Source organism: Oculina patagonica, chromosome 3 (genome assembly GCF_052425735.1).
Source record: "Oculina patagonica isolate OP01 chromosome 3, crgOcupat, whole genome shotgun sequence".
NCBI classification, from domain to species: Eukaryota; Metazoa; Cnidaria; class Anthozoa; order Scleractinia; family Oculinidae; genus Oculina; species Oculina patagonica.
This window is the reverse complement of record NC_135760.1, coordinates 27,704,426-27,776,514: the sequence shown is the minus strand read 5'-3', so window position 1 is coordinate 27,776,514 and position 72,089 is coordinate 27,704,426. Positions and strand designations below refer to the sequence as shown.

At 39.0% G+C, this 72,089-nt stretch overlaps 3 protein-coding genes across 4 annotated transcripts; 2 read left to right on the top strand and 1 right to left on the bottom strand.

Moving 5' to 3' along the window:
* The first annotated feature begins 1,558 nt into the window (after nucleotides 1-1,558).
* Nucleotides 1,559-8,619, top strand: LOC144645774 (prolactin-releasing peptide receptor-like). Its single transcript, XM_078505322.1, has 3 exons — nucleotides 1,559-1,601; nucleotides 2,732-2,791; nucleotides 6,346-8,619. The coding sequence occupies exon 3, from the start codon at nucleotides 6,529-6,531 to the stop codon at nucleotides 7,774-7,776; it is 1,248 nt and encodes a 415-aa protein (XP_078361448.1). The 5' UTR covers nucleotides 1,559-1,601; nucleotides 2,732-2,791; nucleotides 6,346-6,528; the 3' UTR covers nucleotides 7,777-8,619.
* A 25,555-nt stretch (nucleotides 8,620-34,174) lies between these two features.
* On the bottom strand, nucleotides 34,175-35,544 carry LOC144645773 (neuropeptide Y receptor type 2-like). The gene has a single exon (XM_078505321.1). The coding sequence runs from the start codon at nucleotides 35,542-35,544 to the stop codon at nucleotides 34,426-34,428; it is 1,119 nt and encodes a 372-aa protein (XP_078361447.1). The 3' UTR covers nucleotides 34,175-34,425.
* Nucleotides 35,545-48,658: 13,114 nt separating this feature from the next.
* On the top strand, nucleotides 48,659-68,460 carry LOC144647376 (putative diacylglycerol O-acyltransferase Mb3154c). 2 transcript variants are annotated; one of them, XM_078507179.1, is made up of 4 exons: nucleotides 48,659-48,801; nucleotides 63,983-64,751; nucleotides 64,974-65,133; nucleotides 65,672-68,460. In XM_078507179.1, exons 2-4 carry the CDS (start codon nucleotides 64,053-64,055, stop codon nucleotides 66,325-66,327), a joined length of 1,515 nt encoding a protein of 504 aa, XP_078363305.1. In that variant the 5' UTR covers nucleotides 48,659-48,801; nucleotides 63,983-64,052; the 3' UTR covers nucleotides 66,328-68,460. The 2 variants fall into 2 exon arrangements, with proteins under 2 accessions (XP_078363305.1, XP_078363306.1); XM_078507180.1 differs by lacking the exon at nucleotides 48,659-48,801 and adding an exon at nucleotides 62,628-62,856.
* The last annotated feature ends 3,629 nt before the right edge of the window (nucleotides 68,461-72,089 follow it).

Genomic DNA, 72,089 nt, shown 5'->3' with positions numbered 1-72,089 from the left:
GTTCAGGATGGGAAAAACACACCATTCTCTATGTGATTAACCTAAAACATATAAAATTTATTAAATCGTTGCCCTTTTTTAAAGTTAATATTACTTAATATTTTCTAATAATAGTTAATAGGTTCTCATTTTCAATAGAAAAATGACTCAAAACACTGTTTTTAGAGGTTTGTCACCCGGACAACTTAATTAAGTTCATTGCATGCTTCTCAAACAATTCATTATTAAGTAATTGTTTTTATAACCAGTACCTTTCTTAACTAAGGGGGGGGGGGGGGCAGTTATTCATTAACTATTGTAACACATGACCTGAAAAAGCCCATTTTTGAAGTCAGGTCGTGAAGTTCTTTAACATGGTAGCAAAACCGACTGACAAAGCTGTTTTTGTAAAAAAAAAATCACATTTTGTGTAGAAGACCACCTTAAGTGAGCCGGTTACCAGAAGAAGAAGAGAGTGATTATATTGTTAGGGGAAAACTCGCTTTCTGGTATAAAGTCGTTTATATGCAGTTTTCAAGTTACTAAAACCTCACACAAACTTAACAGAACTTATAATTTAACCACTTTCAAGCCAAATGTTTTGTTGGGTAACTTTCATATTAAGGTTTGTTCAGCTCCTAGACCTCCTCTCCATTTCCGAATGGCCAACTGACAACTTTGATTCGTTACCCGGGGATTTTCACTTGGTGTCCGGACTGGTGCCCAGGGGCGGATCCAGGGGGGGTGGATTGGGTGGCTAGCCACCCCCCTTGATCCACCAGAAAAATGAAAATAAACATATTAAAATAGAAAATAAGGACAATGTCCGTCCACCTTTCATAGTCAGGCGGCCGTTTAAAGTTAAGAAAGGCCATTTTTTCAAAATAGGAGATTTTCGACAGCCTGTTTTACGAACTTCTGGCTTAATGTAACAAAACATGTGTGTATAATTTGAAAAAATTAGATTCCTCTTAACTTTCGAGAGTTGTTTTAGCCTTGCTGGAATGGTTTTCTTCTCCATTTACATCTTTTTTAGCGAGTGTTCGTACCGTTTTTTCGCATTGAAGCGATTTCACAAACAAGCAAAGTCGCCAATGTTATCCCCAGGCCACTTTGCCAAGGGCTAAAAATTTTCACGCACGTGAGTGAGCAAAAAACGCATAATTATCTGTTCTTTCCTGTAAGTTCGTGGCCTGTCAACTTTAAATTTCAATCACTGTTCATTTCATAAGAACTAGACTTTTTCTCGGAAATATAACGCAAGGTAAGTTGAAGAAAGAATATTTTGCCAAATTATCAAGGAAAAACAGTGGTTTAATAACTTAATTGACAGCTGTATAAAGCTGCTCACAATCACGGAAATCACGTCTAAGAGGCTTCAAGTTTTCAAAATTTTCTGAGGGGGCATGCCCCCAGACCCTCCTAGGGGGATGGAGCCTTCGGCTCCATTAAATATGGGCCTCACATCCAAAATCATTTGCAATCCCACTTTCAAAAAACTGCCTGAAAGCCCAATCCCCCCCTAAAAAATTATTGGTAAACAGCCACCCCCCTTTGAAAAATCCTGGATCCGCCCCTGGGTGCCACAGGCTCTGCAAATCCTGATCTTGTTTCACACCAAGGTAAGCCATTTTCCACACCTGTTTTCAAGCCTGGTTGTTTGGGCATCATCCCGCTTTCTCTTATCAATTGATATTTCTTGGCTACTTTCTTTCTCTCGTTTTCGGCCCAGATAAAGAGAGAGTAATAAGTTACACCGCAAATGATGACAGGAAATGTGACAACGTTTGACGCAAACATCTATGACCCACTGCCATACCAAAACAGCTCAAAACCCCATAGCTTTGGGAGTGGACACTACCGTCTTACCTTGGTAAACCCCGGTCATATCTTGACTCCGTCTCAGCAAGACATTTGCTTCGTGGACTGAAGTCTAAATATATTTAATGCTAACTGATAAATATGTGGATTTGCCTTAATTTTCAGCCATACAGAGCTCGCAGAATTCTCGGCTTCTAAACTGTAAAGATAGGGAGGAATTAAGCATGAAATTGGGACTTGTTTGGGCGTTAAACGCACCATGTCGATTGAAACTGGGGTTTATTTAAGCGATAAACGTTATATTTATACGAAGGAAACTAGCCTGGACAAAAACGAGCGGCGAAGCAGCGAGAGGAATGGGAAGAAGGGATCGGGAGCTCATTACCTCCTCCCCATTCCTCATCCTTACTCCCTTCGCGGGTTTGCCGCTCGTTTTTTTGCCTCGTTTTGCGCCAACGAAACCGCCAGCCTTGCAGCCTAAAAGGGAATGAGGTATCGACTGTTTTCTTTTTCAAAATAACATATGATTGAAAGAAAGTTCCTTTACCTAAATTAGTGTACAGCTGTTTCGCCGTGCCGCATTACCGTGTGAAGTTCAGCAATGAATTTCCTAATAATCAGGTAACAAATTATTGAGGCTTTCTAAAAGAAGATATCCAAATCTGTTCAATTTACCATCATCGGATTTGGGTTTGTTTTGATTAAGTTTGAAGATTAACGAAACAAAATGTTCGATCGGTTAGCTAAGCTGTCTTTACCCTTCCTTGTCATTACGGGCGTATGTTTATTTTGTATTTGAGTTTGCAAAACATGCATCCATATACCCACCATGTTTTAAAAGAGATCGTGATGCGAATAAATATACAATCCACGCTGAGCCTGCTAAAGCAGGTGTTCTTTATTACAATAAATATTACAATTCCTGCTTCAGGTGCTATACGCTGAAAGAACGCAATGAAAAATGAAAGACAAGTTTCCACTAAGTAAGAAGGTAAGAAAATTCTAATTTCGCTTACTTTCTTTGAGCTTTTTGACGACAAAAACAACAACAGCAAGCTAAAATAAGGGGCGAGAAACGAACTTTGAATTTGTAAGATCAGACACTACTGAAACTTTATGATTCATAATTTGAATCATTTATTACCTTTATTGATTACCTAATGTCACGACAGAGGGGGCAGTGGAAAACGATCCATCTGAATACAGCCTGCTGTAGATACATCGTATTTCTTCTGCAATTATGGATAAAAGATAAAGTGAGCATCAAAACACTGTGCGATAAATAAAGTCTGGATCGATTTGTTTGACAGGTTTTTGCACTGATCATTGAATTGTCTACACACTCATTTGTATGTAAAAATGTCTTTTTTGAATGTTTTCTAAATTTGAAGAAGATTAGAGTAATGGTTATTTTTATGATCGATTTATCGCTATTAATTCTAGAGCGCTGGGTAAAACTCTTGCCAATTATTCCACCGCGGCTGTCAGGCGGGGAGGTCGGTGACAGCGAAGGGATTTTTTTCTCTGCTTGTTCAAGTGAACATAACAACAAACGAAAACATAATTTTCGTCGAATCGCTTTCACTCAATTATTTTTCTTTCTTCGAATGTACTGTACTGACGAAATTCCTTTCGGAAAGACCACATTCTTTATTGGCTTATTTATTTTTGTTTTTTACTCAGTTTGTTGAACTTTTCAACTGCATTTTCTTTTTAACTCTTCATGAGATTGACATGTATTTTTAACCTGTATATTTTCTCCCAATATTGATTAATTCTTCCCTCATTTTCCCTCTGATCGAGAGGAATTTTAATTTTAATCTGACTTGTATAAAACACAGCGCGTTTGTAAAAGCCTGATTTTTCTCCAAGTGTTCTCAAAGTGTTTGTTTTAACGAAAGCGTGCTACATGGATAACACTGGATTTAAGATTTTTTTTTCGATCTAATTTTAACATTATGTCGAAATATAACAACTTTTGACGCACGATGCACCAATTTATTTGACGCGAAACTTGGTCACATAGATATGTTCGGAGTATGGTTTTCAGATTTTCAGAGTCGCAATCCGGCATGTTAGAATTTAAAAACCCCGATTTAATTTTTTCCAAAAACGCATTCTAAAAGAATGAAGCATGGCAATATTAGACTTTTGTCTTGTATTTTAGTTGGAAAATGTGTGCACAATGCTTTAGTTTCTCCAGTCAGTATACTTCCACTATATAATAATGAATCTTGTTTGAATATCCCATCAATTTTCCTGTAAAGACAACGAAGATATTGAGAGTGGCATGCTCAAGTCAGACACGTGAGTCAAGTTTCCTTACACAGGAAAAGGGAAGGTTGATTTTGTTTTTCAATTTTGCCTGGCGTTTTATAGTCACTACGTTTATAGCTACTATAGCTTGAAATGGATTAAAGTTTGAAACTGTTTCCTATCTCAGCGTGCGTTCCATCTACACTCGAACCCTTTTTGAAGTCATCCGGCCAATTTATGTGGGGTGTGTGCCCGGCCATCTTAAATGAGTTTAAACTAAGCGCGGCCATTTCACAGTGAACGGTTTGTTTTTCGTTCAACTGGATTGAAAACAAACTAACAAACTATAAACCGCTATCTTCAATTATCTCTAAATCAGTGTTTAACTCTTACGCTATAGTACACAATTTCAGACTCAATTTCAAGTTGGTTTCAATTTTTCACTTTTTTCCCCAACGCAAGAACTGGTTTTATTGCATTTTATACACCGGATATGTTGCCTGAAAAACAAAACAACAAAAAAATTAAAAAAAAAACAGACGGTCTGTTATCTGTTCAGTTGTTTACACTATCAAGCGCTCTATATATTGCTTACCCTTATTATGGAACATGTGTTTTCTCACTCACGTTACAAAGGTTGTACAGCTGTATATATGGAAAGGAGTTGCCTTATTTTAACAACAATGGCAAAACTGGGAAGTTGTTCCTCAGACAAAAAAGTGAGACAGATTTTGCCTGTCACTTAAAAGGCGTTAACTTGAAAAAATACGAATTTAAAATGGCAAAGTGCCTAGTCAAAACACTCAGTGTCATAAATAGTGGCACTTAGCGCGAACTTCATGTGAAAACAAGGGTATTTAATAACGAATTCATTTCCTCTGGTCTATTTCTTCCTTTCTTGCTTGTAGTTCCCCATCCGCTTAACTCTAAGTAAACAAGAAGTCTCGAAAAAACGGATTCACTAATTTAGCATTTTTTTTTACAAATTAAAACATTTATCGTATCACCACATGCAATACAATGGCCGTGGCCTGACCACTCATTGCATTTCTTGTGGGGTTTCATTTTGATTATCCCATATCTCTTTCTTCCTGACTCAGAGTAAATTTAAAGAAAACCACTGTTTAAAGATGACTTAACACAGCTCCTGAAATGCATGACACATGTGGCATAATAAAAGGATCAAAACTCATTTAGTTAGCACTTAGTTCGTGCAGGAGCCAAACCATAAACAATCAGGGAGATTGAAAAATGGACCACCACACTGAAATAATACAAACATCGAGGATGACAAAAATTGATCTTAAATTAACGTGGTTTGTGGAGACTAAACGACAGACACATCAAACAGCTTGAAAGCCATTTAATTTTAATTTTAATAGAAATAAAGCCTGTGAGGGAGAGCAGGAAGTCAATACGGGTACAATGGAACAAAAAAGCAAATTGTTTCCGTACGTTTTTCAGCCAGGCTTTTAAACATACACTCTTCAACCCAACGACAGTTCTTGTTTTTCAGGTTGGTTGTACTGCTGTTTAAAACCTGTTACTGGCACGGCCTCATAAATATAATAATTTCTGTCATATTTTATCCTTCCAAGCCGTGACTTTAGGTGTGCTCTTTACATATTTCAAGGAGCACAATTTTTTGACTTCAAATGACATATTCAAAGCACCCAATGGACGGAACTTGAACGCATTTAGATATCACGCCCCCTCTAAGTGAAAAGAAAAAATAATTTCTATTGCTCAGTTCAATGAATGACTTCCAAACTGAGCGTTAATTGCTTGACAATTGCTTGAAAATTATTTTCAAAGAGCGGTGTAAATTTTTGATATGAACTTGTTTCATTTTGGAAATAAAAACTTTGAGTTAAGAAAACAAAAGGGAAATTTTATTTTCCATGCAATAGAGTTTAGTTTTTGTTAAGATATTCTTTTCTCTTAAAAGAAAAATAAAAATAATAAATTGTTTATAAAATGCAAATGAACCGCACTTTTGCTCGAGGCAAAGATCCAATGTATCCGGCTATATATAAGTTTTATGTTTCCATTTTTTTCATGGTGCAAAGAGCACGAAAAGCCTTTAAGGAAAACTGTAGCATTACTGTGGATAGTAAATCACTTTATTTTTATTTTTTATGTCGGTATTAAAGTGACGATTTGTGTCCAAGATCGGCTTCTTTATTTCACCTGAGCAAGCCTATAAAAATTCTTAAATTGTTACTTAATAGAATGTAAATGAGCCACTTTGCTGTGGGCGAAATTAATGTATCCGGTTTTTGTTCATAGGCCACCGTCGAGTAGCTGAAGGAAGAAAAAGATCCAGTCATTAAATAGGCTACTTGCATTACAAATGTCCATAAAACGTGACGATTTGTCGTTTTAAAATTGACCCCGCAACAACAAGACATACAGTTTCGACGAAACATTAGAATCGTAAAGACGACTCTCAAAAATCAGTGTTTTGTGAAGATGTCATGCTTTAGGAACACTGTAAACCAAACAGCTGCAGATGCCACCAACAACACTTCATTTGTGTTCGCTCCTGAACCTGAAACATTACGAATTATTCGTACCGTCTTGTTCAGCCTGATAGCAGTGCTTTCACTGGTTGGAAACTATGTGGTGTGTCGAGCAGTGTGGAAACAGCCCGGGACCAAGCCGTTTGCATATTACTTAGTCAGTAACTTGGCTTTCGCTGAAATTCTCAGCACAATTTCTTTGGTGTTCACAATCCATGCATACGAGCCGCCATGGTCTTGGAAGCTGGGATATGCCATGTGCAAGATTCTGGATCCTTTACAAATAGCAAGCGCGCTGGTTATCACAACAACATTAGCCAGTCTTGCCGTTTATCGTTGTCTTCTACTCGTCAAGCCACTGGTCGCCAAACCAACTCGCAGACAAACGCGTTGTGTTATAATTGCCACATGGGTGGGGTCCGTTGGGCTTTCGGTTCCTGCATCGCTCTTCCGTGTTGTGAATTCATACGGTGACAATTGTGAAACTCACAGATGCGAAGAAGTATTTCCAGAAGGCTATGTGCACTACCAGGATGCATATTCAGTTGTCCTTTTTGTAGTCAACTTTGCCCTGCCACTTGTCATAATGGCGATATCTTATGCTTTGGTCAGTAAGAAAATCAAGGAACACATCTTTGTCATTGCAAAGCTCCAAGACGAACAGAACAAGGCTCTTTCGTCCGTCACGCGCCAGTCCACATGCACCGAGGAGCAAGGAGGCAGCTTGTTGAGCCAGACAGTTGGCGAAAACCAAGAAGAAACTGACTTGATGAACATTGTCATTGACAGCAAGAAAGAAAAGGTCAAATATCTTCAACGAAAAAGTCCCAATTATCAAAACCTTGAAGAACAAGAAGAAAAAAGGAATTCACAGGAACACTTACCAAACAACGTAATATCGCAACCGAACAACAAAACTTTTGAACTGGAGAACGATTTGCTTAAGATGGTTTTTGCATTAGTTTTAATTTTTGTAGTTTGCTATATTCCTTATCAAGTTCAGTTCCTTTTGCATGAATTTAGAGTGGAAGTGTTTTTAAACTGGCCTCATTATTACACTTTCTCCAGGATTGTTTTTACTTTAACGTGCTTGCCAAGCGCCCTGCATCCTGTCTGTTATGGAATGATGAGTAAGTTTTATCACAAAGCATTTATTAGACTGATAGCCTGTAGACGATACTCAAACAATGATGTTTAGGGTAATATATCACAACAAATCCTGTTCATTTCTACCTGGTAAAATGAAAACAAAACAGTCATTCATATTGTAGCCGTCTGTAGATATTTACGCCGTAAACAAGTCGTGTACTTACTGCTTTTGGAGAGGGTGAGAAGGGAGGGATTATGATCTTCGGAGCTGAGATGTAATTTGATGTCTTAGTAATCTAAACATACCAACGACATAAAGCAGGCTCAAAACTATTTGTAGCGTTAAAATGGGAAACAAGCTCCAGTAGGACGATACAATCCAATATTTTTCGAGGGTTTTTTTGTTCCAGAGATCTGAGATTTGGGAGTCTTATTATGGCAAGTTAGTTGTCAAATTACGGTTGGAACGTTAATAAAATGATGGTCCCGTCAGCTTCAAAACCTTTCTACTGACTTTAATGTTCGTTTATTCGCATTAATGTAGAACGATACCCTAAAATGCAAGAAATAATAATGCTCAATTTTGATCAACCTGTTCTTATGGGTATTTGATCGCCGTTCAAGGTGCTTCCATTTAACAAAAAATGTCGCCATGGCAACAAGATCATTCCCTACAGTCCTTTCTTCTACGTGGGAGAGGAATACTTTACCATAACTATTCAGTTATTCTTAGCCGATTAGCGTAGGCTCGATATTAAATTTATCATTCAGTATTCTGTGACCAGTATTTGTTATTGCAGGGTGTATCCCAGCATTACGAAATTTAAATATTTGATATTTCTTTATGATTGTAAGCCAGTATTTATTCTAAATAAACAATACAAGACTGTCAATTCAGTTCAGCATCTGTCGAGGAACTATCGGCTGACAGTTCCCGCGTAAATTTCAAGTTCTTAAAACAAATATTAGCCCGAAAAGCGGAGCTTTTATTCTAGTATAATACAATATAATATTCTATTTAAGACTGCTCAAAGAACCTTGGGCAATATATTTAAGTTGTCATGTGATCGCTTGTCAATTGAAAATAAATCTTAATTGTGGTAGGTTTATTGCATTGAGGCACTACTAACTGAAGTATTGGATTTATATAGTTAGGGCCGAATCGCACTAGCGGACAAATTTTGTAACAATTGGTAGATTTCATCATCAACGTGTCACTTGTTACAGAAAACAAGTGCGAATGCGTTTTTTGAGACCAAGAACTTGTCTAACATTTCACGAAAACAAAGAAGCAGTTGTCTTATGATTGGTCCGCGTTGCACGCGCGATAGATTTTGTCAAAGAATTGCAAAAACAAGTGCGAACGACTTGTTGGACAAGGGCAAATTTTGTCAAAACGGACAAATCATCAAAGGGGCCGTTATCCTGCCCCATGGCAGGACATTTCATGACAAGTCGCATTCCCATGCCCCTCGTAATGCCAGATAACAATACGTTGTTGATTGGCTATTGTGTTTGGCCCAAATTGCACCGAAAAACAACACGCACTCAAAAATTGTTGGGATAGTACTTGGCTTCACACTAGAGCTTAAAGTATAGTCTAAGTGCACCTGGAACCTACTTTGAGTGTGAAGGGGTAAAACGTACTTACTTGAACTTTTCTTGGTGACCATGGAAACTTTCGTAGTTCAAAGAAGCCGAAGTACGCCGCCAAGTATGGTCTACACCACACTTGAGAACGCACTTGACCAATAGGAAATGGAAGCCAACTGAAAGCGCGCGCGTGCAGCGTTGTCACGATTCTGAAAAACAGCTTGCCAGCTGAAATCAGAAGAAATTCAAAATGGACGGCTGGTGTTCGGAGGAGCAAGAGTCTTTTATGTAAGTTAACAAAGAAAGAAAAGAAAAGTCGATGCATATGGTTAAACTTATAATAAACTTATAATCCTATTTTAACTTCCGTTTTTTCAGAGACGGCTTTAACCATCGGTTTTCATTTCTACCACGAAATGCGGTTCTTCAAAACCAGCCACACGTGCAGCCACTATTTCAACCTGGCCACTTCTTCGCGCCGCAACAAATACACTTTATCCCGCCGACTCCTTCAAACAATCCAAAGTAACGACAAAATAAATAGGAAATTACAAAAAAACTATTCTCTTTTGCAAAGGCCTCATGATTTCACAAGCGTGCAATCGTGTTTGTGATAATTATGCGTGACTGATTTTACCCCGCGAAAGATGATTGACAGCTTGTAACTCAAGTAATATACTTAGTCATCAAGTGTGAAGCCAGATTTTGTAAAATACGACTTAAGATTTTTAAGTGCACTTGATTCAAGTGCTGACTTGAAACTAACTTAGCTTCTAGTGTGAAGCCAAGTAGTATGCACCGTGATGTGGCTCTCACTATCTTAATCCAGCCGCAAAATTTTTTTGCGAGATGCAGAGCATATTTACAAGTGAAGTGTTTCGGCCAAATGTAAGAATGAGAAAAGAAAAAGTTATCTTGAGACGACTCATTATTCTACTGCATGAGAACACGCGTACTTTAAGGTCGCGCAGGACCCTTGCAATCATTAGTATGTATTTATTTAAAGAGTATGCAAGAACTGCCGGACGACTGAAGCCGACAACAAACGAAATATTTATGAGAATGTTTGTTTTTACTCTTTTGTACAAGTAATTACTAGTAATTGTTCTCAGCTTTGTGCACGTGCGCTGGAACATAGGGAATTATCATAATTAGATTCAAAGCTTTGAATATATCACACGTTGTTGTAAACATTGACTCGGAAGGTCTTCGGAAGCCTCAAAACCTGCAATTTTGTGTCCAAGTTTTCTCCGCCGATATAGAATTTCAAGAGTTGATTCGCGAGGAACATAAACTTGGTTAACTCTATTGTGCTATGACTAGAGCGAATTTTTAAATTTTCTTCTCAAAATGAAGATAGCACGTTTCAAAGTTTAGATTTCACATTTTTGCTCTCTTAGAAGCCATTAACTTAAATTTCGTTCTAGCCATAGCACAAAATAGGTTATGATTTACCACTAAGCTATATAATCATTTAATTTGGTGCGCTGTTCTAGCTGAAAACTTGGACACAAAATCGCATTATCTGCATTTAAGGGCTTGTAACATCACAGACAACGGTCATATCTCAGTAAAAGGACAATCGTGATGTAATTCCATCATCCCCGAATATCCTCGTTAAATTTTAGAGGAATCGATGTTCAAAATGTAGTGAATTAAAGCTTTGCAAGATAGCACTCCGTCAAGAAATTTGCGCGACCTTAAATTTTTTACCGCGTTGCACTGCATATTTGATGTTTGCCCAAGACGGCCGTGCTGAGAAATGTACAGGAATGCTCGAAGCACGTGCAGAGCTATTGCACTAATAATTACACCTTTTGTTTTCTTCAAAATGTCTCTGACTTGTCGCGACAATTTTGTTTTTGTCAAAAATGTTATGACATTTAAAACTTGTCCGCTAGTGCGATTCGGCCCTTAGCTTAAATACTCCTGCAAGTAGGAATACTATGCTTAGCTGTAGGTTTAAATAAACTACTATAAACATACACAAGTATCAACTTCAGATTATTCGTATACTGGGTAATAGCATGTACTATACTCATGTACTCATGTGGAAATACCGAGATAAATCGTTGTTGTTGTTGTTTTTGTTGTGTGGCTGTGTGCTTATGATGATGCCAGCACTGAGAAAATACACTGCGTCCCAACCCTCTAATATTGTATAGCAGTGAATAATTTTTGCGTTTTTCAGTTTTCTAAACATGTGCTGTAAACAGCATTTAGCGCTCAGTATTAAACAGTTATTAATTAGTAATTTTACGCAAATTTAAAACATTAGCGATATCGCGTAAACCAGTTTGTAATGAACTTATAGCTAAGATGGAAGTTAATGTTCAGTAAAAGATCAACGCCATTTAAAAGTTAATGCACATTATACATTATATACATTATATGAACATTATGTGTGTCAGAAAATGTTAGAAATCTAGGTTAATTTCAACGATTCATTCTACCTAATGTCCTTCATAGTCGAACTGTTCGAAGACAAGTGCCATCAATATTCCCAGCACTCGATATTAAAATTCAAGTTGAGAAAAAAACGAGATAAAGAGAAAGGCGGCAGCCAGATCATGTCGATCCATACACAATGCTGTCCGTAAAATGCCACGCACGGAAGAAAGTGAATTCTTTTTATGTACTGCCGTCACTGTTAGCTAAAAAATTGTAAATTACGTTTTTAAGGTTCTGTTTCTAAATAAGTTTTGAATTTAAAAATGTACATGAATTATTGTTTATGCTACCTCACTTGTACCTGCCTTGTCGAACAAACTATCTTCAAAACGGACGAAATGCTATCTCAGAACCTATTTTTTCAAAATTTCCTGGGGAATACCCTGAGACACTCCTACGTTCTCGCCCCGGAGGCCCCCCCCCCCCCCCCCTTCTCCTTCCCCTTTGAACGCCAGCCACGCAGGCTAAACAGACAACAACAGACAACAGAATTAAAGAATAAAAGATCCTGCCGATCGGCTGCCTGCATAAAGCGATGACGTTATCTGTTACACGTCATCGCTTTAGACTGCAAAACAGTCGTTTTTTCTCTAAAGTCGTTAAAAAAAGCGCTTATCGAAGGCGCGAAGCGCCGATCGTCTCGCGTGCCAGTTTTGACATTGCAGGGTGTCAAGTGACAAATGGCACTTAGAAAATAGGAAAATAGGAATGACAATGTCCAAAAAATAGGAAATAAATAGGAATTCTCACCCCAAAATAGGAAAAAATAGGAGGATTTCTTTGAGTTCTATCCTCTTAACACTCCCAACAGCAACTTTGTTTCACAACCCAACGCTTTAATATTTAACAGGCACAATGGCATACATCCACAATGTATTGCCGTATAAACAAATGTTACCAAGCACAACTCATCCTACAACAATTACCAGATTCCAAATTTCATTAGATACTTCACAAGATGCCTTTACTTTAAGTCATTAGACCTTTCAAACTGTGAGAATGAAAAGCTAATTTTTTTACAAACCGAAACAATATAATGTTCACTTTCACCAAATGTATGTCTTTCTTACAATAAAAGCCAACCACGACTTTGAAAAATCAACAATCAAAAAGTCCAACACTATACTGTTTTGGCTCTTTAAGCAGATTGGGTAACCTTAGCTTTGCTCTCGTTTTTGGCAGCATTTGCTGTTAAGGACATGGCCTTTTCTAACAGTCTGTGCTGTTTGTCAGTCAACAGTTTTCTCTTTTGTCCTATTTTCTCCAAGCTTTGCATTGCTTGGTCTCGCTTGGTCTTAGCAGTGTCAAGCATCATTGTGGCTACATTAACAGTTTGTTTGTTGACAGCTGTTGCTGAAAAGACATCATTAGTTCATCAGCCGCTTTCAAGTCTGCTTTTACTACTTCTTCCTCTCGCATCAGAGTATCCTCACTATCTTGCATGCTATCAAAAGCACTGAGAAAGTCTGGGCACGAGTTTCAGAAGAAAATCACTCATAAAGGCTTCAAAGCGGTCTTCTTTGACATAAAGTTTCAGTTTTTTTGTAGAATTTATCAGTTTTATTGACAATTTCATTTCAAATATTTCACAATGTTTCTGTGTACCTGAGAAAACCCTAAAAAATAGGAATTTCATGAAAAAATAGGAGAAAATAGGAGACAGGCCAAAAAATAGGAAAAAATAGGAAAAAATAGGAACTTGACACCCTGACATTGGCTACAGACCTCTCGCTCTCGTTCGAAGACCAAGCGCATTCGCAAAAGATACGCGGACAGTTTTGCAGTCTATCATCGCTTAAACACTTAACTGTACACTGTAAACTGGAACAAGACAAAAATAAGACCATATTCGCTGGTTGAAGCAAAAGTTGAGAGGTTCTGTAAACTGTAATACTGTACTGTAAGTCAGAGAAAACGAAATCTTCGATACCCATACACTAAAGCAGAGAAGTAATCAGTTTTAGCGGAATGATTGTTTTGGTGAGTGAGTTTGGTATCCTTGAGGCATTAAAATTGTTACTGACGCTAGAAGTTTCGGTACAATTCTACCGAAACTTCAAGCGTCAGTAACCGTGGCAGTTTTAACTATGTTATGTCATCCTTGAGGCGCTGACTAACTTTGCTTTATGTCAATACGAAGTTCTGAAGGACACATTATCCACTAAAACAAACACTTCTCAAGTGTCCGTTGACGGTTTCAAAGTGTCCGTTGTCTGTCTAAGAGGGAGTTTAGCTACAGTAAAATGACTGAAAAACGGCAGGGACCAACACCAGGTGTCCGTCTAATAGAGCCGAGGTGACCGTTAAGAGAGAGTTGACTGTAATCTTGAGCAAATTATTTTAAAAGAAAAGGCCAAATACTTGCAAAGCTAACTGACTAGAGTGTGTGCAGGACGGAAAAGGACGGAAGGCGGAAGAGCATATAAATAGGCACTCTGGTAAACTAAAGGAGCACTGTCACGATATTTTGAGCCATTTTTCTGATTACTTCCAAATTGAAGGAAACCTCAAAATAATAGTTTTCTAACATAAGAAAACATCAAAGAAATTATATAAACGCTAAAATGACCAAGGATGGTTTCAACGGACGAAGATTGAGATAGATTGCGGACAACAGAGTTCTCCGTGACGTAGCTGCTTTAAGAGATTTGTGAAGCGAACAAGTAGGAATCAAAGGATAAAAAATTACTAGCAGGTAGCCAATTTTATAGATTTTTGTAAATTTGATACAATTTAATAAAGACTGGCGACACTCCTGAAGGTACACTGCGACCTTAATCAGTTATTTCTCAAACTCATTAATTATTCATATTGTTATTAGCCTACCAGAACGCCCCATTCTGGTCAGGTGGATGAGTTTAGAAACCCAATGAAAAACGAGTTGAAAACCACACGTGTTTGGAAACGATTTTAAACCCGTGTGTAAAATGTTTCTTAATCTGCATATTCATAAAGCAACAGAACAACAACGTTTAAAAAATCGCTTTTCCGATGCAGACAATAAATTTCACCATCAAACATTTCATTACGAAACTTACACACATTTCTTATTTGTTAGTGAATCGAACAGTTATTCAAGTCCACACAATAAAAAGGGCTTACTGAGAATTGACTGCTTTCTCGTTCGATGCTATCTCTTCTTTAGGTTTACTTTCTTTAAAGAAGCCACGTGGTTCCAACGTTAGCACTTTCAACGTCCACTCTATGCCGTTCCAAAAAATGAAGCCGCCCATTTGTTTTTGCAGAGGCTACACTTTGGAACCGGGCCCTTTCTATGCAAAACTCTCCTAAATCTATTCGCCACGGCGAAGCAAAGTACTAAGCAGAGCGTTCGTTTCGATCAAACAACCAACGAAGCGGGAGATATACAATCAATAATTATTACAGAAAGTTGTGAAAATCTAACAAGTGGGTGTCAGATATCCTTGACAAAGCCAACAATTGGATAACCTAGCAAGTATGTGTCATGATCGAGTTCCATTGTAAAAATATAACAAACGAAAACAAACCTGTCCGAATAGGCACTGCTAATTACGTAGAAAAATTATCTAATTTTCTTCGTTGGAGAAGTAATTTCAAGAACTCGTGCTTCGGGTTTTACCAGGTTTCCAAACGCTCGAAAACAATAAAACCACTCGGCCTGCGGCCTCGTGGTTTCAAAAGTTTTCTCGCGTTTGGAAACCTGATGAAACCCTCGCACTCGTTTTTGAAATAGTACATGATTAACTTGTTAATTAGCTATATAGTTCATTAGTTAGTTAATTAGTTAATACAACTTCGTAAGAGGTTTTGGATAGAATGGGGGGTTATAAGTGGAATTAAAAAAACGTTTCAAATTGAGCTGCAGCATTGTTGATTGAAATACATCTTTTATTTACTTGTATTTAATTAAGTTTTTAAATGCCAAATTACACTGAATTCATATTAATATTTGCAACAAAATCAAAACTGTAACAACAAAAATTTTGAAACACAATAAAATGGCAGAGACTTTTCACTATCATCATCATCATCATCATCATTATTACAGTATTATTATTAAGCGTTTTACACTTAAAGTAAGACTACAGTAAAACAACGAACAGTAACTTTAATAGTATTTAATAATAATAAGATAGTAATAAACACATTGCTTATAATCGAGGGGGTGGTGGCTCATACACTGGTTTTTACAGTATTCTGCATGCATTTTTAAGAGCTATGAACCAGTCTGGTTCAGGTCTGCTATATCGTTGCCTCACATTCACTGTGATTAGCCACCTAAAAACCATCTTCAAGAACAAATACCTCCATCTGCACACCAAAAGTACTTTCCAATGTATCAGCAGCTGCACCATTACTGTCCTCAAGTCCTTTACTGTGATCATGTTTGGAACAATAAATATCACAGTGTTTTACAACATGCTCTGTAAGTTGAGGAGCATCTGGGAAACACTGACCACATTTGATGCATTTGTGCGGAACATCGTTGCTGTAATTTTCAATAATTTTTTTGCCATCTCCTGAGTCACTCAAACCTTCCTCATTCTGACTACACTCAGTGACCTCCATCTCATTATAGTTGTCTGCAACATACTTTTTACAATGTATTCTGTGTATTCTTCTCATGTGTTTATTGCAGTTTGTTGAAAGGGCAAATCGCATGTCGCATTCTGTACATTTAAAGGGTTTCTCTCCTGTGTGGAGCCTCTCATGATTCCTCAGACCTTCAGGTCGTGCAAAGCTTCTACAACATTGTTTACATTTGTGAGGCTTTATACCCAAGTGAGTCTTTGTGTGCCTTATTAGTGACGATTGATGCAAAAAGATACCATCACAATAAGTACACTTAAAAGTTCCTCTTTCTGTGTGGATTTTTTCATGATTCCTCAGATCTTCATAATGTACAAAGTCTTTCTGACATTCTTTACATTTGTGAGCCTTCATACCAGGATGAATCTTTCTGTGTTTTCTAAATGATGATTTACATAAAAAAATCTTTTCACAAACAGTACATTTAAGAGGGTTTTCTCCATGCTGACTTTTTATATGAGCTTCAAGGTGACCTGGTAGTTTGAAAGACATGTGGCATCGTGAACACTTGTGGGGTCTCATCTCTGCATGTGTTCTCCGATGTTTAACAAGTTGTGGAGCAGATGAAAAGGCACCATTGCACTGAGTACACTGGAAGGGTAATTTCTTGTCACCGTGAACTCTCTGTGTATGCAACCGAAGGAGGATATTACTCTCGAAACACTTGCCACACTGGTTACAACTGCTAAGGTTCTCTCCACTGCCACTTTCAGCTTGATGTACTTTTGAGTGGAACTCCAAATAGAGAGGCGTTCTAAAGCCTTGATTGCAACGAGAACATTTATAGGGTCTCTCACCAGTGTGAATTCTTTTATGAATTTTAAGTGCTGTCAGATTTCTAAAACGTTGGCCACAATGGGCACATTTTGGATTGTGCATTTGTTTGTGATATCCGAGATCAGAAACTGATGTAAAAAGTTTCCCACAGTGACTACATTCGTGGGTCTTTTCAGGATTATAAACCTTTATATTTCTTGTTATATGCTCTGATAAACTTAGTGGATTTTTAAAGATTTTGTTGCAGTGGGTACATTCTACGGGCTTGGACTCATGTCTTTTGACGTGTCTTCTCAGACTCTTGGTAGTCTTGAAAAAGCAGTTACAGAGATTACATTTAAACTTCCTCTCTTCTGAGTGAACTTGCTGGTGTGCCTTTAGCTGATATGGAAGCCTAAATGCCTTATTGCAATGAGTACATTTATTGTTCTTCACACCAATGTGTATTTCTTTATGCAATCTAAAGCGTGTAGCACTCCTAAAGGTCTTGTGACAATCAGTGCATTTGTAGTGTATCTTCTCATGTGTGCGTTCATGTACAAGAAGCTTTGATTTGGTCGCATATGAGCGGTTACATTAGCTGCAATTGTGGGGCTTCACACCTGTATGGTGTTTTTTATGCGCTTCAAGCCTTGACTTGCTGACAAAAGTCTCATCACAGTGGGTACAATTGAAGGGTTTTGGTACTTCAGTATGTTTTTGTTTGTGGGAAAAGAGAGATGACTTAACTGAAAAAGACTTGTCACAGTGGGTGCACTTGTAAGGCTTTTCCCCAGTGTGAAATCGTTCATGTATTTTGAGTTGGGACTTGATTCTGAATCTCTTTTCACAGTATGAGCATTTAAAGAATAGCTCACCTGTATGTTGTTTTCTTTCATGTTGTTTAAACCGAGTCTGGTTCTTAAAAGACTTGTCACAGTATGTGCATTTATAAGACACTGCAGGCAGTGTAGATTTGACACGTTTTTTGAGAGCCACTTTACTGCCAGAAGATTTTCCAGGTTTCTGTGGACTTGAAGACTCTACTTGCACCTCAGTTTTCTGAGATTCTTCAGGGTTTAATGGACTTAAATACCCCACTTGTACCTCATGCTTCTTGGCATGTGCTTTTAACTTCATCTCCTCTTGGAAGTACATGCCACAGTGTTTACATCTGAGCAGCTTTTCTATAGGGTGCAAAGACTGGTGGCTTTCCAATTCTGATTGTGAAACAAAACTCAATCCACATTGCCCACAAGTGTAGTGCCTTGCACTTGAACCAACAGGAGTAATAAAATTTAGAGTTCCTTGATATGTATCAGACATCTTTATTTCTGTTAAAAGAAACAAAATGAAGCTGTTATAGTAAACATAATTTGAGCTGTTTAGTTTTATACTTGAAGCCAGACAGCTAAAAATTCCTGGTGTAGCTAATCAAACCAAAAATCAGTCAAACTCAATTGAACAACCATCATTCGATTGTTTTTCGATTGATACGTAAATCTTACCTAATCAAACAGAAACTTTTCAGTGAGTTTGAGTACTGAACTTGTACATTTGATTTCAGAACTCGATTGGACTGATCAAACTTAAATTGCATAAACATTGATAAGCACTGCAGTCTTTATGCAATCAAATTATTAAATGAAGAGATGTGAGTGGAGTGTAAAATAAAAGCCCTCTAAGAGGTCATGTGGTTACTGTCTGCAGTAAATACATGTAAGAACGACAATGATGAGAGAGGAGTTGTATCTTTAGGTTTATTGGAGAGTACCTTATTTGCACTTTATTTCGCAGGTACGGTACTTAATTACGCGATTTTGACGAGACAGTATTACTGCTGTTTTATTTCCGCCATTTGGACAAAAAAGACATTACAAACATTGAAAATATGATAAAAACGTTAAAAATACGTTTGGCGGGTCTTCATTTCGGTTAACCTACAATGCACTTTTGTATGGAAAACACAATTTTTACCTAAAATTGATGAATCTTTGAATCAAGTAAACTGGTGTCCTAATGGTTAAAGAAGACGCTCCTCAAGCGTTCGACTCCACCACCTGCCGTAATTTTTTTTTAACATTTTCTTTTTTTCTTATTTTCTTTTTCTAAGTGTCTAGTGCAATTATTGCATTTAGCCGCACGTGCAAGTCCTGAAAACTCCATTTCAAGTTGACTTCGTAGTTTGGGTTAAATTTCGTGTTGTGTGTCTTGCGAATTTCCTCCTTGACAAACGCCCAACCAACGAAGACTTTAAGACCTCAATGTCCACTTTTTCTGCCATTGAGTACTTTCCAGATTCATTTCCTTCGATTCTAGACTTCAAAAGATGTCTTTTAATCGTAAACGAAGAAAATTTTTTAATAATAATAATAATAAAATATTTATATAGCGCCAATATCCTAAAAGTTCAAAAGCGCTTTACAGAAGTAACGTTAAAAATATTAAAAACACTATTAAAAAAAATAAATATAAAAATAGTTAAAAGGTTACAAAAATGCTTAAAATCTTAGACTAATAAAAAGTGTTGCTAAAAAGTTATAAAAATGCTTTTTTAAAAAGGAAAGTTTTAAGTTTATGTTTAAAAAGGGACACTGAGGAGCTGTTCTTAATGTCAGAAGGTAGAGTATTCCAGAGTGTAGGAGCTGCCACGGAGAAAGATCTTGCGCCATATGTTTTCAAATTGAAATGCGGAATAGAAAGAAGGTCTTTTGAAGATGAGTGTAGCTGACGAGGTGGAGTGTAAGGAGTAAGGAGGTCGCGAACGTATGAAGGTGCCAGATCGTTAAGAGCCTTGTACGTGATGAGTAGAATTTTATTGCCTTGAAAGGGCCTACAACAGACGCCATTTTCTTTGTTTGGTAAACCATGCATGAGAAATGGACATGGGAAAACGAGCCAGCAATGTCCCATACATTTTCAGTATGTTTTGGTCAGCGATTACACAAATAAAAAAAAGTCACTGACAGACTAACTTACAGACTCAATGGCATTAGGTTACTGGCTTTACTAAAAGAGCCAGTAACCACAAAAACAAAACCAAGTTTCAGACAACTTAAACCTTAATTACTTCAAGAAATTCAAAATCAATGAGATGAACCCTATCCCAGACTTTTTCAGCACTGTATCACTATCAGTGTTTTTAACAGGGAACCATTCGACAGCGACGTTGCCAGGATGAGTTTATTTACGTTTAGGAAAGCCTCTTTCTCTTCTGAGTGTTTATTCCTATTCTGGACTTAATTCTTCATAGCACTGATCAGCTTCTCAGCAAATGATACTCAATTCTAGACCAAAACTCTCTGATTTCTATACCCTATCTACCCCTGATCTCTGCCAGCCAATGTTACACTCTCAGGAGAGTGGGTCCAGGGACAATAATTATTGTCTATGCATGCTTATCAGTTAGTCAGTTTCTTTGCTAATCACTGCTGTACTGTACATGTAATTTTTAGTATCAATCACCTCCACCTCATGTTCTGAAGCCACTTGTTGTAACACTTGGTTGTACCAAATCACTTCAAATCTCGAGAATATTTTGAGTTTGAAACTTCTGCTTTAGGTAACAAGTACATTCAAACCTTGCTTTTTGTAGACTCAAATAAAATTACACAGAAATAATAATTATGTTGTGTGTGTAGATTACAGAATATCTTTGTGGCCATTTATTCATGCAAATGGCAGTTTATGAAATTGACAAAACTTATAAATTCCTGTTGGTAGTAATTACTGAGCAATTACAATTCATGCATGACCTAAAAAAAGAATAATCTATATTATGGACTAAACACAAGTAAGGTTTAAGGATTTTTTATTTTCTTTTGTTTTGTTTATTTTGGATGATTGCATTTGTAAGTAAGAGAAATGCCATTATAAATTGAACAGGATTTTGAAAAATTCTTCAATTCTGATTCACCAAATGTTTTCACCGTGTCATCTCGGATGTATTCAAACATGATTATTTAACACTGATTGTTCAATATATTCTTGAGTTTGGCGACAACTGCTGAGTTTTCATGTAGCATTTGGCAAAAAGGGGGGAAAAGTTGACATCCACCAAGACACCCAACATTTTGTCGACTTTCAATTGATCACACAGTTATTGATTGCGAATTTGTTAAAAGCTTTGTAAAAAATGTCATCGACTGGTTTAATGCAGTAAATAATTCGAATTTTACTCCAACAATTGAAGAAAAACTATTTGGCATCATGTCCGGTCCATACGACAAAACATTATTAAAGAAATTTAATTATACGACCTTGTTTATGACATTCTACATCAACACATGTAAGATGCAAAATAAAGCTATTCACCTCTCTACTTTCGTTGATAAAGTGCTATGTAAATACCGAATAGAACATCTTTTTTTAAATAATCGAATAGAAAAAACACTCTCCCCCAAAGCACTATAAGTAATAATAGGTACTTGTAACAATGTAAATACTGCTCTTGTAACAATGTAAATACTGCTCCTGAAACAATGTAAATACTGTACTTGTAAACTCATTTGTAACACTTTGTACTTGTAGCATAAGTAACAAGGTAAATACTGTACTTGTAAACACATGCAGTTAACAAATAAAGATATATATGGGCAAAAAAAAAAAGCGATGACTGACTGTGAAGAAACTTTACCGGGGAAACGTGAAGAAAGATTCCCGACACGTGTAAAATCAACAAGCATACAAAAGTAGATGAACAAGAATTCAAAGAATAACAATTTTAATTAATTACCTTTTATTCTTTGGTTGAATGTGTGCCTATCGCTAGAAGCGAACAAGATAATTTTTCTTTCTGAAGATCTTGTTAGTGCTTAGCTCGTTCACTGAACGTTGACAGTTCCCTGAGTCCGCTGCCGGTTCGCTTGCAACGTTCTTCTCGGTTAAACAAAAAAATTCAAAAGCCTGGTAAATTTTCTGTCAAAAGATTACTTTTTTAGCGATGGCGTGACATCGCTTTATGCCATCAAACGAACGGTTCGGTTTGTCTGTTTGGCCCGATCGAACAGAAAATCAAGTTTAACTTAACAAGAAATCGCCGCGTAAACACAAAAGCAAAATACTTCCGTGCAGTTAGAATGGAACACTACAATGTATAAACGAAAGAGACTAACTATACATGAATTGATGGGGTCTATTAGATTTAGTTGACAAAAATTTTTAATTCTTATAATACATTAAGGGACACTGTGAGCAAGAGACCGTTTGACCTTTCTAGCAGCTTAAAAGCTTGCTCGTGCGTATCGTATGTCGTTTATCCGTGATATCACACTACAGTATAACGCAATATTTGTTTAGACAACATAGGGAAATCTAAAAAAAGTATAAAAATATAAAATAAAATATCACTGTTGTTCAATTGAGAAAATCTATGAAGAAAATGTATTATTTGCATCCTTGGTCTGTGAATTCATAACAGCTATACAATCACTAACAAGCTTCTTATGTTTAAAAAAATGTAAGCTGCAGTTGGATAACAGTTTTTTTCACACACAGGGGTACTAGGCGGGTGTCAGCTACTTTTATTTACTTAAAGTTTTTTCTCAAAATTATGTAAGACCCCTTGTGAAACGCCATCGCTTCTGCATGCATCGCGTGCCATTTTTTAAAGTAGAAGTCCAATCCTGATGTCCGAAAACAAATGTGTCCTTGATTTAAACAAAACAAGATAAAAGTCATTTTCATTCATGGAAACTTACACATTTCTAGCCTGCGTGTGTGCGTGGCGTGATCTGACGTCACTTTCATGGTCTATATATATATACCAAAGTAAAGGTAAAAGGACTAGGTTTATCAGCATATAATAAATTTTCGGTTTTCGCTCTTAATTTCCGAGCACAGTCACCAAAGTGTTAAGTTGAATTTTTGATGAGGTGTGCCTAATTCCGGACGCATACCTACAGCAAACTTGTTTACCTATTTGAAAACAATTTTATGGAATAGGTTTTGAAAAACAAGCATTTTTGTAACTGTCTGTGCTGTATTTAAGCTTCAATACCTGTTTTGATTAATCTTCCTTGGCGAACTTCGTTTCAAGTGGCCGAAACATTCGCTGAACATTGTTTATGTCAATAACCTGATCTTGATTACCTTGCTAAAATTGAAAGAAAAATACTTTAAATTTTGCCTGAAAGACAATTTTTCAAAAGAATAATCCTTTATTTACCCTAATTACTTATATTTTGCCATGATCGCGAATAATATTTCCGAGAGAAAGGGAGTATTTTCCTTGTAACGATCGTCCGGAATTAGGGCACCAAATTTGACCAACTCTTTCCGTGATTACAAAGAAGCCAAAGAGATTTAGAAGATAAAACTCCACGACCTACTTACCAGCAGTGGAAGCTACATTGTGGGTAAGTTTCAGCTCGTAAGTGCTGTTTTGAGGTAAGATATTACGGTAAGTGCAAAAAGTGTCCGGTAATAGGGCAACATACTGTACAAGCTTTTCGAGTGTTCTCCCAACATCCCAAGTGGTTTTATTATGCCAGTAAAGCCCTAGAAAGTGCGCTGTATTGCTTTTATGAAATTACTATGAAAAAAAAAGGTCAAAGAAATAGGAATCTATTTTATATTACGTGATCAAATGTTTTATTCTCATTAAGTTTATCGGATGACAGGGTAGACAGGAGCAAACCAATCACAGCAGCTGAAAGAATGAAACACAGGTTTAGCTCCACACACAAAATCTACAAATGGACGCGATAAAAACCTTTAAAAGTTCTCTTAAAGCTATAAAAGTCATAAGAAAGAAAAGGAAAAAGGCAAACTGGCCCGGTAAAAATGTATTCAACGATTTTAAAGTTCTTTGACGTGGAAATCTAGCAAAATTGTGGCTGGAGTCATTCATCGCAAAAGTAAAAGACCAAGAAAACTTTGCAAGTTTACAAATTTCACATACTGAGGAAGGTATTCAGAATAAAGGTTAGTTCCACGAACTCTGCTAGTGTCATGTTTAATAGTAATGAAAATAGTGTAATGATGTCAGAAACTCAAGATTAACTTGTTCTTGTTATTTCTGGCTATTTGTTTGTAATTTTCCTGTTAAATTTTGCTTTCTCACCGTTTTAATTCCTACCAAATAACGTTTTTGAGTAAATGTTGAATGGAATGATCTCCATGTTTTTCATATTTTTCCAGTCCGTTGAAAGCGGACCTGTTCAATCTGTTTTTTCTAAAAAACTTATGTTTGTCTCTGCGTCTTCCTTTTTCTCTAGTTCCTTCGCTCCAACTGTTTTGGGTGGGAAAATTTATATATGTGATCCATTCCCAGTATTAAAATTTCCATAATGATCATTTACAAGAACCATATCCATAGTTATAACCATCACATAGACCAAAAGAAGACATCAAACTAACGTTTTTAAATCTTTGTCCTTATGCGTGGTCGAGTATAGCGGTACAGCCATATCAGGAAGCAGGAGTTTACTGGTACAACCATCGGTTTTTTGACCAATTTGACCAATCAGAGCGCGCGTAGTGTCTGAATTGACCTTAATTCATCATTCAATTGAAATCCCGGCCTCCCGACCCCCGGGACTTTCAATGTGAGACACAAGAAGAAACAAAATAGAAGGATTTCTTCTAAAGGCAAACAGCTTTTCACCCTTCGAGAAAATTCACGGCTGAAATATCAGAAACAGAAACTACTTTCTTGGAGAAGATAGTGCACAAAGGTGGAGATTCCACAAGGACTCTATCCCCCAGGGGGGCACTCCCATAAATTTTGGACAGGGGTGTGCCGCAAAGGTTCTTAAACCCTGACCCTATTAAAGGATAAAGAAAGCAAAAATTGATACCCCTTGTAAGGCCCAAAAACGAAAAATGACATACTATTCAAGGGGATAATAAGCGTTCCATGACGACCCAAATAACGGCTAACCATGCACGGCAAAACACAAATCTTTATAAAATCGGCTTACTAATACTTAAACAGAAAGTTCAGTCATTTAGCTGGGCGTTTATTTTAGCTCATAGAATTTAGGTACCTTTTCTAAGGATTACATCGGGAATACATTGCCAAAAGAAGCAAAAATGATACCCTATTTAAGGACCGAGAACCTCAAAAACCATACCCTATCCTGCGGCACAAACCTATATAGACCATATATGGGAGTACCTCCCCCGAGCTCTATTGTGCAAGCACATTACAAACCTACAGAGCCGTTTCAATACACAAATTTTTATTCATGTCATCTGCCAGGCGTCATGAAAGGCTTTATCAAGGGAGAAACGTTAAGACATCTTAGAACAAATTCCTCACAACGTTCACTTGAGAAAAACATTAGTCCTTCATGTTAAATCCCGACTGTCGTCCCCGCTTCAGGTGATTGCGTGCTGTTAAATCACCGCTCCACTGCCCTGGTCTACTGACATTTTGTTAAATCTGCCGCCCACCGGGGCCAACGCGCCGTTAAAAGTGTGTTAAATCCCGGCTTTGGACACGTTAAATCTTTGGTAAGTCCCGGGGGTTGGAGGGCCGGGGTTTCAATGCGCAATGTTTAATGCGCAACTTTGGACCAATCAGCGCTCGAGAATTCTCTCGGTTATGGTATAAACCCGGCGTATCCAATCGAACGTTCGGTAATCAAACCCAATCGAACACCAATCGTTCAATTGGGTTTGGTATTCGAACATAATCGAACTCAAAATAAAATTTGGTCAATCGAACAAAATCGAACGTTCGATTACCGAACAGTCGACAATCCAACGTTCGATTACCGAACCAGTACCAAACAGTCAACAATCGTACTCAATCAAACGTTCGATTACCGAACTCCTGTTTGTTTATATTGCGGACATTTTGTATGGAACACCGTCCATCTGATTAGTCCTGCGTGATTTTCTTATCAAGAGACGGATTCATAATGGTAATTGAACTGAGTGGAGTGCAATTTGGTCTGAAATCATACGCGTGATTTCAAAATCGAACGAACGCGTAGCGCGAGTTCGATTTGAAATCACAAGTATGATTTCAGACCAAAATTGCACGACACGAAGTTCAATTACCACTTTATTACATCCATTTTGAAATCGCACAATTTAGATTTTAGTCAGTACCAATATTTTATTGATCCAGTAGCCGATTAGAAAGAAAGCGGAACCGGAAACGCTTTTACATCTCACAAAGACATCATGTGTCAAAAACTCAGTCGAGCGTAACGAAGGAAAACACCTTTCATTCAAGGAAACTTGCGCAGTTCTCAAGCAGAACAAAAACAGTTTTATGTACTTCAACGTTCAATCCTCGTTATCTGACTTAATGATGTAACTCCATCGTTTCTTCTGTGGTTGTGGTTTAGACTTCTCGTTGTCTTTATGGAAGAAAATGGTGCAACCTAATTGTGTTGAGGATTTCTTGTGAGTTGCGAAACTCTCTCGATCGCACAATGCTCATGTCTCGATCAGGTCAGTGGATGGCTTTTCTCCTTCAAATGCCATTTTACGGCACTCTACATGATTTACAGTGTAAAGGGATTCTGGCTGGTAATATTCTCCGTCCTTTTTTGACCGCAGGTTAGAACCGATCTTATCAAGTTGCTCCGGTGGCATTGTTTTATTTAATTTATTGGTGAGATTTTGGCTAAATTGCAGAATACCCCGCAAATGAGATTCATCTTATTGAATAACAATAGTTCCTATTGTTTCTTGCCTCGTTCTTCAAAGAGTTCCGACTCGGTGAATCTCATTTGCGGGGTATTCTGCAATTGCTCCAATTTTCCTGCAATTTGATTAGTTACTTTAAGTAAGCCTTAAAATCTGATTGGTTGTTTTGTTTTGCTGTTTCTTTCTCATTGGCTGAAAAAAAGATGCGATTTGGAGCAAAAAATAGTGCGATTCGTGAACCGCGAGAGCCAATCAGATTGCAAGGATCACCAGTGATTTCAAAATGGATGTAATAAAGAACGAAATCGAATTGGATTGAGTTCGATTGTGTTCGATTGGTTCGAAAATCGAACTCACAGCAAAATAGATGTTCGATTTTGTTTGTTCGATTTTGTTCGATTGGATACGCCGGGTATAAAAACAAACACAAACAAGGAACGGGTCGGTCAGAAAATTGTATGTATAATTAATGTAATTTATACTAAAGTGTCATTACTTAGGGAAATTTTGTTAATTGGGTAAAAAAGCAAAATGAAGCTGTTTATGAGTAAGCCATACTCACGAATTCCTTTGCGTTTGCTGATGAACTCGCTACTTGAAGCTTTTTTAGTCGTACGCGGTGTGGTATTCCCGATTGATCACCGCTATGGGTGAGCTGTTACATTCACTGTTGCGGTACCAGATTCTTAAGTTATCACAATACCACGGAAAGGTCAAAAAATACTGTCACAATCCACAATCATCCGCAGAGCCAGGCACTGCAATAACATCTCACAGCTTGTGTCGCAAGCAGAAAGGAATTGTGGGAGTTGTTGGGCAACCTCTTCATGTATGCTGCACTATACGTCCATGAGGGAAAATGGGATGGCCAAAAATCGAAAAGTGTTCTACTGCCCGGCCTGATCAATCGATGAAACCAATAATCGATGATAATCGATAATAATCGATGCCAATTAATCGATTGATATTGAAAATCGATGAAGGAAAATTTTGTGACTTTTAATTTCATCGATGTTCATCGACTGTCATCGATTTTCATCGACTTTCATCGATTATCATCGATTACCATCGATTTTCATCGATCGTTTTTTATTTGGTTGGATTCAATATGGGTGTTATTACATCAACTCAGTGGCTCTTAAAAGCGATCAATACCATGTCTGTTATGCATCAAAAACAACGTTATTAAGGAATGGGGCAAGGTTTACACTGTAGATCACTTGAGAAATACAACAGCAAAAGTTCTGTTATATGCAGGTACAATATGACGTAAGCAAAACAAGCCAAAGAAATATAAACTTGAATAAACAGCAACTGGAAAATAGCTTATAGATAAGTGGCCCGATCGGTCTAGGTAGATTCCTATAATCTCTAAAAGGAAAACCAAGTGAAGGAGCAAATACCACAGTCGATTTTCTTCGCATCAAAGTAATAAACGGGGTAGCGAAAAAAGAATCCCTTTTTTTCTGTAGTATGTTCATTGCCGGGTCTATTTGTCGAGCAGCTCAGTTTGTAGGTGGCCTAATTGTCCACGCTGATTAGTAACTTTAAACGCGTCCCCACGGTCTCCTCGTTTTCTCTTAGCCACAACTTCAACGGTGAACTCGCAGGTATGGTAGCCTTTGACCACGCACTTAATAACAAGTGCATGTAACGTCGGTTGCTTTATCCCCGGCTCCCGGCATAGCTAATCGAACGTTCGAAAATCGAACTCAATCGAACTCAATCCATGGATTGAGTTCGATTGAGTTCGGCAATCGAACGAAATCGAACACTAGACTTTCAGTGAGTTCGATTTCCGAACAAATCGAACTCAATCGAACAAATCGAACCCAATCGAACTCAATCAATCAGATTGGATTCGATTGAGTTCGGTAACCGAACTAATTCGAACACAATTAAATGGATTGCGGTCGATTGGCTCTGGTAAACCTACAAAAACCTGGTATACATACAAAGCAAGCCCGTCGAAAGCAGGTTTTTCTTGCGCATTTTTACAGTTTACAGAAACCCCTGTCAGCAGTAAGAGAACAGAACAAAACAGAACAAAAATATCGTTATTCCCGCTTGCGTATTCAGTAATTATTGCACCATTTCCTTTTTAAAAACATCTAACTGTCGTGATAGAAAGGATAAATAGTAAATGCAACAGTAAAATTATTTTTTTCCTCAGGTCAAAATCAAAGTAAATGACCAGATGTTCGTGTAGATTGATTTCTTGGGTGTCAAGGGTTATCTTGTCCCGCGGCGCTCTTTAGCCCGGGCTTAGCCTACATGGCCGGCGTTCAAAGGGGAAGGAGAACGGGAGTTCGAGCGCGAAGCGCGAGGAGAGAGCGCGAACTCCCCTTCTCCTTCCCCTTTAAACGCCGGCCACGCAGGCTACGCGCTCTTATGATTGTACTGCTTGTCTTTTGTGGCAAAAAAGAGAGCGGATTGAATTCCCCGGCACCTCGGTTTATTTCGTTGGCATCTGTTTCCGGTTCTCTTGAATCTCACAAAAACATCTTCTGTCAAGTTATCGAAGCATTTACAGGCCACAGGGAAGAAACTCGTTTACGTTAAATCGGGTTGAAGGTGACCTAATTGTCCGCGCTCGTTTGCAATTCGGAATGCACGGCCTTTCTCGCCGATTTTCTTTAAAACATTGAAAACTTCGCCATACGCATTTGAAGCTTACAACCCACAGAGCATCTGAAGCCATTTCTGCGACCACGTGCTTAACTCCGGGCTGAAGTAACTCGAGCTTCCAAGACCTAGTTATATATTTTCAACGCCGGTTTTACAAAAATCGAGAGTTCGAAAATCGAACGTTCGATTGAGTTCGATTGAATATTTTTCTTTTCGGTGAGTTCGATTTGGTTCGATTGCCGAACTCAATCGAACTCAATCCATGAATTGAGTTCGATTGAGTTCGATTGAGTTCGATTGAAATTTAGTTCGATTGGGTTCGATTTGTTATGCCGGGCCGGCTTTATCCGCTTCTTCAGACATCGTGCGCTCAGCTCTCCGGGTCAGCTCACAATCAGTCGTGATTGCGAAAATCTATTTCCGGATATCCTGGAGAATAATTCTCCTGGAAATGCCCAAGTACACCGCAAGATATCGATAACAATCGATGAAAATCGATAGCAACAGGAGCCATAATCATAATAATTATGGCTCCTGATAGCAATCGATGACAATCGATGTAATTAAGGAAATTTTATTTGTGACTATCGATTGGTCATCGATTGGCCGATGCCAATCGATATCAATTAACTAACCATCATCGATTGATATCGATTGATTGATTGATTGATTTCCGATCATCGATTTTCATCGATTGGTCAGGCCGGGTATACTGGCATAATATCCTACGTTTACCAGTACAATCTATAAAAGCCTTGTCACTGGGACTGGGAATCACGTATAAAAACCAATGGAAATGGGATTTGGGAAAATCGGGGGAAAAAAATAGGCTGGAAAATGGCATTTAGGCAAAATTTGCGCTGGGAACTGGAATTTTTAGACCCCTCTCCTCCCCGCGTTCTTTCGTCGGTGAATTCCAACCGTCTGTTTTGCTTCATTGATAGCGGAGAAACATATCTCGAGGAAATTGATTCTCACGTCATTGTCCGTCCGTACGTACGTTGCGTAATTTAGAATAAGCAATTGACTTATTTTAAAGATGATTTTAAATCATAAACCGATTGGATGATTAGACTTTTTCCAAACGAAGTGATGGAATGAAAAAGGTGGCAAAATTTGCGCTGTTCACTGTGTGTTTTGAACGAAACGCGAGGAAAGCGCGCGACACAGACTGGTGGTGCTTGACGTGTTTTTACTGAAGGAATTCAGACGCTCTTTGAAGAAAAGAACTTGTAAAACAAACACTTTGTTCACGCTGTCGTGTTCGATCCGTCACGCCATATAAATGTTGTGCGCGCGAAAGAAATTAAATTGAAGTCCACGTTTTAGCCCCTTGGGGCAAGTGTTCCAAGCCTGAAAATCAGCCTTTTTTCCTCTCGGAAAACGCTGTCTTCTTGCCGTGTTGCCGTTCACCTGGCTCACCAGGTCCGGGAGGTAAAAGTGTTCAGCGACCGGGAATCCGCCTCCTTGGTAGCGAGGATTATGATCGAAGCTCGAGAAGCCTTCTCCCGCCCGGTCACCTGTCCCGCCCAGTGGAAAGGTCCCTCTACAGAACGGAGGTGCTCACCAAAACGGTCCGGAAGCCTACGACCGGTTTTGCCAATATAGATCATGTGACAGCACAAACTATGCATAGACTATGCCAGCCGCAGTGCAGTCGAACCGTCCCTTAACATGAACACTAGTACCGCGAGTGGAAGTTACCGTTGCCCTCCTCCCCCTGCGGACAATATGATGGATAATTTCTAAGTGTCCTTAATGAGATGCATTTCTCCACTCGATTGATGACATTTACGACTCGTATCAAGTTGTGTATATTGGACAAATCTGATGTCCCCGTGAAGTCGCATATGCATATGCGGCATATGTGTCTTTGACATAGGTCGGAAGTTGTTTTACAAAAGGGGCCATGACTAAATCAAGATAGGCCGAGATATTAGAAGTGGGGCAACTGCATGCAGAAACGATCGGACGTCTAGGGTTACCAGCCTTGTGAATCTTAGGGAGCATGTAGAATTTGGATGTTCTGGGATGATCGACGGTGAGGTTTTTAGCAATCACATGTACTTATGGCATGACTAATGGCAGATGCGACTTCTTTATGCTGTGCCCTAACTACTTCTTGATCAATTTGTTGGTAAAACTGTTCATCGGACAACTGTTTCATTGCTTCTTCTAGATACAAATCTCGATCCCATACTTTAACTGCTCCACCTATATCCGCCGGCTTGATAACAATGTCGGTACGACATTTAGGGCATCTTGCTCCTCTTTCGACAGATTTGTAACACTCTCGGGCTGATTGAAATCAATCTGGTTAATTTAAGTCCGACCATGCTGAACATAATGGTCTATATTGAAAGGCAGAAAACTTGCCTGATGGAGGTATCCATGTGGATTGTTTTGGCTTTACCTGGTCAAACATCACATCTTCACTGGGGGCATCCAATCACCCATTACTTTCATCTTTGTCGTGAAAAAAAGGCTTTTAGTCGCAGTTTCTGAAGAATTTTTCACAGTCCTCTTTTGTTGTGAATTCGTCAGTTTTAGGCTTGGTTGAAATTAAATTAAGGCTTCTTTGGAGAACCGATTTTTCAGCTTCAGAAAGATTAAGACTATCAGGAATTGTTTTTATTGTCGGGTTCTTAACCGTCACTGAATCGTTCCCATCAGCTACTTCCTGATGTTTTGTCAGGTTCGTGGCATTAGCAGTTAATTTCTGAAGCTTATTATTTTTAAGATACTGAAACCGTCACTGTTAACTATGTGTATTAAATGGTTAATGCGATTGTATAGATCACGTTCATCTGCGTTAGCGCACACCCGGCGTAGTTCATTTCGAGTATCCGTTATAGAAACGGACAAGTCATCACGCACTCGACACAAGTCATGAAAAGGAAAACGTTTTGCTCCTTACTTGTTGGTAATATCCACGGCTGTCCATTCCGTGTAAGGAAAGATGAAAGCTGATTTTGAAACCGACGGGGATGATGCCATGTTTTAGACAGAAGCTCAGAATCTACTGAGTTGCTAAGTCTACTTTTCTGTACATGCCTTTTCAATTAAATCCAGTAAAGCCGTTAGTTGATTTTCTTTTGCCATGGGTCGATTTTCTCTACCATAAGTCGATTTTTCTTTGCGTTATTATATATTTTTTTGCCGCGAGTTATTTTAGATTTTTTTTATTTACATTACGAACATTACTCACAATACTAACGTTACTCAAAATATTAAAATAACTTACACTATAATAAAGTATTATTTCGTTTGTCTCACGACGTAGTCACGTGTGATGGAGATCGCAACGTTTCGACTGCATACTGCTAGTCATCATCAGGCGATAAGGTCGACTGGTTGTGCGTTAGCTTATAAAGCACACGGCTGCGCTGTGATTGGTTGGTTTTCAACAGCTCTGATTGGTGCATTTCGATCCTCAGTGTTCTGCATGCTGGTGTACTGTTGCTCCCTCGGCGGTCCGCCGTCCCTCGGACCGCCGAGGGAGCAACAGTACAAGAGTCAATCTAGATTTCTAGGAAATCAAACTTGTTTGAGAACAAAAGAAAACGTTAATCGTTGCTATGGTAACCATTGTGACTAAGTGACGGGTAAAAAATTACAATTTGGTCATATTTGATCATTGTGGTGTATTTTGGCAAAAATCGAACATTGGCTTCCTAGATAATTTTAATTTTCAAAACAACCACCCTTTGGCTAAAAAAAACTACATCGAGCCTCCTTAATTTATTTATTTATCTACGGTGAAAAATCATCAAGTAAATAAGTTACTTATCTAACCATTATAATAATCATTACCTGTTTTCCATGAATGTCGTGTCTCTAATTTGTAAAATTAAGATTCACTAATACAAGCGGGAAAACAAGCGTCAGTTGATGGCGACTGATGATCAGTTGATGATCTCCGAGTAGTGACTGTGCCGTGGTTTTCGTCCCAGAAAAGAAGTTGCTAAGGCCCGGTTTAAACGTCGCGCTATCGTCGTGTCGAACTCCCGGTCGAACTCAATTAAATGAATTAAGTTCGACACTTAGCGCGACTGTAGCTCGACGTTTGAATCAACGTCGTGCCAGAGTCGGGTAGCGCGACGAGCTTAGTCGCGCTACCCGACTCTGGCGCGACGTTGATTTAAACGTCGAGCTACAGTCGCGCTAAAGTCGAACTTAAAGAATATTAAGTTCGACGTTTGATTCAAACGTCGTGCAAAATTGAAGCGAAACCTAATGCATACATTATGATAATGTAGTCCCGAACACTTTTTGATTGGACGAAATAATTCGGAAATTGAGTGCTTCAACGAAGATTTGGCAAAACTGGCACTTATTCCCCCGACTGAATACCTCAAATTGATTGAGTGACTTTGTTTCCCTAAGATTGTACAGGGTAGGCTGTTCCAAAGAGTTGCACTGCTACGCCATAACATTACTTGCAATACCGTATAATCAAGATAAAAAATTTTCGGTACAATTTTAAAAACCGCGAGTTAATCTTCTTTTGCCATGGGTTGATTTTGTTTTGGTTGCTGTCCTTTTACTGAGTTGATTTTCTTTTTTCGTAAGTTGATTTCTTTTGTCGTGCAATTTTCTTTTGGTCGATTTTCTCTTACTACAAGTTGATTTTTCTTTTTTCGTGAGTGGAAGATTTTTTCTTTGCCTAGTCCAGTCCCTGAACTTTCTCTCACTCCCCTCTTTTAGGGGTTTAACCCAGGTGCGAGAAGAGAGAGTCCAGGATAACTTGCATACGCATGCAATTCATCTACCGTGAATTTATTTTTCCTTCTTCATCCAGAGACTCTCATTTGCCGGAAGTTGATATTATTCTTCAAAGTACTGTATTTCGTTCTGCCGTGATATATTCATCTTGGACTAATAGGTCACCATTCTTTTAATATTTTAGCTGCTTTTTACCACTGAAATGAAAAACAATGTTAGGTCCAGGAAAAAAATTACTGGGAAACTCCACTTTTAGGCTTGCCTTAATCTATATATTAATATTACCTCCGCGTGGATTTTTCAGGTAGCAATCTAAAAAATCTAACATGAAATCGACGTTTTTATGGCCAAAACAACTTAAAAGGTAAGTTTATTTGGAAACTTTGGCTGTAGTGTACGGCACGAGTCTGACCGCTGAGGAGTCAGATCACTTGTCACAGCGACGGCAGTCGCACAACACCAGTTTGGCAAACGCATTGGCATAAAATTTACTCATTGTTCCGTACAAAATAGGATGAAATGCCCCAGGAAGACAAGTCAGCAGGAACGCATACCTCCTGAAAATAATGTAATAAGGCCAATAAGATGTCCCGCCTCTTAACTGTTCGTAGAGAAACACAACCTGGATGGGAATGTAACATACAATGAAAATAAGTATGATCACGTAGATCATTCTCAGAATTTCCAGCTCGAGTTCAGTGACACTCGAACCATTTTGAGGATGTCTTGTACTGATGTCGTTTCCATTATCATTCTGCATACAAGCATCTCTTCCCGTTTCTTGTAGCGCCATGCATTCAGGATGTCCATTTTGACGCAGTGGTTTCTCAGTTCCTGTTACGTCATTTGTGCGTGTCGTATTAGATATGTGATTTTTTAGCCTGATAGCCACGGCAATGTACGATATCACGATAACGAGATACGGAATAATAAAGCTCATGATGAAACGCGCAATCGAGTACTTTGTGTGTCTTGGTGCATCAATATCTGTGTCACCGGGGAGGAGAGGTATACAATGGTCTCCATAAGGTGTCCTGATGACGGTGTGCATTGCACCGACTGGAAACACCATTATTAAAGCTGCAACCCACAACAAACCGAACACTAGTACCACTTTCGCTTGTGAAAAAGTCATTAATTGGTGGCATTTATTCATTATCACTCGATATCTGTACGCGGCAATAAAAGCTAGGGTGTAGGTCACCACGAACATGGCCGTCATTTGTATCGGAAACACCAGCTTACAAGCGACTTCACCAAAAGACCAGTGGTTAAACCAGTCATAAATGAAGTAGAATGGGAAACACAGTGAGCTGATGATTTCCGCAGCGGCGAGATTGGTCACCAAATAGTAAGAAAACAGACGTTTACGAGTAGGTAACAATAAAATGGATCTACAGACCACAGCGTTTCCTAATACACTCGCTAGCATGATCACGGCAAACAAACAAACACGAACAAAGAACGAACCTGATGGCTCAGCAATGAAGGGGTCAGTTTCGTTGTTTGAATTCTGAATCACCGAGTTATTGGTTGTTGCGTTCATGGTTAAATCGAACTGCTAACCTTAAATCGACAAGTGTGAAATAAGACTGACGGTCAGTGTGATGAACTCGCGTGCCGGCCATAGTTGAAATGTCTCTGGTGAGTAACTTGTTCCTCATTCGTCTTTGCGTCACTACTTTTAGCGCAACTGAAATAGACCTGAAGTTTATTACGGTAATAAACCTTGTGGGAAATTTCACATTTCGACTCCATTCCGGTCGTTAAATTCCCCATAGCCACAAAGACTGTAGTGATAGGATCGTAAAGTTGTTGTTGTTAGTCTTCACAGAGTAGCTTCACTGAGTCACGAATGGAACCAACTTTCTGTGTAAACAAAGTAGAGAAAGAATATTTTGATTTCAAATCCCTATGTATATATTTTTCTTCGGCGAATGATGCAAGGATCTAGTCTTCAGTTAAAAAAAACCTCTGCGAGTTCCTTAATTGTGCTCGATATTTAGAAAATTTTAAGTCTACCCCCAAGGTGAAACCAAAAAGAAACAAAGAAAGATCAGTTTTCATTGATTTTTCAACCACCGGCAATTGATTCGCAGTCAAAGTGGGGCAGAGTAATTTTCAAAACATTGCTTTTAGATATCCTTAATTACGTATAACATTTCTTATTATTCAACACATGCGCGCGCTGCCCATATATGGTCAAAATGTTAACGTTATCTGTCATCCGTACATAACAGATATCCTGCGGTATACGTAGGTTGTGTTAATTCGTCCGAAATCTTGTAAAGCGCTGCATAATTACAGTTTTTCTATCTGCAAAATGTGTTTCGTTGACAATTTGTTGAATAATAATTACCAATTATCCTGCGAAATCGCGCGGAATATCGTCTGATTTTAGCCAACTCGGCCTACGGCCTCGTCGGCCAAGTATCAGGCGATATTCCGCGCGATTTCGCAGGATAATTGTTAAATATTTGCATAACAAAATCAAGTGGATGAGGAGGATGCAATTTCAAGCACAACATTGTTTATGAGCTCTAAATAGTTCTAACACAACTCTTATAGTTTGAGATTGCATGAAACTATCTCATGCTTATGCGGAGATCATTTTATTGTTATTTCTTCATGAACTGAAGTATATAGTTTTTCTATTATTATAGCGTTTGTATTTACAAGAGTTGTGGCCAAAATTGCTTCGTTTCTAAATTTACCTGGAGCGCATTCCGTTTGTGTGAAAAACCGGTGAGAATTTTTCGGCAAATAGAACAGTTCAGTTTTTTCAACAAAGACAATCGTTCTTTTTTAAAACTTTCTAGTGGAATTTGCTACCAGGATAGTTGTGTATTTCCATCGATTAGCATAGTAAGAGGGCGAAAAAGCAAAATGGTGCAGTGATGTCCGAGCATTCCGGTAAAAAAGGAAAAAGAGGAACACCGATGTTCCAGTGCAAAGGACAGTTTCATTTGATTTTAACAGAAACAACTGGTTTCTCCGTTCAAATGGAAAGCGTTCCTGTATTATTATGCAAATGTTAAAGTTATTTTATATAAAATTAATCATTATACTCACAGCATGCTAACGTTGCAATTTATTATCGTTTGTGATTCTGCATGACAAAAGGAAAAATAAAGATTTCTTCCAGCTGCCTTTGTGCTCTCGTAAAAATAAAATGGGCTCCTTCTTCGTGTAGAAGCACAGAATACGTCACAATAGAATACTGCATCGCAAACCTTTTGTTTTTATTATATTCCTCGTTCTTTTGTCCTTTTGTTCCCTATTGTTATAGGTGAACTGTGTCTTCTACACTAAGTAAGAGCCATAAAATGAGCTCGAGGTGTATTTATTACTGATAAAAAGGTACCACAGACATGAAATTGAGAATACCCACTGTTCCATTTCGACCATTAATGGCCATTATTTCAAAATGGCGGGACGAATTGATGCTTATGTTTTTTTTTCAGTTATCGAGTTTGATTGTTTGTTTGGAGTTGAACGTTGCGCTCTTCAATTAGGGACGTTACAAAACCACGATTGGACTTTTTTTAAGCTCAGATTGTGTGCCTCCCCAGCTGAAAATCTAACAACGCGAGAAGACATTGGTACATTTCTTTCGCCGTTCTCCGGCTGAGCAACACGAAATCGCCAAATTCTGCGTTTTGTGAATTTTGAACTTTCTATTTGGAATTGATCGCGACTGATCTGGATTATCGCGAGGTTCCTAAGTGAAATAGAAATCATTATTTTTTTCGATCGACGTTATCCTAGGCGTCGACACTGACTTCGCAAATTTTAATTTAGTGCTGGCTCGAATAATGTACGCATGCTCTCATACTCTACCGTTCATCTTGATCATCTTGGGCCGATGCGGTGTTTCGCTTTCAAGGTTATCCGGATTAGTAGGGACGGTGAAATTATTGAAAACGATAGAAATTCAAGTGTTTGGTAATTTGAAAAGTGCAATATTGTTTTGCTCGTTTTTAATACTGACTGACTTCTACCTTGGGCTGGACCTTGTCGGGGTGTAGAAGCTTGCGTGGCTCAATGATCTCAAGGGCCGGCTGTGCTGACTGGGGTGCATAATGTCAGAGAGGTCTTGGGTGAGATTCCTGAAAAAAGCAGTCCAAACAGTTTCCTGATCTGGAAAGTCAGGTTGGGCAGAGGACCAGCAACCCTCTCCCATAAAAATTGCTACGGAAACTACATCAGTAACGAATGCTATTCGGGATCGGACTAGTGCGACCTGTGACATCACTGACGAGAGTTTTCTCCACTGGGGTGGCACGACTATGACTGCTTCAGGTGAAAGCCGCAAGGAAGCCGGGAGCATGAAAAGGTCGCATGAAACATCTCTCGTTACACCCAAAGACCACTTGAACATAGGATGTTGGAACATCAGGACAATGTATACCATCGGAAAAACAGCGACAGTAATGAAGGAAATGAGAAGGTACAAACTAAACATCCTCGGCCTCAGTGAGGTAAGATGGACAGGTTTTGGGGAAGTGAGGACAACGACAGACGAGACAATCATCTACTCTGGACGTGAGGAAGGACACCACAGTGGTGTTGCCCTGGCGATGAGACAAGGAAATGCATGATGAAATGGAACCCCATCTCGGACAGGATTATCAACGGGCGGTTCTACTCTAAGTACGTGAAGATGACAGTTATCCAGATCTACAGCCCTACCAACGAGGCTAGTGATGAGGACAAGGACGTTTTCTAGACCTTTCTACGAGATGCTCCAGAGAGAGATCGATGCTACACCACTTCACCACACCTACTGATTCTTCTCGGAGATGCAAATTCCAAGGTAGGATCCGATAACACTGGCTGGGAAGGCACCCTGGGTAATGAAGGACTTGGCATCATGAATGATAATGGCCTAAGATTTGCATCTCTCTGCACCGAAAACAGTCTTGTCATAGGTGGCACCTGTTTTCGGCATAAAGAAATCCACAAATACACATGGACATCCCCAAATGGTCGTGACAGGAATCAGATTGACCACATAGCAATCAGAAGAAGATTCAGGAGATCCTTGCTCGATGTCAAAGTTCAAAGAGGAGCTGATGCCGCGAGTGACCATCACCTCGTCAGATGCAAGGTACGCTTAAAACTGGCAAGAAATAGGAAGAAACAGATGTCAAGAACCATCTATGACACTGAAAAGTTAAAAGACCCCATACAAAAGCGGAACTTTACCATAGCTCTGAAGAACCGTTTTGAAGCTTTGGCTAGTGAAGACCTGAGTGTAGATGATGCATGGACTGAGTATCGAGACATCTACCGCAGCACAGCGGCTGAAACTCTTGGGCAGAGAGCAAGGACGAGGAAGGATTGGGTGAGCCCCACTACCTGGAACTGCATCGCAGAAAGATGTGTGCTAAAACACAGCCTCTTAAACTGCCACTCGGAACGTGTGAAGGAGAAAAAACAGCAAATTTAGGGACTGGTCAATAAGTAGAGGGGGGGGGGGGGGGGTGGGCCGGAGCAGAAAGGGGGTGGGTCATCAGTTTTTCACCCCTCGAAAAGGGGTGGGTTATGTCGTTTTGATCTACATGTAGGGGGTGGGTCATCTTATTTATATCAGTATAAATAGATAAATTTCTCGAAGTGACCAATTTTAAATGATTTTCTAGCGACTTCAGGAGGCTAAAAAAAGTATAAAAATTTCCCGGGGAAACATGCCCCCTGACCCCCCTAGATGGCTTATGATCATAACATCAGTTTTGCCTGTCTGTCTTCAGGCTGCGTTGATTCACTCAGTGCTTAAGGCTTTCACCAGTAAACTCTTTTCTCAAACACTTTGCAAATATGAGTTATAGACAGTGGTTGTAGACAGTTTCTGAATTAATTATTCTATTTTAATTATTCTAAATATATTATGAATTAATATTACGTACTGTTTCAGATTTTGCACATTTTTGTGTCTAAACTTTCCCATGGAAAGTGTCCATCAGGGAAAATTAGGGTGGTGTATGTAGGGAATCACACTTTAAAAGCTGATATCAAATCAAAAACCTCCAACCGCTTACAGAATAATGAATTTTATGAGCAAAGGGGGTGGGTCATGTAATTTTCAACCCCGTATCAGGGGTGGGTCAGTCAGTTTTGAGCCAGAAGAAAGGAGTGGGTCACAGATTTTCAAGCCACCACTTTTCCAATTGCTCCGGCCCACCCCCCCCCCCCCCCCCTGGTTCTTATTGGCCAGTCCCTTACCAGAAGAAGGACAAGGAAGTGAAGAAAAGAGCAAGGGCAGACAAAAGGAGGACCCTGGAAAGAATCGCAGAAGAGGCGGAAAGGGCGGCGCACCAGAATAACCTGAAAGAGCTCTACATGAAGGCCAAACTTCTAAGCGGATGCCTCAAAAAGCCAAGCACTGGGATACGAGCTAAGGATGGTACAGTCATCACCACAGAGGAAGAAGTGCTTGAAAGGTGGAAAAAACTTTTCTACGAAGTCTTGAATGTGGCTTGCGAAGAAACTGTCTTTCCTGAAGGTTGCCAGCTCGACATCTGCGAAGAACCCATAGAGATGGATACGAGCCCCTTCACAATCGAAGAAGTGAGACGAGTCATATCTCGACTGAAGAATGGTAAAGCTCCCGGTGTGGACAACATCAGTGTAGAAATGCTGAAAGCCAGCCCTGCAATTGCCTTGTACCAGCTTCTGAACATCTGCAACCAGACTCTTGACCAGTGTAAAGCTCCATCTGACTGGAAAAAATCTCTCCTGGCCAAAGTGCCCAAGATAGGTGATCCATCTATCTGCGATAATTACCGTGGGATATCCCTACTTTTAGTACCTTACAAGGTCTTCTGCCGACTGCTGCTGTCTAGGATGCAGGAAGGAGTGGAGAAGAGATTGCGACAGGAACAGGCTGCCTACCGAAGAGATAAAGGAACAACTGAACAAATCTTCATCCTTAGAAACATCTTAGAACAGAGCGCTGAGTGGCAAGCACCCTTGTACATTGGTTTCATCGACTTCAAGAAGGCCTTCGATAGTGTAAGACGTGACAGGCTTTGGAACATCCTTAAGCATTATGGTATTCCTGAAAACTTCGTGAACATCATACGAGATCTTTATGAAGGAAGCACCTGTTGTGTTGTTGAACGCGGGCAGAGTCAGGTGTCAAGCAGGGCTGTGTAATGTCTGGTTTTCTTTTCAACATCATCATTGACTGGATAATACAAAACACCAACAATGCAAGAAGGGGTTTGAGATGGAAGTTTACAACAGTCCTTGAGGATCTTGACTATGCTGACGACATAGCTCTTCTCTTAAGCCGGCACAAAGATCTCCAAGAGAAGTGCAACCGCCTCCATCAGGTCTCGAGGTATACCGGTCTTTGAATCAACACCACCAAGACAAAGGTGCTACAAACAAACACGAAGGTTGCCAACCCAATTTCCATCAATGGACAAGACGTTGAAGAAGTCAGCTCCTTTATCTACCTAGGAGCCATAGTCCAAGGGGAAGGTGGATCAGATGAAGAAATCAAACGAAGGCTGTCAATTGCAAGAAGGGCGTATGCCACCCTCAATCCTGTCTGGAGATCAAAGATGTACAGCAAGCACACCAAGCTGAAAATCCTCAAGAGCTGTGTGACCTCTGTTCTCCTGTACGGCGCTGAGATGCGGAGGATTACATCAACAGATATCGAGCAGCTGGACGTTTTCCACCGAACATGTCTAAGAAGAAACCTCGGAATATTCTGGCCACACACCATCTCTAACTGTGATCTTTATGAAAGAACTAAGGAGAGACCCATCTCAGAAACCGTGAAGGTCAGGCGATGGAGATGGATAGGTCATATCTTGAGGAGGGAAAAAGACAACAATTCCAGAGTTGCTCTCACCTGGAACCCTGAAGGCTAGAGAAAGCGAGGAAGACCCAAGATTTCGTGGAGAAGAACTGTGGCAGGTGAGCGTAAAGACCTGGTCTGGACTGCTGGAATGAGGTGGAACAGCGAGCAAAAGACCGTGAAGGATGGAGGACGTTTCGGGTGCCTATGCTCCAGTAGGGGCGAGAGGATGAGCAAAATCGAAAGTTCATTCCAACTGTTACACAGTTCTCTGTCAAATCCAGCACTGGTCAGGACGCGCGTTACTGATGAGATTTTCAGATGCGCTCAGTGTGCCAACTTCTCTTCTCGGATTTCCGCAGGGCGGATACTGTTAACAACAATTCCACATTTCAGGACTTCTTTCGCGCTACAACTCAACCTTCAGCAACCTACGTATATTGTATGAAATAATGGATAAAACATCAGTAATGCTGACAAGCTGCTGTCACAGCAGCTTGTTAAACTTTAGCCATAACGGTTATGGCTAAACCCCAGCTGATGACGGTCTATATGAAATAGCGAGCTTATTAGAATAATAAATTGCCAGTAAATGCACTCTAAGGCAACTTATGTCGCACACATTCTTTGAGAAGCAAACGAGTCGAACAGCAGCTTAGATGATGTCTCAAGAGACGACGAAAACCTATGCACGCCATGGCACAGTTATGAATATTTACAACAAATGTCTCGAAAAAAAGAGAACTTCAAAATTTCCGAAACGAATTTACGAAAAAGTGCTTTTTGCGTGAAAAGAATTCTCGGAAAATTTCCAAACCATTTCATTTTCCAACCAACATCCCCAATTTTTTTGCATTCTATTTGCTTTTGTGGACATCTGCACCGTTACCTACTCCTGTTCTTGTCTTGAAGACAAAAATACTTCATGGTAAGGTGACAAATAATAGTAGTCTAATAGTCTTTGATTCTCTTTTTTTCTGCTTAGTTCGGAACAAATATGACAAGATATTTCAAACATTTTGCTTAACAAGACAAGCCCTTATTTTAGTAACTGTTACGATGATGTTGAGTCGTTCGCTGATGAACAAAATATTTAATTAATTACCCCAAGTTTTCAAACTAGAAAGCTGAATATACAGTGGAACCCCGATATAACGATATGCCAAGGGAGCAGTAAAATAATATCGTTATATCGAAGAATCGTTATATCGAAACTCCCGATATAACGATATGACCGTAAAATAACCGAAAATATCGTTATATCGGGGTAAACCTAACAAGTACTTTTTGCTGCATATTAGAGGAGGATAAAGAGAATAATTTTGATATGAAGGCTTAGAACACAGTGGCCGCGGCCGCACTTGAGAGTTAACTGGGTTAATTTTTTAGAAACCCGGTTAAAAATTTCCACAAAAATTTACTAGGTTAAAATATGGTTATCAAAACTAACTCGGTTAAATATTTTTAGCGGCCGCATTACGATCAGACCAGACTGAAGTGATGCTATTTGAAAACAAGCAAAAGCGACCGGCTTTCATGGTAATTTTATTACTTGCTCATTTCTTCTCCTGCTTTTAAGATTTATTTCAATGCATTCTCGGCTTACACCGCTCTATTTTTTCCGAATGCGTTCTACGCAAATTTCAAGCCCAGTTGTTTCGAATATGTTACTCTTCAGCAGTCGTTCTTATAAGGCTCATCGGCATATCGAAATCGCCTTCAAGGCCTTCAAGTGCACGTTTTTCCAAGGAATCGGCGAAGAGAAGGAAGAGATCATCAGAACCATGAGAGCCCTGTCTGAGCCAAATAATCCGCATTTCTCTGGTGGTTCTAGAGTTTCTTAATAGCAAAGGAAATTTTATAGAATTAACCACGAATTGTGTCCGAACGCCATGTTTGCGTGTGATGGAAAAGAATATCTTCTCTTACATGGAGATGATTGACACATTTGACAAATAAAACAATAGTTGAATCTGATAAGAAAACACTAACCTGGTTAAAACGACCCAGAAAGGTAGTTTAGAATTAACCTAACCCAGTTAAAAAATCTTTTGTTCTTTGATTAATTTCCATGGGAACTGCTAACCTGGTTAAGAGTCGGTTAACTCTCCAAATACGCGGCCGCACTAGACATTTTTTTAACCCGGTTAATTTTAATTGATTAATTGGAAATAACTCGGTTAACTCGCCAAGTGCGGCCGCGGCCAGTATCATTTTTCCATATCATCGTACAAAGCTGTTTTTAGAAACGTTAGAGATGACTCGATTACCGTAATGTTATTGCATTCAATTCGATGTTTTGCAAATAAAATAAGACTGTGTTCTGATAATATTGTTATATCGGGAGGATGTTACGTTCGGTCCGCTAAATTCTCATCGTTATATCGGGAATATCGTTATATCGAGGATCGTTATATCGGGGTTCCGTCCCATACATTTTACTGTAGCTTTTGCCGGTAAATAGAATATTCATCGTTATATCGGGAATATCGTTATATCGAGGATCGTTATATCGGGGTTCCACTGTATAATGCAAATGTGCCTTTATTGCTTTCCAACGATATATTATTGTGTATGAAGCGATGCCTCAAACAGTTGCCAAGTAGGAAACATCTGTTCGAGGTGACATATAGCCAGTTATTATTTATGCGTACAGCTTCTTCATACTATCCTATATTGAACAACAATTATGAATGGAGCGAGACTCTCAGTATAATGGTGTTCTACAAAAGAATTGCAAATAAGGCTAATACAATGAGTATGTTCAGAGGCCTGAATTACGAGAGATTTATATACAAAAACCCTACCTGCCTTCAGAAGTGTATCACGTTTAGTTCCCTCAGTTCCCAATATGTCGCGACATTTTTTTAAATTTTATTTTTGCAGCCTTCGAATGTCGATCGTTCCCGGCCACGGGCGTTGACTGGGATGTGACAAGTCACCAGCAAGTAATTTTCCTTGCAACAGTTGCTTTTCTACTCTAATTCTTGTCTCTTTTGACTCCTTTCAGCAGTGTCAGCTGTGAGCTCTTCGTTATCCAACACGTGAAGCTCGTGTTATGACCTGCCCTAACCCTAAATTTCCTTATTGATGATTTATACTTGTCACGATAGACAGTAAAATTCGGCTTTTGAAGGGCTTTAGTCCACAATGTGCTGTATACCCAGCAGCATAAGGCACAGCTGAGCGGACTGAAAACTGTGTTATGCATATAGCGTCACTGGCTTCAATTCACCCCCAGGCTTCCCCAGGCTTTGCTTCTCGCGCGCGCAATTCCTTTCAAAGCTTTGGCACCTTTACTCAACTTTCATGTAATTGTTTTCCTTGCTTCATAACATCACAGCTTTGCAGGAATAGAGGCTTGGTGTAAAATTGACATTGTCTGATGTGAATATATAAAAGATGTAAGTAACAGTTTTACATGCAAATGAATACGCATAATAAAAAATGTATATAGTACGAGCAAGACCCACACGTGATAAAAATTGACAGCAACTAAGGAATAAAATTTACTACGATCGGACAATGCATGTACTCGTATTGAAGCAATTGTGACATGAAAGTCATTGCAATACCTTCGTACCCAGATTTTTGTTTACTTCTTTTTCCTCTACTGTTTAGCCACAAAACAAATCGTGCTTTTCTCTATTGAAATTAGGGTACAGTGCGCCGTACCGTCGCCACTAGACAAAGGTTTTCCGGAGGCTTTTTTTCTACAAATCAGTCGTATTGCAAACTTTATTTTCCGCTTTCGTTTCCATTCCCGGATTCTTCATTTTCCACACGCCCATTGAGGCCTCATTCTCACCGAGAAGACTCATATGTTTGGCCCGGGGAGGGGGGGGGGGGCACTTCCTATAAATGGGCTAATGGGGATGTGCCGCTGGATGGGGTCGCATTTTCACGATTGGACTGACTATAATGGGGTCGCCATTTCAAGCATTTTTTATAGGGTGACTAGAATGGGGTCACACTTTTCCGGGATTTTGAGAGTACGAAAATCTGGCAAGTTGTGATTTATGAACGGAAATATTCGCCGAAAAAAATGTACCGTATTTATTGCTGTTGTTCAATATTTGACAAACAGCTCCCAGAAAGTGACTAAGATGGGGTCTACAATTGGCCATAGAATAAGACTATAATGGGGTAGGGGTTCTGAGAGGCCAGCGGCACATACCCAACAAAAATTTACCCAAGTACCCCCCCCCCCCGGGATTTTTGGAGTAAAAAATAAATAAAATAAATTACCTTGTATAATGATAATGATAATAAAAATGATATGGTAAATGGTTTTAAACAAGGAGTATCAAATGAATATTTCGTATAGTGTGATCGTCCGTGTGAGAGTAGTTCTGAGAAGAACTGTTGTTGGTGACTGACATTTCGACAACCTGAGCGGAAGTCATCTTCATTGTCAAGTGAAAAGGTGTTGTCAGTTGATGATGTTATAAGTCTGGTCCGTTGACGTTGATTGGTCAGTTTATTCGTGATGTTATTGGCTGTCAGTGGTCTATTGTAAGTCAAATAAAGCCTGCTCCGACTGCCAGGCCTCCCACATCGGAGAAACCGGCAGAAACCTGACCACGAGACTGACTGAACATAAACGAGCGACGAGAAATGGTGATGTCAACAATTACATTTCTGAACACCGTTGACTTACTAACCACAAAATCGACTGGAATTCTGCTGAATGCTTAACTTACCGTGAGTACTAGTTAGCTATTTCCAACGACTGGCTCTGGAAGTCCTGGAAAGCTGGTACACAAACTTAGAACAGACGCCTATTAAAACAGATGCCAACAACTACCGGCACCTTACAAACGACTTATTGAATAAGGAATATTTAAGGTTTCATTGCTTGGAATAAAGAATAAGTCATTTTCAGTAAAAGAATAATAAATATCGCGGATACGGAAGCGGTTATTTAACGTGCTCAAACATCATCATCTTATCTGATCCAAATATCTGAATTGTGAATTATCTGTCATAATGGTTCATGTGACCATAACTATCTGCAATCAATCAAATTACCGAGGGTGATCTGCATTGAATCAGATGCTGAGTTTTTCCCTACGGGGAAATTGTTGTGTTCTTTGTTCCGTTTGATTGTTCAACCGTCAACAATGTCTATTCGTCTCCACACGAGATGTTTGACCTTTGATGGTCTTTGATATAAAGCGATCTTCAACCCATGTGAACGGATTTTCGGCGAGTGGTTTTTCAACGAAAGAGCAGAAATGGTCGAGAAAGGGATAGATCGAGAATTGCCAATCAGTGAATAAAAAGAAAAAGAGAAGTCGTGATAAACGGTAGAGACTGCTCAGACATAAGAAAACGTCAGCAATGCCTAATTTTCAGTTAAGAAAGGTGTAGATCTGAATCTGATATTTTTGCATTATTTTATGAAGCATGCACCGATACTTTAGGGAGCGTTCGTTTTTTATGGGGTAGGAGGGGGGATTTGAGGGGGCCAGGCCAAAAAATATGGCTTCAAGGGGAAAAGCATGTGATGAGCATTGGGACACTCAAAATAATCACCTTTAAGTGTTGTATGATGGCATCTATAATAGTGCAAAAGTTCTACCAGGATGCCTAAAATAGCGTTTCTGGGTTCTAAAAATGAAAAATTTCCCAGGGGGAGCATGCCCCCGGACCCCCTAGTTTTTTATGTACCGAGCAGCATCAAGTGGATCTCACCAACTGTTTGATTGCATATAAAATTAACACACAGTAACAAACACGTCCCATCAAATAGCCGGCTAATCAATACACTAGCAGTATTTTGGTTATCACTTAAACTGCAATTTTGTCTGATATTCTAAAATTAACTTGATGAGTTTTACTTGTCATCATTTGTTTTTTTTGGAGGAGGGGATCATATTAAAAAATAGGATTACGTAGGAAGGTGCGGGCAGGGTGAAAATATATGATGACGAGGGAGGGCCATTATATTTTACAAGCACTGTCTATCAAATCCCCCCCTCCCCTCCCCATAAAAAAGAACTGTCACTTAATTTAGGCAATGTGGAATAATGAATAACAACAGGAGCCATAATGGCTCCTGATAACAATGAAAATCTAAAAATGAATAATGAATAAGTCGTAAAAAATGCGAAGAAATAATGAATAAGTTAGTTCCAATAATTCCTCTTCCACCCCCGTTGCACAACATAAACAGAACCGACAAACGAACCGCTAACAGAACGACTTAATTTGACTAACAATCGACTAATTAAGGGTGCGAATAACGTTGTGTGTCTCGTGTTATTTGCTACGATTTGAATGAGAATAACCATCCGAGTAATTCATGCCTCAACTGTTATAAAGCGAAGCGAAAGATTGCACACTCCCGCCCATTGTGTCACTTGCATGCCTCAGTAAATCAGTTGTAGCTCGTGAAATACGCCACATCCACTCCACATTTTTGCTAGCCTGCGTAGCTGGGGGGATTCGCGACCGAGTGCGAGTGCTTTGTTTTTGGCGAACGGAAAAGACGGAGCCGCCATTTTTCTCTCTCCCCGAGCGCTCATCTCACCCCGCGCTAACCCCGCCAGCTACGCAGGCTACATTTTTGCAAACATACAATAGTCATCCCACAGCTATATGCACCGAAAAAGTTCCAATTTTTCAACACGTTCTACAACTAAAACGGCAATGTTTCGGGCTTCTTGCCAATATCATCCTGCGTGTGCCGACCTCCATGCTCAAAAATACCAATACTTCGACGCCGCTCCTTTCTCATTGGACGATTCGAACAATACCACGTTGGTGACAAAAAGTCCATTCCAGGATAATTTTCCACTACTATCTGTCACATGACACTTCTTTCATCACAACAATTACAAACCAACACGCGCGGTACGAAGGCTTTTCCGGAAAATGTGACTCATTTTGTTCGTGTAATGCGCAATTTCTTCACACTGAGAGGAACGAAAGATAGAGACGTAAGTGGAAGAACTAACTCTGCAACTAGACGTTAAATTCAGAAAGGTAGGTCTATTTATTAAAGTTCACTTATCGTTTAAAGTTAAAACGCCGGCTACTTTATAGTTTTATGAGAGCTACCCACTTCAAATTTTTTTCCTTCTTCGATTGCTTGTTTCTGGATGGCAGACGACTGCTGAATAGAGAACCTCTTTGAATAATCACGAATAAATATGGTTGTTCGTGTTTATTGAGAAACTGATAGAAACAATTTTCCCTAAATTGTTTCATTTTCCTCTCCGTTCATCATGTTTGTTGACCGATCGGCGACTGACTGGGGTCACAACCATGTCGCTTCTTATAGCTTCTTACGTCTAATGTCTTTTTCAATTCATCGTTGACCCCGACACGAAAAGTTGTTAAAAGAGGTTTAAGGACAGAGAGGTGCATCAAGTAAACTTTTTAAACGTTTTTGCAGTATAAACTAATCTAATTTATGTACTTTGTTATTGTATTTTTACGTTTTTTGTCATAATATAAGACATTGTCATTCGATCAGCATTTGATGTTGGATTGATCGGGTTTTCTCGAATATAATTCTGGGGTTAGATCAATTTCAACCAATTCTGTTGATTTCGGACTTGTCAAAGGAAAACGCGTGATTATGTACATGAACATTGTCCTAATATGACGAAATGAGCTTTAATGATAATTGTCATAATTGCGGGCCCAAGAGAGGCCCGCAACCCTAATCTTGACAGTGACCAGCGGATTGCGTATTACGCGTGCGCGCCACGTTTATAAAGACCAGCTGCAAAGCGGAAGTTGAAAATTTTGTTCTTCCACTAAGAACGATCAGAATGCGAAAAATGTGTCAATCACAACAGATTGTCGAAACACCGGAAGTTGAAAATCTGTTCTTCAAGAACAATGTGTCAATCTCAACAGTGTGTCACATAAGATCGAGGCTTCTGCCACATGGAAGATTGAAAACATTACGTTTTGCAGGCGTTGTTTCGGCGTTGGTTTTGAGAAGATTTACTGTGATTGCATTACAGATAAACCACGGCAAAACGAATGATTCCAACAACGATTGATCTCGAAAAATCCCTTACAACACTGACAACATAGCGAGTTCACTGACCGAGGAAAATCGCGTCTCAATTACACCGCATGTTCGATAAAATCATGCATTCCTTGCGTGACGCGCTACTCGGAATAACTAGTCTCTTGTCCAGTGATTTTATCGACACCGTCTGAGAAATTTTCGCGACCTGTTGGAGTTATTGCTGTGAATTGAGGTAACTTAAGTTATTTGTTCTTCCACCATGAACGGCTACAATGCAAAAGGATCCGAAATTGTGTCGTTCAATTAGGAAGTTGAGAATTTTTTTCCTCCACAAAGAACGATTAGAATGCGAAGAAATGCGAAGTGTAAATCACAAACGTTTGTCTAATGAGATCGACGCTTCTGTCACATGGAAGGTGAAGGTGACAGTGAAGGATCTTTAAGTGCATCTAGGCCCGCACTTTCTAACCTGTGGTTACCACTAGTTTTACCTCTTTGTTTTATAACTAGTATTAGTAGAAACTCAGCTGTGTTCTAATGGAAATCCGCGAATCTGATTGGTTCTCCCACTGATTTCTATTCGCCGATAGAAAACAGTCGCGCGCTCGCGTAGCTCTTTAAGCGGTAAATTTTCTTGATTTTTGTCTTCAAAGTGCACAATATTGTAGGTTTTGGACTGCAATCCTTTAGAGTTTCTACTAAAACAATTAGACTACTCGCCCTCGTTTTCTATGAGCGATAGTCAACTCGGCTGCGCCTCGTTGACTATTTGCTCATAGAAAACTTGGGCTCGTAGTCTAATTGTTAAATAGTTCTCATTAATGGGAGGCGCGGTGACCTAATGGTTAGCGCGCCGGACTCCGAAGCGAGCATTCCGGGTTCGAGCCCTGGCCGGGGTCACTGTGTTGTGTTCTTGGGCAAGACACTTTACTCTCATAGTGCCTCTCTCCACCCACGTGTATAAATGGGTACCGGCGAAATAATGCTGGGGGTTCCCTGCGATGGACTAGCATCCCATCCAGGGGGGAGTAGAAATACTCCTAGCTGCTTAATGCTAAGGAAACCGGGATAAGCTCCGGCAGTATGCGCCACTTTGGCTCGAAGCTGACCTTTTTTTTTTAATAGTTCTCACTAGTAAACTGCCCCCGCCTTTTCATAATTTGTTTTACAGCAATAATCTAAGATTAGTGTAGTCTTCAGTTTCCGCCTTTAATTATTGATGCCGATGGACCACAAAATTAGGCTTCTTTTTTATTGTGCCATGTACGTCACGGCATTGTTTGCTGTGGAATTTCTTGTTGTGTGACACCGTTACGTCCTAAAAAAACTCACAAGTTCAAGTCAAATATATTACCTAGCAGAAATAATTTGTGGTGACAACATGCAAGCTTATTCCCTGGCTTATAACATTCAAAATGAACTTATAATAATTCCCAGGCCAAAAAGCCTGACAATTCCACGAGTACCAAAATATGGCAAATTCAAAGATTCGAGTAAACAATTTTTGATCCTTATTCGACCATTCTTTGGATTAAATAAACTGACAGTTCGTTAGCAAAACGAATCATCTTGTATTGCATAACAAAGTTCACGCTTTTGTTTGTTAATCGTCGTAAGATGTATACGATTTCCACTTGTTTTCACGACGGTCAGTCGCTGACTAAGATAAGAAGTTCTTCATCCCCGCATGATACGCCTGTTATGCTTTGCATGTCATTTTCGGTATCATTTCAAATTCAGGTACACATTTAACATATTTCTTCAAGCACATGTTTCTTGTGATCACATTGCGACGGCTATTTTTATCTTTTGCGGCACTGACTTCCGTTGCTTCTTTACGAGCGTTCCGGCAATCCTTTGCGAGCATTTGGGCAATCCTTTGCGAGCCTCTTTGACCAAATCGAGATTTTTTCCGGTACCGTTCACTGAATGCACACTTTTTTCCTACCTACGCGGGGACTTCTAAGGTGCCTCCTCAGGTTCCGGCCTCTGGGCCAGAATCCTGCGGGGGCAACAATAGCCCTGGTGTGTAGTGGGGGAGGTAAAAGAGATGACCACCACAGTTGCTTTGTTTTAAACATTTTATGCCTGTTGCTTTTTTTTTTTTTTTTTTTTTTTTTAATTTTATTCAGCATATGACACAACAATTACAAAACATACTAAAATAACTAACAGTATCGACAATTCACATGAAGCGCGTCAACATAGTCCATTATAACCGTTAACGTACTGACAATACTACAAGACTAGAATAATTACTAACAAAAAAAAAAAAAAGTTACAATGATATACGCTGCTTACATTAAAGTTACTTACAGAAGAATAAATTACCTACAAATAACTTACGATCATTGATAAATATATAGTTAGCTTACAATAACAACTCTACAAAATACGATGATGACGAACACACTTATATATTAACTAACAGAACCGAAATTATTTACTTATAGATTATTACCATGAAAGATACAAACGCGATTACATTGCTCACAAAATTTATTATTCAATATCTAAAAAAGAAGAAAGAGGAAAAAAAAAGACAGTTACAGTTGTCATGCTGTTCAAATAGTTCAAATAATAATGATGCCATCTACATGACTAACAAAAAAGGAAATGACATAAATTAATTTGGGATTAGTACCCATTTTTTTTTAAAATAATCTTTCTTTTTGAACTTACTTTCCGTTTCATATTTAATGGCAATTTTAGTACGAAATCCTTGAATTGTGGGTTGAATTTGGCATCTTCTGCAGTCCCATATAAGTAGTTTACCAATGATTATAAAATAGTTCAGTAAGTTGAGTAAAGGGCATGGTTTGGATAATATTCCAAATAAAATATCTTGGAGGGAAAGATGAACCTGCTGATTTGAGATTTGGTGCCAGTAACCTTGAAACTCACTCCAGAACCGTTTAACAAAGGAGCATTGATAAAGAAGGTGGTACAAGGTTTCCGGTTCTGCCTTGCAAAATGAACATAGGTCGTCTGTTTTAAAGCCTATTTTGTGTAATTTTGAATTAGTGTATAGAATAGAGTTGAGCACTTTGAATTGAAATCCTTTTACATAAGATTCAAGTACAACAGAGTGTGGCAGACTAAAGATTTGTCTCAGCTGATCGATAGAAAAGTTAAAATCGTTCTGCAGTTTGTTTATGATATTAGGAAATTGTGCTATTTTGCGAACAAGAAGTGAGTAATAGTCTTTTGATTTCTTTTTTTTGACGTCAAAGATGTTATCGTCAATAAAGAAGGATGGAGGAGCTAAAGATGGACAGGAAATAATATTCTTTAAAAAGGGCGGTATAGAATGGCGAAGGCCAGCCCATTGCAAATAACTAATATTGGTTATCTTGTCTGACCAGTGGCTTAGTGCATCGTTTATATTTGAATCAAAATGTAGGTCTTGGATACGAATCACGCCCGCCTCAAAATACTTTTTGTAGAAGACTGGTCTTTTTTCAATACAAATTTCCTTATTATTCCAAATAATATTTTGCCAATCTCGTTGAGAGGCAAAGGAATCACGAAACTCCGACCACCATGAGAGCATTTCACTGTAGAACTGAGAGAAGATGTTGTAATCCTTTATATCATAGTTGCAATTTAAAAAGAAAAACCCTCCCATGGGATCCAGCAAGTGGTTTAGATATGATTTCCATGTTCCGTTGTTGTCATTAAATATGCGTTTTATCCATGCCAGCCGTAAAGACTTGATCATGCAATTTAAATCAATCATTTTTAAACCGCCTTCCTCGTATTTATTTACTGCTGAAACACGGGTGACCTTATCCGTCCCATTCCATAAAAATTTAAACAGCAGTTGATTCAGTTCTTTCACTAATTCTTTAGGTGTAGGCAGAACCGAGCAAACATAAACAAATTTTGGAATAAGAAAAGATTTGATGATTGTAACCTTGCCGTACACAGATAAACCTCTAGAGGACCAGATTTGGATAAGTTTTTTAATACTATCCAAACGTTCAATGAAATTCTTTTCTTTTAATAGTTTTGGGTCGTACGTGAAGTACACCCCCAGTGCTTTAATTGGCTGGTTAGGCCATTTAATGCCAAACGGTTGTGCTTTGTTTTCTTTTGATGAACCAATCCACATACCCTCGGTTTTTGTGTTATTGATCTTGAGGCCTGATCGGATATTCTTAAAAAGGTCTAATACTTGAAATAGTACTTTGGCCGAGCTAGTGTCGGCGAGCATTGCTGTTGTGTCATCTGCGTATTGTAATAGTTTTGTCTCTTCCTTGCCAATAGAGATACCCTTTATAGCTGGATTTTGACGAATGGCAATTGCTAACGTTTCTACAGCTACAATGAAAAGATAAGGAGAAAGTGGATCTCCCTGTCTAACGCCTCGCTCAAGTTTAAAAGGTTTTGAAATCATGCCGTTGTTAATTATGCAGCTTTCTATGTTTTTGTAGAACAGTTTTACCCAGCGGAGAAAGTCAGAACCAAAATTAAAAGCTTCAAGACATTTAAAAAGGAAATCCCATTCAATACTATCGAATGCCTTTTGAAAATCAATGAAAATCATTAAACCAGGGATGTTTTCTTTAACAGTCCAATCCATAATATCATAGATGGAGCGAATGGTTTCGCCAATAAAACGATCTTTAATATACCCTGTTTGATTATGATGAATGATATGAGGTAAGACATTTTTAATTCTCGAGGCTATTACTTTAGACATAATTTTTGCGTCCACGTTAACAAGAGAAATTGGGCGCCAATTTTCAACGAGAGAACGATCTTTACCTCTTTTTTCTATGAGAGTGATAAACGCTTGCTTTTGAGATTGGGACATCTCTCCTTTTTCGAAACAATCATTAACACATCTAATAAAGCAATCGCTGATTAAAGGCCAAAATTTTTTGTAGAACTCGATCGGAATTCCATCGTTCCCTGGAGTTTTGTTGTCTTGAAAAGTATCGAGAAGACGGAAACAATCCTCCGAAGAGATTTTACCTTCACATGATTTTTTTTGTTCTTCAGTTAATGTAGGAATATTTAAATCATTTAAAAAGGAATCAATTTTAAGATCAATGTCCGTAAGAATATTATGAGTCTTGTACAAGTCACAGTAGAATTGTTCTACTTCCTTTAGTATACAGAATGGATCTGTTTTGATTGCCCCGTTTATATGCAGTTTTCTTATGTGTTTCTTGACGTGATTTCTTTTTTCTAAGTTTAAGAAGTATTTTGTACTCTTCTCGCCTTGTTCGTGCCATCTGGCGCGTGCACGCACAATAATTCCTTTTGTTTTCTCTTCATAAAATGATTCTAATTGTTTCTGAGCGGCATATAACAGGGTAGCATTGTCGTCACTAGGGTTGGTTTCAGCAGCTTTTTTCGCTACATTAAGTTTATTCTGGAGTTTTGTTTCTGTTTCATTTTTTTGCTTTGATCTTCTTTTGGAGTGACGGATAGCGTGGGTTGCTTTTTGCTTAACAAGTGGATTAGTGGGGGGGGGGGGACAGGGGGGTCTGAACCTCCCGCCTCCCGTACCTTTTACTCCTGCTTCCCGTACCCTTTACCACCTTCCGCCCCTTTCCGTAGCTTCTCTCTCCTGTTTGTTCCATGTCTATTGCGAAATATAATGAAATGTTACGAGATTTCACTCGTTTTCTCCCGGTTCCCGCCACCTTAAGAATCCCGCTTCCCGGGCTCTCTCCTCCCGCTTCCCGCCCCTTTTCTCCCGGGCTCCCGCCCCCCTGTCCCCCTCCACGGATAAGAAAATCAGAAACTGCGTGATAGCTTTTGCATCATCTTCTTTTATATTTTGAGTGGTATACAAAGCCCGGTTTCTCAGAAAAATTTTGCAATCACAAGAAAACACACTTAATTCTGCAATCACGTGCAGTGGTTTGGGATCACTGATCTGGTTGACAGAGGAAATAGAGACATATTCTTTTCTCTGCGATTACCTGAGATCTGCTATTTGCTTTCAAAACTTGTCCCATAAATTATATATAGCAAGCAATAATTGCCTACCAAAGGATATACAGCAGGGCTCGAAATAACAGCCGGTCAATGGACAATGTCCAGACTGATTGGGGAGTTGACTGGTCAACCTTTTGTCTTCCCAGTCATGTTGACCGGTCACATTCGATCGTCTTGAAAATGAAATAAATTAAAATTTCCATGCTGTTCAGTTGTTATCAGTATGTTGCAAGTAACTCAGTCACTGTGTACTGTGGAAATTTGATCGGAAATCTTGGGTGAAATGCAACTAGAACCATTGTTTACAATTAGGGCATTGAAAAAAAGCCTGGAACTAAGCTTTTTCTCAATGAATATAATTTTTTCCCTTGAAATGAAAAGTAACATGGATTACTAGCAGAGTTTTAGGATCAAGATCTTGAACATATTAGGAGGTGGCTGACAAATTTAATGTGTACGATATGTAATAGTAATTGGACTGAGTGGAGTACAATTCAGGGAGTAATCGGGCGAGTCATTTCGAAATCGGCCGAGGGCGCAGCGCGAGGCCGATTTAAAATTACGAGCACGATTACTCTCTGAATTGTACGACACGAGGTCCAATTACTAATTAATCGTGTCAATAACAAAATTTGAGGTTAGGAAGTCGTTAGGAACCTTTTCTGTGAGGAAAAGTCAAAGGTAAATTCAGTTGGTTGCACAAAAAGTTAGAAAACAGCAAGAAAAAACCCATTCAAATGCGCATGATTGACGCGCGGATGGCGTAGGTGTCCAATTACAGGTATCCAATTTGAAGTTGCTCAAATTGGATACCTGTAATTGGACACCCACATGATCGCGCGCCGATTAAGCGACATATAGGCGGGCGCAGAACCAATCAAAAACGGGAATTTTGTTATAGATACGATTATGGCATTTAACGTGTCACGGGTTAGTCAAACAGTGTATCTATTAGGGGTAGTTTTCATTTCGCCCAGGCTGTAATTTAATTTTATTGTTGACAATAAGTGCTTAAAAGTGCTATAAGCACTTAGGGGTTTTCCTTATTTTTAATTTTTTTTTTCCCCCCCCCATCAAAAATCTAATTCCACCCCTTACAACAACTTTTTTGGAAATATATGGCACCAGTTTTGGTTCATGGACCCCGGTTTTAAGGGTTATTTATCTTATAAATTTGACTGGCCAGAAACAATAGGTGACCAAGCTAAAATGAATTTGGCCGGTCATCGTGTCCAGAGACTCTTCGGACATTATTTTGAGCCCTGTACAGGCAATGAAGGATCATAGAGAAAGAGATCATTGTGATCACAAGGTTGAGTAATTCAAAACTCGATCAATCAAATTCCAGCGATATATTTGTGTAATCATCTGCAATCATTTGGAAACCAGACTTAAAGTTGATTGAGAGCGTGGGAGGGCCTGCCAGAATAAAATTTGGCTCAAGATCATGGCATAATTACCAACTGAGCACAGTCAGGACTGTCCAAAATGAATGAAAGCCAAATAGTTTCTGTTCTAACCTAACTCTGTCAAAAATTACTTTTATTAATAACTGGGTATCCTGGGGCAACCCAGTTCTTAAGTGGCTCAGAGATGTTTTGTCTGTGACTTCTTCTTGTGTTTCCACTTGACCAACATGCTTAGGTTTATTCCCTTTTACTTCTGACTTTTTAAAGGAGGGGATTTGTATACAGTGTATAGTTAATTTTATTATCTGTTGAAAACAATCACTTGTGCAAAACAAGCACATTTTTCACAGCACCAGTATGAGTAAATATTTACACTTGGTTGAAATGACGAAATTCCCCTGACAAACAAAACAGTCAAATTTATGTGAACAAATGTAGACAATTTAAATCCCCAGGTTGGAATAAACTTTGTTGAAAAACTACCTTAATTAATAACAATAACATTTCCACAAGCTAACAGCCCTGAGAAAAGGAAGAAGAATTTCCATTTCGGAGTTGCCCATTTGAGATTAATAACCTTAAGCTAAGTTTGGTAGACAAATTTTCAAAAACTCATTAATTATCCATAAAGAAAATACAAAAGAAATTAATGTTTAATGAGTGTCTTTATATCTGATAAATCCAGGCATAACTCATCGATGACATCAATGACATCAATGAAATCAATGAGTAATCAATAAGTAATCAATAGGTAATCAGTTGATTAGTCATTGATTATTGCCAATGATCAATGATTAATCGATGACTAATTGATAGGTCACAAAATTTTTGGTCATCGATTAGTCGTTGATTGCATCGATTAGTCATTAATTGCATTGATTACTCATCGATATCATCTTGTGGATATCAGAACCGGAACTTGTAAAAGTATTAAACACTTAAGCTTGTACACGCCATAGCAATCTAACAATATCATGGTTGCACATGAAAAACGCACAAACAGTAAATTGCTTGCTGCTGTTCCGGTGCGTAATGTAACTTCTTATGACGGCCGTCTCCCTAAGCCGAAGCAGTTTTACTTTGCTTTGCTGACAAACATCCACCAAACAAAATATATAACCACGTAGTCGATTCTTGTCTGCGTACTTGTTAGTTTCATTTTCAGACTGGTTTGTTTTCCAGTTCAGTTGTTTTGTTATCAAATAAAGAGTTTTAAATAAAGAGAATCACCTGTATTTGTGATTAGCCCTTCACGTCTTGACATGCCGGAAGGTTATTTGACCTTTTGTCAAGGCATAATTTCGTGACAAGAATGCCAGTTTTAAAGCAAAATACTACTAAAAAATCACAAACGAAACAATGGTACAAAAAAGCAAGGAATGTGTCTTTTGTGTGCAGTATAATGGTCGATGAGTAATCGAGGGGTCATCGATGAGTAATCAATAACATCAATAGGTAATCAATTACATCAATGAGTAATCAATGTCATCGATGAGTAATCGATAGGCCACAAATTTTTTGGGCTTCGATTACTCATCGATTACTCATTGATCATTGCCAAATATAATCAATGACTAATCAACTGATTACCCATCGATTACTCATTGATTACTAATTGATGTCATTGATCATCGATTAGTTATGCCTGGATAAATACATGGCTAAACTTTATGTCCAATTTTTTAGGTCAAAATAACTCCAAATCTTATTACAAGTGCAAGCATAAGTTAATCTATGTCAGAAGATTTTAAAGCTGTTCAATAAATTCACAGTTTGTGTTGTATCAAGTCTAAAACACTCGGCTGCCCCTTGTGTTCTTAACTTGATAAAACACTGCTGCTTGTTTATTAAACATTACATATTTGGCTGAAGTAAAGGCACATTTGCCACAAGTTTCAGATGTCAATGTCAATCAAACCTCATTCATTTTGTTACAAATTAAGCCAGAAAGCCAGACTGTTTCTAATATGCCCTTCAATGACTTTAGTAAAGTTGAATGTGTCTTAGTTCAATTTCATATCAGTCAACACAGTTAATTTTCTTGTGAGCCAAGGGGATCTAGAGATTGATTAAAAATTAAAATGTAAAGCAATGGGATTCTCTCAGGTTAAAATGTTTTTAAAATGCAACGTTTCAGGCAGTTTTAATGTCCTTCTTCTGGTAGTAACTGCCTGAAGAAGGACAGGAAAGCTGCCAGAAACGTCCCTTTTTAAATTTAACCTCAGAGAATCCTGTTTTTCCTACATTTTGATTTTATTCAATCGAGAGGTGAAACGCTAAGCTCAATCATTTTTAAAATTTTTCCAAAATAATATCCATTAGATGATTTTAAAGATGATTTTGTAAGGACTGTTTCTGCATAAAATTCTGTTAAATGCTTGCTTTCCTCATTTATTTCATTCAACTCACAAAGCAAACATCATGCCACTGATTTTTCTGCCTGTCATACAATAATCAAATATCTAGTACCATTACAAACGGGCAATCAAGTATGAAACAAGTAACACCGTCATACCATAATAAAAATAATGTTTGTTCTGTTCATGTGATCATAACTTTGGTGCTACATGCCTCGTAGGCTATTTCTCACTGAAATACTCTGTAAATTATTTGCCCTACAGCCTATATTAAACTGCACATTCTTGCTGTGTTAATTTGCATGTAGCTATAGAATGCACTTTCTGAATGTGGCAGCTTTCTAAGGAGAGTTGTTAATTGTCTTTGTGAAATAGTTGTGGCTTCCTATCCTTTTTAAGTTGTTAATTTAATTTAATTCGATTTAATTTAAGCTATACTATGACCAGCCGGCTGGCTTTGCAATCAGTGATAATTTAGCATATAACCACTTTGGTGTAATCATCCTGACTCAAACTCACTCAGTTTCCTTTAGCACATTAGCCTCTTGGTGTGCTGCGGCAGAATGGCCACTATCTGGTTTCCTGTGACACGCTGCATTCTGTTTGTTCTTTTGCCAGTAATCCGTGCCATGTCTCTTTTGAATAGCAGTATGTAACTCCTCAGTACAAGGCATTATCCTCGTTTATCTGGTTATGTCATTCTTGGTAAAATTCCTCAACACAGGCGTAAAACATACGCGTCAAATCCAGTGTGACGTTATTTGTTCCTACCTTTAATACAGGGTGGAACACAAATTTCTTGCATGCGGATGCGTACAATTTCACTTTACGTTGGTTTGGGAGAATGTTTTCTTGCTAAAAGAAAGGCAGTAAAGTGTCAAAGAAAATGAGGAAAAGTGGAAAAGAAGTTTAAAGTGCGTACGAATTAAAAAATAATTGCTGTTTATTTCAAAGGCTTTTCAAAATAAAGAAGAATAGCATTTTCCTTTTTGCAATATCTTTTTTCGTTTTAGAGATATTTATGTTTTTGTATTATGCAAATGAGGAAAGTGATGACGTCATTAATTGTTCCACAAAAAGATGAAGCACTGAATCAAGAATATCTCTTGGAATATTTGAGCTGTGTTCTTCAAACTTGGCACGATTAATGTACACCACAAAAGACACAAAATGACACCTGTCATGCCGTTGCCATGGCAACAGTTGTTGCAAATACAGTCAAAGCTCTCTTAAAGCATACTCTCGTAAGCGGACAGCTCTTCTTACGGCCGCCCTGTCTGAAACCCCGTTTTAACTCCCATACAAACTCTGTATTTTTACATTCTCGTAAGCGGACATTCCCGTAAACGGCCGCGGACACTTTCAGAGATTTACGACTTAGACTTTTTCTTTGTTTTTAAGCTCCCGTAAGCGGACACCCCAAAGAAAATCCTTTGAACAACCTCTGTATCTTGTTTTTATCAATCAACTTCAACTTATCATCGCCGTTCGTCACAATGATTTTACAGTAATTACAGTGCAATGTTTCAGTGTTTGTTTTGTCGTCATCCACGTCCGGTTAAATTTCGAAACACCACTTACATGCATATTAGCATTATGTTAGCTGGGCAAGCTCCCGTAAGCGGCCATCTATCCCCTACACCTCTAGTGACCGCTTACGAGAACCATTGTCGTAAGCGGCCAGCTCCAGTTGCGGACACTTTTTTCGCGTCCCGAGGGTGTCCGCTTACCAGAGCTTCGACTGTACCTATTTTTACTACTTCTCACATCCCCAGCTTTTGCTTAACCAAGGACGATCCACTCCCAACAAGCTATTGAGGAGAGTTAGGGTAATATGGGCATCATGTGTGTTCCAAGCCGGACCCTCTGTCGCACATGAAAGGGTTGCAAATGGAGAAATTTGGTTTATGACAGAAGGAGACTGGAACCAAGAGTGTTGCCATGGTTACATCATAGTATGAGCCATCTTGCACCTTCGAGGAAGGTCACTACCGTTGCCAAGTTTCAAAAATATCACTCATATTTTCAGAGATATCCTTGGTTTGTGATCTATCTTTTAGTGGAACAATTTATGACGTCATCACTTTTCTCATTTGCATAACACAAAAACTTGAATATCTCCTTAACGAAATAAGATTTTTCAAAACGGTCAACGCCATTCTTCTTTATTTGAAAAAGTCTTTCAAATAAGCATCAATTATTTTTTACTTCTTAGGCACTACATTTTTTCGTGTTAGGATCTGACTCGTCCCCAGTCGTCTTTTGAGTCGGTCTTAAGTCGACTGCTCAACACGAAGGGAACGTCTTGCAATTTTCGCATAAGAGACGACTGGGGACGAGTCAGGTGTTAGGATAGCTAAACTTTGGCACTACCAAGAATAAATGCGGTTTTGGTGGCTATAGAGAGTGATAAATAAACCTACTTGTGTATAAACGTTGACCCTTTTATTACGAGAGTGACTTCTGAAGGATAGTGCTCAGGATTACTTCAGTTATGAAGAAGTACTGTTAATTCAGAACCACGCAAACTAAAGATAACAATATATAATGCTACTAAATATATTCGTCTGAGTGGTCAAATTTGCCATACAAACTTTCAGTTAAGTGTAACGATTTTGAAAATACCCCTGCCTTCTCAACATTTCCCCGAATAGAATTCGTCTTTTTTATGCGTTGACCCGGATTACAGTCGCGCGCGCGTAGCTCTTTAAGCGGTAAATTTTCTTGATTTTTGTCTTCAAAGTGCACAATATTGTAGGTTTTGGACTGCAATCATTTAGAGTTTCTACTAAAACAATTAGACTTCTCGCCCTCGTTTTCTATGAGCGACAGTCAACTCGGCTGCGCCTCGTTGACTATTTGCTCATAGAAAACTCGGGTTCGTAGTCTTATTGTTAAAAAGAAAACATTGGCAGAGATGACGAAAATAAACTGTTCAAAGAAAGTACCCGGGATACCAAGCTAGTATTGCTTGAAGTTGTTTTGCGACAAAAACATGTGTCAGGGCAATATTTGCTCAACAAACCTTTTCCAGAATACCATCTGCGTGATATAATATTGCAGATCTGTCCTCGCGGTTTTTGAGCTTTGCTCGTCGCCGAAAAAAAGCTGACAAACATTTCCTGTCGGAAAATACTTTGCTGTTTTCTCTGTTAGTTGACACTTGAACAGCCTTGTCGAGTACGTGTAGAGGTTACATGTAAATTTACTTGTGCCTCGCGCGCCGGAAAGAGCGAATCACATGACGGTTAGGAGTGAATATCTTACGTCTAATAAGGCGAGAGACAGGGAGAGATAAAACACAGTGGACATTGAATCTATGATCAGTTGAGTAAGTAAAACGTTCAGCGTGGCTTTAATAAGAAAGAACTTTGATCTTCGGTAAATGCTTCCGGCACCGGTACACTCTCGATACAGTCGACGTACATATTAAACCGGGTCTTTTGATACAGCAGGACATCTCGCGCTAAATCACGATTGGGATTTTATCTGGTTAGGCCTGGTTCACACTAGCGACATAACGACATAACGACATGGACATAACAACATAAAGAAAAGTTCAGTTCTTTCCTTATGTCATTATTCTTATGTCATTATGTTCCAACTATGTCGTTATGTTATGTTGTTCACACTGTTGACATAAAACATCAATGTGAGGTGGTTTTTGCATTTGCGTGACCTTGCCGTTATTTCGTTATGTCGCTAGTGTGAACCAGGCCTTAGGGAATAGCCATTTATGTCCCTTTAACTAGATTTTACAATTTGGTCCGTTTTCTACTTGAAAATAATTGAGCGTTTGTAACTTAATCCGACTGTTGCCATATAAGTTGCCGGCATTGAAAGGGCATACGTTCAAAACCTTCATCTGAACTTTTACAAAACTATTTTTCGAAACGAAAACATGTGTAAAGTGGAACGAGGGCTCAACGTAAAAACCAGTGTGTGTGTATTGGTCATTGGTATTAGCAATATTCGTGTTAGTTTGTCACAAATCATGGATAATATATCGGCAAAGATGAAGATCACTTTGCCATTTACACGGAAATTCTTCAAAAAAACTTTTTAAATGTTATTCACTGTGTGCTTTATGTACCAGAATATTAACCGGCCGCCCGGTTGTGCGAAATTCAAGCTATTAAGGATCTTGTTTTTTTTTCTAAAGATTGTTTAAAAACAGCAGTATATTGCAATCAGGCTAGAGACATGGATTATGGTAGTAGAATACACTGTGGTAACTTAATCAAGAAGTTCAGAAATCAAGATTTGCTTTCAATTAGTTTAAACTTTCCCAAGGTGTGAGGATTTAATTGAAGCTCCACGGGGCTCCCCGGTACCTTGCGTTTGTCGATAAAAGTTTAATTCTACTGATCATTAAGTTAGTTGTCGTTCCTGACCGTGCAGCTATCACTTAGTTTTTTTGCGAGTTAGTGTTTTCAACGCTTTGTATTCTTTTGCAGGAATTGAAGATAAACTGAGACCTTAACAGCAGCTAGCTTCACAAACACTGCATCTCTTTGTCATTGAAAGATGAATCTTTACTCGAAGTACATGGAGTCCGCTCCGTCGTTTCTTTATGGCGTGTTGTGTTTCTTCGCCTTTGTACTGTGGACGTTGTTCGCCATCCTTACACTTCCATTCTGGTTCCTGTTCAGAATTTTCAAATGGTTCCAAGGGATTTGTATCTCGTACTACAGGTTAGGAAGGGTGCTAGCCAGTCGGGACGTCCCATTTCTCCACGAGACTGAATACAACCGTAACTTTATTAACGGGCTTTTCGTGGTGGAGGGAACTATAGATCTGGCAGAGCTCCGACAGCTGATCATGGCCCGTGTGGTGCAAAATAACGATGAACCTAGCTACGCACGCATGCGCAAACTCATTGTTCAAACATACTGGCGGTACGTTTGGCAAGACGAGCCCGATTTTAATATTGACAAGCACGTGCTTCTGTTTGAAGGCCCTTCACCATGCAACGAAGAAGGTTTACAGAAAATGCTAAGTGAGCAGTTTTCCTCGCCGATTTGTGACGATATTTCCCCGTGGGAGATCATAGTGGTGCCTTTGGACATGCCAGGCAAGGATCAGACCGCCATTTGCATGAGGATCCATCATGCAATAGGAGACGGATTTGCTTTAATTGGTCTGTTTGCCAGGCTCATGGATAAGAAGCCAGAACTACTGCGTGTCAAAAAACCCGTGGCCACCCCCTGTGACAAACAAAAACAGGTAAAAGTTGTGGATTCAGGCAATTCTAAAACCTTATACAATGATCTTACTCTTTCGCGCGGGTGCGTTTGTCGCGCGTGTAATATTAACATCCAAAATAACATTTACAACTGTCCGATTTTCAAACCTTTAAACCGAAAGCCCCTTTCTTCCTTCTTTAGGTAACTCAAAGTGATTTTAACTAGATTCAGTTTCATTATCTGAGCACTGTTTATTTTATAGGTGTGGAAAGCCATTCTTACTGGTCCGTTGGCTCTCCTTAGCGTAGCACTATCCACCACAGACAACCCTTTCCCCGCTGAGAAGATGTCAGGAGAAAAATGCATCAGTTGGACAAAAACTATCGACCTTGAACTTATTAAGGAAATTAAGACGAAAACAGGTGATGATAACAAACGTTATATTAGTTAAAGTTTTTTACATACCAAGGACGTTATGTTATTCTAGTGGGCAGTCTACTATAACACTGCCCATTGTGTGGGAATGTTGACCTTTGTGAGGGTAGACTTGCTCTGAAGTTGGTCTAGTTACGTGCGATTATTTCTAATGTCCGAATTTGCTTTATGATATATGATACCACATTAAAGCAATAGTATCGTGGTTACAATAATTTGTGCGCGAGTCTCAACATGAAAGTGAAAGTTAAAGTGGTTGCTCATGACCCAGCTTAACACGCATTAAAATTTCTGTAGGTTGCTTAAATATGGCCTATCAAAGTATGCCATGTTCAGCGTATACATATACATGAATTGACGTCTGCTTGATATACGGCTTCTGAAGCCTGTTAACATTAATTGTCAGCCTGCGTGCTCACTCGTTCTCTCGCGCGTGTGACCAAACGTGATCCTGCATGCAGACTGTTTATCAGTATTACAGCCACGTAAGTACACCAAGTGATACTAATTGTATTTTCTACTCAGGTACAACTGTGAATGATGTTCTCTCAACCTGTTTGGCGGGTTCGTTGCGCCGCTATCTCAGTTCCCAGGGAATGGACAAGCCTGCTGACATCCAGATCGCCGTAACCATAAACACGCGTCCTCCTAAAGTTCTTTCACGTGACAACATACCGCTAGAGAACCACTCCACTGGGTTGCTGTACAACCTTCCTGTAGGCATGGCTGATCCACTCAAGCGTTTGCTGGAAACCAAGCGGAGAATGGACAACTTGAAGGCTTCATCAGACTGGCGAATCTTCGGCTTCATCTACTCGCATATTGTTGGAAGGTTACCTGATTTCATTGGTCGGTTTTCTTCGTTCTCGCTCAACCGGCACTGTTCCCTGATACTAAGCAATGTACCCGGCCCTCTGACGCCGTTTGAAATTGGCGGGAAAGAAGTGGTGACCGCGATAGCCTGGCCCCCATTGGTCAGCGATACCGGCATGTCGATTGCAGTGTTCAGCTATGCGGGTACACTGCGCATGAGTGTGCTGTCAGACAAAGCTGTCCTTGCCAACCCTGGCAAACTGACAGAGAAGTTCATAGAGGAGTTTGAGGAGATGTACGAGTGCGTGAAAAACGCCCCAGTGTTGATAACAGAGGACGCGGCTGCTAAGTGTAAGAAGTATTTTTAGCCAGTTGAGGAAATAACGGACAGTGAGTGGGTGGCTCACAAGTTAATATGTCACTCTTGTTATCTGTTTCGTAAGTTATGTCCTGTTTGTTTCTCGCCTTTTAGGCAAGAAACAACAGCAAAAATTTATGTTAAGTCACATCACTTGCACAATTAAAGCTAATACAGTGGATCTTCGCTTTGAATAGACCAGATTTCTCACGCATAGACGAATCATTACAACTAAAGCTTTTCATAACTGCGGTCGTCTCCCGTAACTGATAACCTGGCAGGCCGCTTGACAAAATAAGTGCTGACCCATGGGAGGTTCCACTGTATTCAACTGTTTTGTGCGTCTTAGTGATGTGTTATACATTAGTGAGCACAGTCCGTTAGTTTTAAAATGATTTTTAGTCTGAATGAACAAAAAACCCGATCGTAGGAAACCAGCAATAATGGCTACCAGGCTCTGGGAAATAAACCCCACAAACTCTCCCCCAATAGTTTATTCCCCGAAGCCTTGTACTGAGGTCTATTGTTTTAGGGGCTCGATATACCTTATCGCGTTTGGCACGAATTACTTTCAGAATTTGCTGGAAACATTCCTTTGTATTATTTTTGTTAGGAGTTCTACTTATTCCAATTGACCAAATATTTTAAGGTTTATTACGCGGTGATTGCATTTTATTTTAACATGAAGACGAATTGTGATTTATTTAACGATTCTCTTTCATCTCAAACAAATTGGAGATGCCATAAAAGTGAAAATTGGCAACGAACTTTGAACATTTAAATAAGTAGAATATTACTTATTTATTTCTTATTTATTTTTAAACCGATCAATGTAATAACAATAATTTTCAATAATATAAATATTTACAATCGATAAGCTGAGGGAATTTATAGAAATACCACTAGTTATTTGCAATTTCGATTTCAACGCAGGCGGGATGTCTCGTCAATATAGATAGGGGGACTTGTTTTTGACAGTGTCGTGCTTCGAACGGTGCGGGGCGGGCAGAAGTACTTTGCTTTGTCAGTTTTTGGAAGTTTAAGTGGGCGACTAGCCTTTGGAGTGTTAACGCTCTCGTCATTGCGAATTCACGACAATTTCTATGGGTCATGGGAAGTCGGTATTTGAAAAAAAACTAAACTTTTTGGGAAACCTTTTGATGATAACTTCAAACTGAATGCAACTACAAAATCAGTTCTTTGTATGGCCAAACAGACAGCTGAATGCTGTGCTAGATATGCTGACACGCAGCGCTTGGGCGCTGGCGCCCTTGTCGCGAAAAGCGACTGTAAATTAGTACAATCAATTGATTAAAAATGACTTGGTGAGATTTTGACAACAAGAGTGAGAGTTATCCAAAGGAAAGTATAGTGTGTCAGACAGCAGTACCCAAGCTATCATAAGTTCTATCGTTATATTGTAAGCGGGTTACGATAAAGAGACGGATAAAAGAAATCTAGACAAAGCGGTGTTAAATTGTGAGAGAACATGCTTCAACCAAACTGATTCTCTTTCCGTCTTCTCCCCCAAAGAAGATCGTACCAATCAGTGTTTACACTAAATTTTTTTGTGCTTGGACTGCAGTTTGGTTGATTTACTTAAAGATTTGTACCGTGTCAGTTAATAAATAAGACTAGAAATATGCGATAAACTGGATATCGCTTAAAGGCTAAGAGTGTCAATTGTTTCGCTGTTTGTTTGGTCACTGATATGGGATCTTGAACATCAAGGCGAGTGCAGTGAGGCCCGTTAGATTCATGTGGCAAATTCAGTCTTCTCGACCATTTTGCTCTTAAGTTTCTCAAATGGCTTAGGCTGGTTCCTTTGCATTTGTAGAATCCTTGGCAAGATGAATTCCCTACTTTTGCGAACAAAGCCTGGCGAATATTTGTGGTGAAGTGGTGATTTACTCCATTACTTGTTGTGCAATGTTGATCGTAGCGCAAGAAGTCAGTGGTGAAGTTAGAACAGAACGGGTTAACATGGTTGCTTACCAATAATTTTAAATAATTAGTTTAACTAATTAATTTGGCTTCGCTTTTTTGCAATTTTAATGTGTGTGTAAAATGTGAACACTTTAGTATTGAATAATGTCTGAAGTTGAGCACTCCTGTATTAAATAAAAGTTACTTAATCTCTTCATTTTTTGTCTGCCTGATATTTTGATTTGTAAAGGCGTGAACAAATACCAGCCAGGGGGAGTCGAAGGAGGGGCAAGACTGGATGTCTGCTTTATTGCATTATAGCACACATTTCACGTCCTTTGATCTGTTTCTGTGCACGCGGCCTGTATAGGGACTACGTTGGAGATGGGTATGGGATAAAATAGTAATGCAATTTTTTCGAGTGGCTAATAAGAGCGGATAAAAGTGAACTGCTGCAGCGAATTTGAGAAGCTGACGTGTCTAGCGTTAGCCCCTTTGTTTTTTCGACTTTTTTTGCTTGTTTACAAGCAAAAAGAAGTAGAATAGCGTTTACATGGGCTAAAATCTGAACCGGAAGGGATTGCGTTCTTGTTAACTCTCAAGGGACTGTTTTAATTTCTCAAGGGAATACCTTATTCTCACTTAATTTCGCGAGTACTAAATTTCGCGATTTTCGCGATTTTGTTAAAATCGCGAAATTTAATACTCGCGAAATATAGGACACGCGAAGTTTATAATCGCGAAATTTAATATCGTACGGATAATATAAAAAAAATAATGAAACTCGATGTGTTTTATCATAGTTATTCTAACATGTCTGAGCTTCATGTTTAGGAGTTTTTTGTTTAATTTTGTCCATTATTTTCTGCTGCCAAGTTCTTCAAAATCTCGCTCTTGCAGTCGTAGATGAACCTATCAGGTATTTAGACTGTTGAATACCTTATGTTTTGTTATGTGTATATTGTTTTGTTTGCTGTTTTTATGATGACTTTCATATTAATTATGTTGTTACAGTTTCCAGGTCAAAGCTTCATATTGAGGAATAGATAAAAATCGCGAAATTTAATACACTCCAATTGTACCTTCCTCTCCAAATCGCGAAATTAAGTACTCGCGAAATATGGCTCTTGATTTTTCGCGAAATTAAGTACTCGCGAAATTTAGTGAGAACAAGAACATTGAGAAGCTTGAGAAGCTTAAAATCGGGCGCTTTGCCTTGAAAGGCAGGGTTCAGTACAGCAGAAACCACGAAGCAGTTACTTAAGTAGCACTCAGTCCGACTGTGTTTGTGTAAGTCACAGGGCTTGCATGAGCTGTATTAGTGTGCATAATATAATATCTAGAACGTTGTCGAGATTGCATTATTACTTAATGACATGATGGTTTCAATTTATAAATGTATCTCACACAATACAAATAAACGATTGAAGTAGACGACTAGACAATGTAAAGTTTTAAGACTTAGCAAAGTGCAGTGTATTGGTAATACTGTAAGGTGCGGTTTCACCTGAAGGTCGTGTGCTTTTCGGTATTTTCCAGGCATTGCACTTTGATGGGACAGTACTACAACTGTTTACCGGGGAACTACTATTGTCAAGAAAATGATCACAACTTGTTGATGAATGATTGAACATTTGTTTCATACCATTACTGTAATAGCAATTGATAAAGGCTTTTAGTCCTGAACCAAAGTATAAGGACTGGGAAATACTGAAACCCATTATCAGCCACCTTAAACGGAAATATCTTGTTGGTGTTTCAAGGAATCCAAGGAAACTTCACTCATCCCATGTATCTATGTATTGCGGTATTTTGTAATTTTTTGAGTAATTTTTGGGGATGTTTGGCAGGTGATAGTTTTTTTAAAAGAATTAGTAAAATTTAGACAACTAAGAAATATTGAAAATTTAATGTGAATTTAACATTGGAATTTGAAGTTAGAAATTGGCAGACGGACACCAAACAGTCCCGTGACATCCTGGAGTGTTTTTGCATGGGGGTCAACTGTGTGATGATGTTTCCATTTTTTTCTTCAATCCCCACTGATAAAGAACTGTTGTTGGTGTTATGTTGGTGTTATCACATGTCAAGCCTTTAACAAGGTATGAAAGAACACAAGGATTTAAATTATTCTGGTGCTCAATTTTTGCGTAACTAAAATTAATGTTACTCAAATTCCTGATGGATTCTGTCTTAAACTGTTACGAGCTTAGTATTTCCAAATTATTGCATGTCAATGTAAGGCAAGACAAGACATGCCTTGGTTCTTATGTAATTCTCTTAAAAACACATAAGATATTGACTATAATTTTGTCTGTGCTATGGCAATTCACAGTGGGGTGGTCTTGATGTGTCTTTAACTTGTAGACTGGACTGGACTGGACTAGTAAGACGCGGACTAGTAAAACGCGGACTTGTAAAACGCCTCTAGACACTTCGAATTCCTTGGCCACAATCATCTTACGGCTCTCTTCAATACATAATGTCTCAAAAAAACAGTAACCTCAGAAAGAAGTCAGAAGCAAATAAGGTCGAAAGACCGAATTTGAACATATAACGGCAAATGTTCTAATGTCACGAACGTAGGAGTCGTGTAGGCCCGTCACCTTTATTTACCACATACTGCCCCCAAATTAAAACAGTACCCTCAGAAAGAAGTCAGAAGCAAATAAGGTCGAAAGACCGAATTTAAACATTTAACGGCAAATATTCTAATGTCACGAACGTAGGAGTCGTGTAGGCCCGTCACCTTTATTTACGATTGACTGTTGATTTCTGGACGGGCCCCGTTCTACCTCGTGCGAGCAATACAAACGACTGCACTCAACAGACGTCAAGTAGTGGAAAGAAAGAAATATATGCACACAACTCATAGCATCAATCCCGTTGTTTTAGTAGGGGTTTGCAGAACGAACATGTGCTATACTGCAAAAACATCTCCACGCTAAAACAGACCATAGAGTGCTCAAAAAAGCTAGAAATATGCCGTCGAAGAAACACACAAGAGCTTCAAACACAAATTGTTTCGCTCGCTAAACCGTTTAGTTTTATCCGATTTACAAGCGCTTGTTTTACAAGTCCGCGTTCTACAAGTCCGTGCTTAACAAGCCCTCGTTTTACAAGTCCGCGTTTTACAAGTCCTCGTTTTACTAGTCCTCGTTTTACAAGTCCGCGTTTTACTAGTCCTCGTTTTACAAGTCCGCGTTTTACTAGTCCGCGTTTTACTAGTCCGCCTTTTACAAGTCCGCGTTTTACCTGAGTCCGCGTTTTACTAGTCCGCGTTTTACAAGTCCGCGTTTTACTAGTCCGCGTTATACTAGTCCGCGTTTTACAAGTCCGCGTTTTACTAGTCCGCGTTTTACTAGTCCAGTCCAGTCCTCGAAATACAGTATGCCAAAACTCCCCGCCCTCTAAAGGTAAGTCCTTGACGGTTCTTGTCGTTTTTCGGTGCCTATTCATCTTCGGCATCTTTCTCATCCACCTCTCGTTCTGTCCTGTGTCTGTCATCACACGAAAGAAAAGCTGATTCTCAAAAAATCTGCCACAAAAGGAAATTGACAAAAACAATATGAAAACCATATATCGAACGTTTCTTATTCTAAAATTTTATCATACGTCTTAATTCAGAGCTACAAAGAAGTTCCTCCTTTTGAGTTATTGATACTGTTCTTACAGTACCTCTTTCCACTAGCGAAATTTTACAAAATTCCGTCGCGGCGAAAAGGTAGCGCGAATCCAGAACAGACTCCAATCGAGAGTGGGTTAATTCTAGATTACTATTAATTAACTATTACAACATTCATTTTTAAAATAGTTTCCCAAGCCGACTAAGCTAACTAAACGTCG

Bases quoted from the DNA above. Each gene is read 5' to 3' on its own strand.
- LOC144645774 (XM_078505322.1), top strand. From the start codon at position 6,529: ATGTCATGCTTTAGGAACACTGTAAACCAAACAGCTGCAGATGCCACC.
- LOC144645773 (XM_078505321.1), bottom strand. From the start codon at position 35,544: ATGAACGCAACAACCAATAACTCGGTGATTCAGAATTCAAACAACGAA.
- LOC144647376 (XM_078507179.1), top strand. From the start codon at position 64,053: ATGAATCTTTACTCGAAGTACATGGAGTCCGCTCCGTCGTTTCTTTAT. The intron at 64,752-64,973 runs GTAAAAGTTGTG...TTTATTTTATAG, and splicing joins CCTGTGACAAACAAAAACAG to GTGTGGAAAGCCATTCTTAC. The intron at 65,134-65,671 runs GTGATGATAACA...TTTTCTACTCAG, and splicing joins GGAAATTAAGACGAAAACAG to GTACAACTGTGAATGATGTT.